The 70,815-nt window shown below is 31.3% G+C and overlaps 8 protein-coding genes, 1 long non-coding RNA gene and 1 other non-coding gene across 11 annotated transcripts in view; 6 read left to right on the forward strand and 4 right to left on the reverse strand.

Moving 5' to 3' along the window:
* The first annotated feature begins 2,239 nt into the window (after positions 1–2,239).
* On the forward strand, positions 2,240–5,247 carry LOC137821739 (SPX domain-containing protein 1-like). Its single transcript, XM_068626474.1, has 3 exons — positions 2,240–2,764; positions 3,888–4,014; positions 4,599–5,247. The coding sequence occupies exons 1-3, from the start codon at positions 2,495–2,497 to the stop codon at positions 5,045–5,047; spliced, it is 846 nt and encodes a 281-aa protein (XP_068482575.1). The 5' UTR covers positions 2,240–2,494; the 3' UTR covers positions 5,048–5,247.
* Positions 5,248–13,601: 8,354 nt separating this feature from the next.
* LOC137823156 (peroxidase 25-like) lies at positions 13,602–15,728 on the forward strand. Its single transcript, XM_068628304.1, has 4 exons — positions 13,602–13,959; positions 14,363–14,542; positions 14,912–15,074; positions 15,181–15,728. Exons 1-4 carry the CDS (start codon positions 13,759–13,761, stop codon positions 15,600–15,602), a joined length of 966 nt encoding a protein of 321 aa, XP_068484405.1. The 5' UTR covers positions 13,602–13,758; the 3' UTR covers positions 15,603–15,728.
* Positions 15,729–16,164: 436 nt separating this feature from the next.
* Positions 16,165–21,260, forward strand: LOC137823155 (nudix hydrolase 19, chloroplastic-like). 2 transcript variants are annotated; one of them, XM_068628302.1, is made up of 6 exons: positions 16,165–16,849; positions 17,226–17,366; positions 17,452–17,556; positions 18,367–18,466; positions 20,031–20,123; positions 20,723–21,260. In XM_068628302.1, exons 1-6 carry the CDS (start codon positions 16,250–16,252, stop codon positions 21,013–21,015), a joined length of 1,332 nt encoding a protein of 443 aa, XP_068484403.1. In that variant the 5' UTR covers positions 16,165–16,249; the 3' UTR covers positions 21,016–21,260. The 2 variants fall into 2 exon arrangements, with proteins under 2 accessions (XP_068484403.1, XP_068484404.1); XM_068628303.1 differs by having other exon boundaries at positions 16,256–16,849; positions 17,231–17,366.
* A 1,233-nt stretch (positions 21,261–22,493) lies between these two features.
* TRNAD-GUC (transfer RNA aspartic acid (anticodon GUC)) lies at positions 22,494–22,565 on the forward strand. The gene has a single exon. It is a non-coding gene; the product is annotated as a tRNA-Asp (tRNA).
* Positions 22,566–28,115: 5,550 nt separating this feature from the next.
* On the forward strand, positions 28,116–31,017 carry LOC137822781 (uncharacterized). The gene is made up of 2 exons (XR_011082981.1): positions 28,116–28,243; positions 28,958–31,017. It is a non-coding gene; the product is annotated as an uncharacterized lncRNA (long non-coding RNA).
* A 2,362-nt stretch (positions 31,018–33,379) lies between these two features.
* Positions 33,380–41,255, reverse strand: LOC137821029 (probable ethanolamine kinase). The gene is made up of 11 exons (XM_068625440.1): positions 40,738–41,255; positions 40,266–40,357; positions 39,937–40,043; positions 38,149–38,254; positions 37,266–37,388; positions 36,690–36,781; positions 35,794–35,878; positions 34,920–35,025; positions 34,775–34,841; positions 33,887–33,979; positions 33,380–33,801 (listed from the first exon to the last, which is right to left on the reverse strand). Exons 1-11 carry the CDS (start codon positions 40,872–40,874, stop codon positions 33,676–33,678), a joined length of 1,134 nt encoding a protein of 377 aa, XP_068481541.1. The 5' UTR covers positions 40,875–41,255; the 3' UTR covers positions 33,380–33,675.
* Positions 41,256–48,418: 7,163 nt separating this feature from the next.
* On the reverse strand, positions 48,419–50,006 carry LOC137820014 (chaperone protein dnaJ 49-like). Its single transcript, XM_068623776.1, has 2 exons — positions 49,818–50,006; positions 48,419–49,680 (listed from the first exon to the last, which is right to left on the reverse strand). Exon 2 carries the CDS (start codon positions 49,645–49,647, stop codon positions 48,556–48,558), a length of 1,092 nt encoding a protein of 363 aa, XP_068479877.1. The 5' UTR covers positions 49,648–49,680; positions 49,818–50,006; the 3' UTR covers positions 48,419–48,555.
* Positions 50,007–53,807: 3,801 nt separating this feature from the next.
* LOC137822765 (uncharacterized) lies at positions 53,808–56,694 on the reverse strand. Its single transcript, XM_068627758.1, has 8 exons — positions 56,549–56,694; positions 56,357–56,469; positions 55,725–55,796; positions 54,897–54,932; positions 54,678–54,723; positions 54,355–54,442; positions 54,064–54,121; positions 53,808–53,979 (listed from the first exon to the last, which is right to left on the reverse strand). The coding sequence occupies exons 1-8, from the start codon at positions 56,625–56,627 to the stop codon at positions 53,929–53,931; spliced, it is 543 nt and encodes a 180-aa protein (XP_068483859.1). The 5' UTR covers positions 56,628–56,694; the 3' UTR covers positions 53,808–53,928.
* A 9,828-nt stretch (positions 56,695–66,522) lies between these two features.
* Positions 66,523–70,203, forward strand: LOC137821312 (beta-glucuronosyltransferase GlcAT14B-like). The gene is made up of 4 exons (XM_068625833.1): positions 66,523–67,194; positions 68,380–68,455; positions 68,577–68,692; positions 69,277–70,203. The coding sequence occupies exons 1-4, from the start codon at positions 66,657–66,659 to the stop codon at positions 69,789–69,791; spliced, it is 1,245 nt and encodes a 414-aa protein (XP_068481934.1). The 5' UTR covers positions 66,523–66,656; the 3' UTR covers positions 69,792–70,203.
* LOC137821311 (pentatricopeptide repeat-containing protein At5g66520-like) overlaps positions 70,116–70,815 on the reverse strand; it is a 1,923-nt gene continuing 1,223 nt past the window's right edge. The window contains exons 1-2 of the mRNA XM_068625832.1: positions 70,375–70,815; positions 70,116–70,257 (exon numbers count right to left, since the gene is read on the reverse strand). The exon at positions 70,375–70,815 is cut by the window's right edge and continues 1,223 nt beyond it. Of these exons, the coding sequence (XP_068481933.1) occupies positions 70,380–70,815 (436 nt within the window). The 3' untranslated portion in view covers positions 70,116–70,257; positions 70,375–70,379. The remainder of the gene's footprint in view (positions 70,258–70,374) is intronic.

Raw genomic sequence — 70,815 nt, forward strand, 5'->3', positions numbered from 1 at the left:
TTAGGAGTCCTAGTTATAGTTTGACGTCCCACTATGTCATTTTTCTTACAAAAGTTAGTCAACATTTATAAACAAAAGTCAAGATTATTATAAGATATGAACCTCTTCACCAACTTACTAATTTGATTCTTTATCATATGCTTTCAGCTTTTCTTGAAGGTTTTATCTTTGGTCTTTTAAGGATAAACTCATAAATTGAGTAATCATTTTCTATCAATAAAAAGCATATGACTTTAGAGTATGATGAAGTTATATATGTTCTCCACAAATAAACATGAATATGTTCATGAATATCCTTTGTTCTTTTGTTGTCCTATGTTGAATTAGACTCTGCAAGCTTTTTCTCATACACAATGTCCACATCAAACAAGCGTTCAATTAAAAAAGAAGTTAATGAAAATTATCTAGTAAACAAACCAAAAAATATAAATATGTGAAAAATATTAGAGAAAAACCTCTCTCATAAAAATAATAGTTTAAAAAGATACATACGGTAATTTCTAGAATAACTTATTCTAGAGTAGAAAAGAAATAAGAAGGTGGGCTAGTGATAAGTGTGAAAATTACATGTTTATAACCTTGTTTAAGGTTCTTATTTCTTGTTCATTTGGTTACATGCTTCTAAGCACTCCAATTTTTTTGGTGGAAATATATATGTACCGGTAAGAGCCGTACGACTGATATCATGTCTCGGTCCTCATCACTGGGCCGACTGAGATCGTGGCCCACATCAATGGGCCAACCGACAGAACAAATCTAGTTACACTCAAGCAGGATTAATCAAGCTAATCCGCGATTAAGAACTAGGTAATGCATCCCTAAACACGGTCCAACTCCCTAACCTGACCCAATAAGGAAAGCCCACCAAAGGTAATATAAATAGCCCACATTCCAATGTTCAGGTACGTCATCATCTACATTGCCCTGACAACCGAGCGTCGAACACCTTTATTGACTTGAGCGTCGGAGTGCCTGAGTCTGGACTATGAGAAGACCGAGAAGTGAGACGAGTGAGGAAGAGTCAGGAGCTTGCAAGAAAGAAAGCTAAAGTACAATCCGACCGATTGAAGGTAAATCCGACCGATTGAAGGTAGAAGAGGATTCCTCTCAATAGTTTTCTGAACTCCAACCCTGTTCGAGAACAATTGACGCCACTATTTTGCTTTTATAAGATTTTCCTTATGTCTATATAGAAAGGAGGAGTCCAAGACAATGCAAGTGAATAGGAGAAGCAGTTAATGAATAGAAGAAGAATTTCATTACCACCATCAATCCGCTAAGTAAAGAAGAAAAGCATTAGGCAATTTACTAATTCAGCAGATGAGATGTGTGCTAAAAAATCTTCTTCATACACTGAGAGAATTTGGACGAATATGAGACAGCAACAACTTTATATAGAAAACATAAATTTAAAGAATATACTAATAAATTTTTAGTATTAATTAAATTAAAACTAATTACTCTATTAGAGTATTAATAATATACCAGTTAATATAGTGCTGCTAATAAATTAAATCCATTGATATTTTAATTAGAAGTTTAAATTGTTTTTCATTTTAGAAATAACTAACGAAATTCTAAAACTAATTCGGTGTATTAAAAACATTTCTCGTTTAAAATTTCTTATTTTTAGAAATATATTTTTCTGTTTATTATTTTATAATTTTAAATTCTTGTTCAGTTTAATTATTCTGGCAAAAGGTGGGGTTGGATAATTGTTGTACAAAGAATATGGTATACTGTGGGGAAATATTCTTCCAGCAGAGTATATTAACAACAAGTTGGTAAACTTTCTCGATTTTAAAAATTAGAACGGACTCAAAACGTATTCTAAAAGTAATAGGTTTTTGTTTTTAATGAATTTTAGTCAATATAAATTTATGACAGAATATTATTAGTATATAAAATATTTTTACTTTAATTAATTTTTTTATGTATCTATAATAATTTCATATTATTATTTAATTTATTATTTAATGATCGAGATTAAGAGTTTAAGATTTAAGGTTGAATGTTTAAGATTAGATCATCAGGTATTTTGTAAGATATTTTGTAAGATCAGATAAAGTTATGATGAAATTTCGAATTCAAATAAGGAAGATATTTAAGTAGATTGTTTATATTTTTAAAAGTGTATTTTGAAAAATATAAATAAATGTAAAGAAGTGAAAAAGAGAATTGTTTAAAATAAAATAAATTTTAATTTGATTTAAAAGTTAAAATAAAGAAGGAATAAGTTGTATATAGATAATTGAAGAAGGAGGTTGGAGAAGAAGGGAATAAAACCCTAAATATACTTATTCTTATTGGATATCCAAAAACAGAGAGGAATATTCTCTTTCTCGCTACCCTTATACCAGTCACACAATTCCTCTTCCCACTTTCTCTCTTTTTAACCCCACAATTTCATTCTTCACCACACTCACTTTCTTCCCTTCCCATTCTCCTAGCTTTATCACCTTCCTTACTTTTTCTTCAATTTCTCAACGGAATCATGAAATTCGGAAAGAGTCTCAGCAACCAGATCGAGAAAACACTGCCTCAATGGCGCGACAAGTTTCTCTCCTACAAGGAACTCAAGAAGAAGCTCAAACTCGTCGAAGCCGCCCCCAAATCCTCCGAGGAACGCCTCGCCAAACGCCCTAGGCTCCATGCGGAAATGTCCATCGAGGAAACCGACTTCAGGAACTCGCTCGAACAAGAACTCCACAAATTCAACACCTTCTTCGAGGAGAAAGAGGAAGAGTGCATCATCAAATTGAAGGTTTCTACCGTTCATTCATCACTCATTAGTATTTTCATTTTCTAAGAACTCTTCTCAAATTATCTATTATATCATTTATTTTCTGTAAAATACTTCCATTAATATCAATTGTAAAATAGTATAATAGAAACTATTAACAAGTTGATCTTCTAGCGTAAATTCTACTAAAAGCTTTGGAATCTGATGCGAATATATCAAGCATAGACCGTTATGTTATTAATAAATAAAAGTCTGTTAATTGTTATTGATTTTTTTTTTTGTATTTGATGAGGATAATATTAATCATTAAAAATATTTGAAGTTTAATTTTATAAATTTACTGGACTTATAAAATTAAAGTGTTTTTTAAAGAATTTTATTTAAACTTTATGTAACTTATTTAAATTATTTTTTTTTATAAATATTAGTTTTATTCATACTGATATTTTATATCGCAATTTTTATAAATTAATGAAACCTATACATATTCTGCATAAATTGCATGTTATAAGAAATTTTTTACCTCATAATAACATGGTTTTTTAGTTATAGTAGGTAAAGGACACCTATTTAGGTAAAAAAATTATATTTATATTTTTTAAAAGAAAAAAAAATGAAATTTGTATCTAAATTAAAAAATAATTTCCAAAATAAGTTAATATATTTTTTATAAACAAATTTTAAATTATTAAAAAGTATTCTATTTTTGTTTTCTAGAGATGAAAATGTTTATGGAGAAGTTTACAGAAAAATACCTTAAAAATGAGTTTTTATGCCTTATTAAGGCAGAACTATTACTTGGAGTATTAGTGGGTTGAACCTCATTAACACTCAATCCAATTCAACTCAGTTTGTGACTTGAGTTGAATTTGTTTAGGGTACTTAATTAGAATAGGATTGAATAACAAATCCATGAATTTTAAACTCAATCAACCCAATTTAACTCAATCTACATATATAATAAAAAAATTATTTGTCAAATAAAAGAAAATAAATCTGATCTAATGTAGTCCAGTTAAATTTAATTGAGTTGAATTGAAAATTTGGCAGCACCTATGCTCCTAGTTATTCTTAACCTTTAGCTTAATAAAGAACCCCTAAATTTGGTGCGCAATTAACAGTCAGTTGTGGTTGAAATGTGCAGGAGCTACAAGATAGGGTGGTCAAAGTAAAAGATTCTAATGAGCAGTTAATGGAAATTCGGAAGGAAATTGTGGATTTCCATGGAGAGATGGTCCTGCTCGAAAACTACAGTGCTCTTAACTACACAGGTACTTTCAACTTTTGACATATTAATGTTGTGTTTTTAAATAAGATTGCCTACAATAGGCACTGTTTTTTGACATCTGAACTGAAGCATGCTATGTAACTTACGGTGTGACTAAATGCAATAGAAAGTGTAGTATATTAGAAGAAGGGTTTCATTTCAGATGTGCGAATATTTTGAACCAAAAGAAACACATTTCGAAATATCAAGCATAATTTTCATAGAGGATTAATCAGATTAAAACTATATCTTTCGACTGATTTTGAGTTGAACATTTTGGTAAACCCAATGGTGGAGTAAATTAATTACAATAACGAATTCCACAATTATTCCCGCATAAAATTTACGAAGATCACATCACCTAAAAGCAAAAGGGCACAACAATTGAACATACCAAATTGATATTTCGCCCTTTAAAGTTCAGACATGGTCCTATAACCAAAGACATATACAACCCAGATGTTTTATTGGGGGATAAGAACTGTTGCTTTATAGTGATATGTCTTGTTTTTAGTCCAAAGTATTTTCTGCTAAATTGCAGCTTGATTTGCCTAAGATTCACATCCAACGCTTCAATTTTGTGTACAGGACTAGTGAAAATACTAAAGAAGTATGACAAGAGAACTGGTGCCCTCATTCGCTTGCCTTTCATTCAGAAGGTCTTGCAACAGCCTTTCTTCACCACTGACCTGCTCTACAAACTTGTGAAGGAGTGTGAAACAATGCTGGATCACCTTTTTCCGGTGAATGATCCCTCGATTTCCGGGGAGGCAACTCCCCAAGCTGAGGGGTGTGATGCTTCAACTTCAACCAGCAAAACGAATGATGATCTTCTGATGCCTAAGGAGTTTGCAGCAGCCAACCAGCACATTGATGAGAGCCTCTATATGAAGAGTACCATTACAGCTTTACATGTTTTGCAGGAAATTAGAAAGGGAAGCTCAACAGTAAGCATGTTTTCATTGCCACCGCTGCAGATGAGTGGTTTGGAAGAAACATGGAACAAAATCCCTATTCTGGAACAGACAGCCAAGTAATTTTCTGCACTGGATTACATTAGAGGATACAAGACTAGTTAGTGGGAACAGAGTTCAACCTTTTTTTTTTCATTTCAAAATCCAGTGCCTCAGTTGTAACGCAGATAACAAACAACACGGATGTAAAATGCTGAAGATAGTGAAAATATTGACACAAGAATTATAGACTCATCTGAAAGAACAAAAACCTTCTCGAACTATGATCATGTGCAAAAAAATGTATCTATACTTGAAGCTCACTTACAAAACACTTTATACGCACACATGTCTCATAGTTGGTCAGAATTCCTTAAATTTGGCCCTGTAGTAATAAAACATAAAGTTGATAGAAGCTGTGGTGTTTTCACATTTTGCTACTCTCTCAAAAATAAAAGATAATAAAAAAAAATATACATATATGGACAAGATAATTTTGGAATCTTGTCGTCCTTAATCTCAATAAAGTCATATGATTTACAATTTGAAATAATGACAAAATATATAGATATGAGGTATTGATAAATATCAAATTAAACATAATATGACAATTAAAATCAGTAAAATAAACATGAAAGTTTCATAAAATAACTACACTCATCTCCCCCTCAAAAGTTGGTGAATAAGCGTTGCAAGTTGTCCTTATATGATGTGCAAATCATGTCGTTGTCAACCTTCTCTTTAGTAAAATATTTGTCCACTTCGATATGTTTGATTTTGTCATGTAGTATTGGATTATGAGATATGTTAATTGTATATTTGTTGTCACAATATAGCTTTATAGGTCCATCCACTTTATCTTCAAGTATTTTAGTATAATTTTTAGCCATAATAGCTCATATATCCCTTGAGTCATTGCTCAAAATTCTGCTTTAGCATTATACCTGGCTACCACACTTTGCTTCTTACTTTTCCAAGTTATCAAATTTTCGCCAAGGAAAGTGCAATATCCAATAGTTAATCTTCCATCAACAATTGAACTTGCATAATCAACATCAGTATATGTTTTAAGACTGACATTCCTGTTTCTTTAGAACAAAATTCCTCTTGTAAATGTGTTTCTTTTGTACAAAATTTATCTTGTAAATGTGTTTCTTTTGTACAAAATTTCTCTTGTAAATGTGTTTCTTTTGAACAAAATTTCTCTTGTAAATGTGTTTTTTTTTAGCAAAATTTCTCTTGTAAATGTGTTTCTTTTGAACAAAATTCTTCTTGTAAATGTGTTTCTTTTGGTTGATGCATAAACTAACTTACTCAACTCATAGCAAAAGCAATATAAAGTCTAGTGCAAGATAAATAAATAAGTCTTCCTAGAAGCCTTTGATACATTTCTTTATCAACAACCACACCATCCCTTTCATTTCCCAACTTTGTATTTGGATCAATTGTTGTGCTTGTTGGTTTGTAGGCCATTTTACATGTTTCTTGCAGCAAATCAGTAATATACTTTTGTTGAGATATAAAAATCTCTTTCTTAGAGTAAGCAAGTTCAATTCCAAGGAAATATTTTAATTTCCCTAAGGTCTTAATTTAAAATTCCCAAGCTAGAAACTAACTTAATCTTTGTTGTTTCGGTTCATCATTACCAGTCACAATAATATCATCTGCATATACTAACAAAATTGATACTCTCATGAATCATAATACTTAATAAACAAAGTATGACCTTATTGACTCTGTTTGCATCTTTTACATCAAATTGTTGCAATCATGGTTTACTGCCAAGGATAAAATAACTCTGATTGTGTTCATTTTTGCAACTGGTGTAAAAGTCTTCAAGTAATCCACTCCACATGTTTGAGTGAATCCTTTTAATACTAGCCTATCCTTGTATATTTCAATAGTTCCATTAACCTTGTACTTTTTTATTGTATATATCCACTTGCATCCAACATGTTCTTACCCAATGGTAGACCAACTTCCAAGTATTCTTCTTCTTCAATGCCTCCATTTCCAAATCCATGGCTTGTTTCCAAATTTTTTCAATTAATGTCTCAGATACAGAAGAATTTATAGTTGTAGTGTTTAGGCCTGTGAGAAAGGTTTTATGTGAAAGAGAGAATTTTTCAAAGGATAAGCAGGTTTTATTACAACTCTAGTACCTTTTCTAAAAGCAATTGGAAAATCTATATTTGCTATACTGACTCATCACAAGGAAATTTGTCATGGTTAGTGGATTTATTTATCTCCTGTAATGGTAAAGGGTTGAACTCTTGGACATGTGCAAATTCTGGAATAACCTTTCTCTATGATGTGGTCTAGCAGAATCTGCAGAATCAACTCTAGGAAGATTTTGATTTACCACTTTTCCCCTCTCAACATGTTCACTTTTAGTCATTCTTACCCTCTCAACAATTTAAATTTTAGTGGTATTATTTTTTTTGTCTTTCAAAAAATAGATTGGGAAATATAAAATCATCATACTCATCATCTTCTCTTAAATCCTCCATCTGAAGATGAGGATAGTAAAAATAGTTAACTTGTTCATTGGAAGTGATATCCCTTGAGGCAAAAATAAATAAATTAGAAGGATGATGAAAACACGTATATTTTTGTGTGACAAAGTTGATGGGAAATTCAACACAATAACAATAATATCTCAACAAGAGCAATAAGCAGCGGATAACAATTTCCCTAACTTACAAGAATCTGAGGAGCAATAACAAATAATGGTAGCAACACAAAACAACACTTCAAGAAGACACATGAATTTTAACGTGGAGTGGAAAACCTTCTCAATGTGAGAAGTAAAAACCACGGGCACAAGCCAGTCAATCAAGTTCCACTATGATCAAAATTATGGTTACAAGAGAGTCTCAAATCACAGCACAAATTGTGCTCAATAACCAGTCAAATAGCAATACAATAGAGATGAAACAGAGAACAAGAAACCTGAAAAATTCACAAACTATAGTTACCGTACGCGGTCTATATGTCATTCCAGTGACTTTTGAACAATCCGAACGGTTCAACTGAAGAACCACGAGTTATAAACCTGCTGACAAAATTTCAGCCCGATCCAACGGTGGACAAAACAGCAGCAGCAATCCAAAAATTCCCGTCCTCAAAAGAAACGCTGAAAACGATGCTGCAGTGTGAGATGAATTTCTCTCTGCTAAACCAATTTATGCAAGATCCGAACGGTCAGATTTAAGTCAAACAAAGTATGAACATGATCACAAAATTTCAGCCCGATCCAACAGTGAAAAAAGTGTCGGTGGCGGCCGGAAGTTGCTGAGCAAAACTTTCTCTCTCTTTAATCTTTTCTGTCTCTTTTTTCTCACTGTCTGTGTTTGCTGCTGGCTATCACACTGTTTGAAAAATCCTAAAGGTTAATATTGGACTGACATAGGAAGTGAGCCCAACCCAACAAAAGTACCCTAAGAAAATACATTTAAGTGCCCTTGGATAAATTTTTTCTCTTTGTTGTTTATGAAAATGGACAAAAGAAACACAACCAAATATTCTAGGAGGAAGGTTTTGAGAATGATTTATACGAGGATAAATGAGTGGAGTACCTTCATTAGACTTTTTATTTGTAAAATAGTAGAGAATAACCTGCTAATTAAATAAGTGGCAGTGAGAATGACTTCCCCCAAAAATCATTTTGGAACATTATTTTGAAAGAGAGGTTCTCTAGTTTGTTCTAAAAGATGTCCATTTTTCTGTTCAACAACTCCAATTTTGTTGGAGTATATACATGAGGATTAATGAATTATCTCTTCCTTTTAAAAAAAATAGTTTAATGTATGATTAAAATAATCTTTAGCATTGTCAGGCCTAAGTTTCTTAATAACCATCCTAAACTGATTTATAATTAGAGACACAAATTGCATAACAACATAACCTCATATTTGTTTTTAAGGAGAAGAAGCCATGATAACCTTGTACAATAATCAATGAAAGTAATAAACCATTTAGCTCATGAAATATTTTGACATATTAAAGGGATCCCACACATAAGTATGAACCAGATAAAAAAGATTAGAACTTATTTTATTGCAAGTTGGAGGAAACAAAACACATTTGGGTTTTCCAATTCACAAACCTCACAATGAAGATTATGCATATTTAAATTTAAATCCTTAAACAAAGAAGGAAACACAAGTTTTATAACACTAAAAGAAGGATGTCGAAGACAACAACGATATAACTGAACTTTTTCATGGTTATTGAGGATTTAGTCATTAAAGAGTGACTCTTAATAGACTGGTTAAAGTTTCCCATATAATAAAGGTCATTCCACTCTTTAGAATATCTAGTCGTCCTCCTTGATTTCTTGTCCTGCAATATATAAGAATTATTATGAAAAATCACATTTCAAAAGAGATATTTGGTAAGTTTTTGAATGGATATTAGGTTTGTTGACAATTTAGGAACATGTAGGACATTTTTGTGGAATATGGTTGGGTTTACATATCTCCTTGACCAGCTACAATTATCATGTTTCCATTAGTTATGGAGTTTTTTTGTTAGCACTACAAAAAAATTTGTTATCACCTACTAATAATTACCTATTGATTTAGATCTGTAGATAAATTTGATCTTACCAATGAACTTTACCTACGAATTATTATCCATAGGTAAAATTGAGTTACCATATATAAAATTCATACATAATTTTGACAGGTTGGGACAAGAAATTGTTACCTACAAATTTTTACTTATAGATTTTTACCTATGGATATTACTTACACCTACATATTTATCTCTAAGTTACCTACAAATTCAAATTCATAGATAAGTTACCTACAAATTTAAATTAATAGGTAATTACATTATTAATACTGATATTAGTATTATTATTGTTTTTATTATTATTAATGTTATTGATAATGTTATTAAATATTATTCATAATTATTAACATTTTGAATATTATTAATAAGATTAACATTTTTGAATATTATGCTCCTTCGTTTTTTTGATGTTACTAAGGAATGATCACGATCAGAGGCTCCCAAATCTTAATAAAAATTAAACATAATATGACAAATAAACACATGAAGTTTGCTAAAATAACTTAACCCTAATCATAAATTAATTTATAATATTATTGGATCCTTCCGAAATTTTTGGAAGCCTTAATCAATTGATTCCTAGTGCAATGATAAAATGTGACTTCATATACATTTTGGAGAGAAAATAGGTAGAAAGTGCAGTTCTGTAAGGCAAACTAAAGTTGACGAAAAATGATACATTGACACCCTTCGTCCAGTATACAACCCTCTTTCTTTGTCTAAAATTTCAATTTTTATATGAAATGACAAAAATACCTTTTTTTATATCATCAATTAAGGGTTGTATAGTGGAGCAAGTTGTCCATATATCATTTCTCGAAGTTGATTACGTACATAAAGAAGAGTGTTTTCTCTAAGAAAGAGTGTTGTCTCTAGAAATTTTGGACCCAACACAAATTTCGAACTTTCTTAAGATAATACTCACTTTTCAAAATCTTTAAGCTTTTTAATCACAAATTCATTATTTAATATTTTATAATAAATTAACTTTAACATTTCACTCCCAATCAAAAATTATTCCTCTGTTGTTATTGGACAATTTCAAATATCTATTCATCTCAAAATAAAATATAGTTTGTTCTTATGACTTATATCATAGTACAATACAAAATTTTCATAAAATCTTTTACATCTTTAACCTTGTTTATTAATTTTTTTACTTGGAAGACTTACAACGTTATAAGTTCATTTTGCTTCATATTGTTAAACTAATGGGCTCCAATTTTTACGTGCATAATCCGATCAAATTCTGTCAGCATGTTATGACTTAGATCATAATACAGTAAAAGATTTCATAAAAATATTTTACATCTTTAATTTTTTTTATTAACTTCTTTACTTGAAAGATTTGCAATTTTATAAGTTCATTTTGTTTTAATATTGTTAAAATATTTACCATTTTTCCATCCACAATCTTGAAAGGGTCCATACTGATATTTCAACTTCAAAATACAATACCCTAGTTTGAATTAATAGCTGATAGGCCCACTCCACAGAACCTTGCTCATCAAGAGTTTTATTCTTGGCAAATTCTTCCTACACCCAACTTGCACCAAACACAATTTTAAAATTCCGAAAATACCCTTTATTTCGGAAATAAAAATCTAGAATTGAAAATAATACATTCCCAAAAATTATATTTGGAAGAGATTATTATGTTTTGGAAATAAAAATTTGGAAACAATAATCAAAATCCCATTCCAGATAAGAAAATACGGAATTAAAAATAATACATTCCAAAAAAAATATCTGAAAGAACTTTTTGTATTCTGGAAATAAAAATCATTTTTAAGGGCATTTTCGTCTTTTCAACTGGAATTGGGTGCAATCATATGGTGCAGGAAGCAATTTCTTTATTCTTTATGGTTGATTGGTTGGGCCTCAAATGCTCAGATATTTTTGGCCTGGCTAAAAAAATTGTTGCCTTACTCAATATATTTTGAATACCTTTTCAAGTCTCCATGATATGAACTTTAAAAGGTTGGGGAAAATCTCAACAGTTGTTGGAGAAGAGAAATTCATGGAAATGCAATGGAAGTTGGGGAAAATAGTAGAATTCATGGAGAAAATCATAAAATTTGAATTAGTTTTTAAGTAAAAACAAGAACAAGTAAAGAATAATTAAAACAAAAAATGGATTAAGATAAGGAAATGGAGAGAACATGCCACCTTCAAGTCAAGATGATTCACCACTTGAAAAAGCTTATCAAAATAAGAACTAATTAAACATAGAAGAGAAAAATCAAACTCTCACAAACTCACGAAGGAGATTTCATTCATTAAGATGTCTTGTCTTTACAAATGAATGAGATACCTATAAAGAGAAGAGAATCTCGTCTTAGGAAATGAATGGACAAAAAAATGAAGTTAACTTTCTTAATCAAGAGTTAACTCCACTTAACTAAGATTAACACATGATAATCCCTTGAAATTAAGGAGTGTCCATGGGTAGTTCTTCGAATCTAGAGACACGTAATGATTACATGTGAAAAACAATGATGTCTAGGAGGATTAGACATGTGTGGTGCCACATGTGGAGTTCCAATTATCACAAATGTGTTTTGAAAACTTTAAGAATAAAATGAAAGAGTCCAACTAACTCATGTGTTTTTGTGAGTGTTGTGTGCTAGTTTAGAAACTCCAAAAGACACTTCCAACTCTCTACATTTTAGATCCTCAAGTTCTAACTAACAAATATTAACCTTTTTCAAGTTTTACTAAAAACTATTCAAGTACAAATCCTCTAATCTTCTATTCCAAAATTTGAAGTTTTCCTCTTTTCAACTTTATTGAAATCTTCATAGAATCTCCTTCTTTATTTCTTATTGTCATGTTTTATTTACTTATTTTTCTTGTCTACTCTTCTTTTTCTTCAACAAACTTTTATTCATATTTATTTATATCACTCGTGATAAATTGATGTAATTGCACATCAACATCTAACAAATTGTTTTATTTATAACTTTTTTTCTATCAAAATCTTATTTATTCATTTTTTTTCATTATTGTTATATATTTGATTTTTCTGAAATTCTCTATAAACAATTTTAAAATTTTCATATATGCTTAAATTATTGTTATTAATTCCTTCTACTCCATTTATTTTATTTACAGATTAATTTACATATATAACTATAAAATGTATTATGCGCTTCAATATTTTTAAGTTATTAAACTAAATTATCATAAAAGCAAAGCCTAATTAATTTTTAAATTAAAATCTTAAGAATGACACATGTTTATAATGTACTCCATAATATTAAAAAAAGTATTCACGTGGTAGTAATATAAATTCAGTAGGACATTTTTTTTTTTATCAAAAGTGCTTATACTGTGCTGGCCATTTCCTTTATGTTCACATAAAATATTATTAGTGGACTAAGGAAGATTCTTTTCTTTTTCTACCAGTTTAAGGCATGTGAAATTTGCTAAATTTTTAATTGTTATACTCTAGTTTTTACTACCAAAATGGTATCTGACTGTACCAAAATCAATTAAAATAGAAATTATTTTGTTTTATGAAGATTTGCATAAGTTATGGGCATTCCAATATTGTTCTCTAATTTTGTATTTATCTGACACCACTGAACGCATTATGCAGAGAAATTGCGATTTGTGACTGTAGTGTCACTCTGGAACAATGGCAAAGTTTTTTTTTATTGATGAAATTGAGTTACACTCTAAACTGGTGCCAAAAGATACTTTTACTTTTTTTACTTTTAAAATAGAAATGTACTTTGTTTATGTTTGTAATAAAATATAAACGTTATTTATTTTTTATAATGTGACATTCGTCTGTCTTATATAAATTAAAAATATATATTTACTAAAATTTAAATAAAATTATAAAAATGAGAGAGTTATATAAAAAAAAAAAAATTGCCATTTTGTCCTAAAATATTTTTAAGTGAGGTAAATATTATAGGTATGATTCATGTAACGATATGATTTCTACAAGTATTTATAGATATGATTTCTCCTCTTTTTTTCTTTTTTTTTTTACTTTTAGCAGTCATTATTTTTCAGTATTAAAATAGATATAGAAAGCCTGAAAAACAACATGATGGAAGATCCACTTGTTCCCACAAAGAACACCATTATATAAGTAACAAGCAGTGAGCAAATGGTTGAAGCATATGAAGGGAAAGTGAAGAATCAAATACCAAGTTGTTTGAAGTTTAGGCTTTTACTTGAATCACTGTTATTACTATTACCAAATGGGAGACATATGGTTGGGTTCATTAACCATTTTTATGACCATTATGGTTGTACAGGGACAACTCAAAACTGGGTTTTACTCCTCTTCCTGTCCAAACGCAGAGGCCACAGTTCGGTCCACTGTGGAATCCTACTTCAATAAAGATCCTACCATTGCTCCTGGCCTGCTCAGGCTTCATTTCCATGATTGCTTTGTTCAGGTTTGCTACTTTGATCTTCATCTTCAACCCACATAACAGAATGTTCTGCATAATTTTTATCACATCTCACATATTCAATACAGCACCAGAATTTGTTATTTTGTCTGTTAGTTGGTGACAGAAATCATGATATAGATGTGTTGACTAAAGATAAACACATTTCATAGTATATAAGTGAGTGCAAATTTCAAAACCAGACTATGAGTTTGTTAAGTTTATTGAGTTTATCAACCCATCAAAATAAAGATATCCCTTTGAAGATGTTTAGGATGTTCAGTCCTAAGATAGGATGAAATTATAGTATATAATCTTACAAAAGTCATTTTGTGAGATTTTCTTATACATGAATCAAACTTATCAGAACATGGTTGTTTATTTAGTTATGCTACATCTTTTCTCTCAGGGCTGCGATGGTTCAGTTTTGATTCAAGGCTCTTCTGCAGAGCGGAATGCGTTCCCCAACACTGGTCTAAGAGGTTTTGAAGTGATTGAGGATGCAAAATCACAACTTGAGGCCAAGTGTCCTGGTGTTGTCTCATGTGCTGACATACTAGCATTGGCAGCACGTGATGCTGTAGACTTGGTACTAAATACAATGTCCAACTCCACCCTCAATCACACACATTCAACTGATAAACACATACATACACACATTCTCATGACTCTATCAAATGATTTATCATAAAGTGAACTCTCACTTAAAATCCCTTATAAAGGTCACTCATGTTCAATGGTTAATATTGTGAAAACGCCACTTTAACCTTGGAAAATGACATTTACTATGTTCCTTACTATTAATGACTACTTACATGAATGATTTTTGAAAGTCAAGATTCAATGAAAGTTTGATACAGTGAGGAATTAAGATGAACAACACATAAAATCCAGCATTATTAAAGTAAGGATTTATTCATTGTTGCTTCAGTTAATAAAGTAGCATTTAAAATGGCAGAGTGATGGTCCAAGTTGGTCAGTACCTACTGGAAGAAGAGATGGGAGGATTTCTTTATCATCTCAGGCCTCAAACTTGCCATCTCCACTTGACCCTATTTCTGTGCAGAGGAAAAAATTTTCTGACAAAGGCTTAGATGACCATGACCTTGTAACCCTTGTTGGTGAGCTTTCTCACATGATTATTGCATATATATGTGTGTGATTCATAATTATGCTAATATTAAATGGTGTAAAGAGAATATGAATGTGACACTTGTCTCTCTATAGGGGCACATACCATAGGCCAAACAGAATGCAGATTCTTCAGCTACAGGTTGTATAATTTCACCACCACTGGCAATTCAGATCCAACTATAAACCAAGACTTCTTAGACCAACTTCAAGCACTGTGTCCCAATAAAGGAGATGGCTTGAAAAAGGTCTCCTTGGACCAAGATACTCCAGCCAAATTTGATGTTAGTTTCTTCAAAAATGTGAGGGATGGTAATGCAATTCTAGAGTCAGATCAGAGGCTGTGGGGAGACCCTGATACACAAAGTATTGTGCAGAAATACGCAGGGAATATAAGAGGGTTATTGGGGTTAAGATTTGATTATGAATTTAAAAAGGCTATGGTTAAATTGAGTAGTGTAGAGGTAAAGACTGGTACACAAGGAGAGATTAGAAGGGTGTGCTCAAAAGTTAATTGATATCAGACAATTATGAGTGTGTGAGTATTTAGTAACTTATGGTTTCTTTGGATTGAATAATTTGTAATGTTCTGATTGTGAAAACAATTCACATCAAATTGTTAGGAACCAATCCAGTTTTATCAACTTTTGGTGTTATTTTCTTCTCTTTTGTGGCTATTTATCTAATGAAAGGTTTCTTTCAAAATTTAAATGTTATGCTAGATTGGATACATGGTTTTGTAGAGATTTAGAAAGTTTATTCTAAGTTTCACAATTTTGTCTTTCCTTATGATAGATTGAAAAAAGAAAAAAGCTTTGGCAATCACACATTATTCACACTGTTTTCCCCTTCAACTTTAGTCTCATCATGAAATTATCTTCAATTAAAAGTATGATTTTGAAATTACCTATTTTTAAAAGGTATAAATAAAAGTGGAATAATAAAAAATGTAAAAGTTAAAAGTTAAAATTAAAATTAAGACATAGTTTGTTAAACATCATTAAAAATGTAGAAAAGTAAAAGAAAAGGTCAAAGGATACGGCATTTTGGTTTTGAAATTAAGGAAAAATGGGATGGGGACAGGTGTCAGTCTGTGACGCTTTCTCCGAAGCAACCGACCTTGGTTTGGTTTGTCACCTTGTTACATCTGATTCATGGAAGCATCATGCTCAAGCTCCACAATCTTCTTCCATCCTCATCTTCCAAACTCCTCTCCAGCTACATTTTTTCACTCTCCACCAAACTCCCACCACCGCTAACATCACCCTTCTATCGCCAACTCACCACCACCACCACCACCATGTCCATAAACCTACGCACACACGCCTTCGCCGGCAACCCGCTACGATCCAGGACTTCGAACGGGGTCGAACCGTTATCTCCCGCCGCGGCGCACGAGACCTTGAAAACGCGAATTGCGGAGAGCGCGGGCGAGTCCGCCTCGGTGAATTTGAAGGTGTTACCTTTCAGAAACGGGAGGCCCCTGGCGTCTGTGGCTAGCAGTGACACGTGGCGGCTGGCGTGGATGGGGTTGGAGGAAGTGAAGGGGCTCTTGGGCGCGAACCTGAGCGCCGACTCGTTCGTGTATTTGGGGTCCGACGCGGAGGAGGATTCGGTGTACTGGGCGATCGACTTGTCAAGGGAGAGTAGCTTGGTGGCTAAATTTGGTGCCATGAAGCGCTGCTTTGTGGAGCTGAGAACGCTCATGGTTGCTACCGACTGGGTCGATTTGAAGGCCATGGGGAACTTGGCCATCGCTGGTCATGTAAGTTGATTTTCTTTATTGCACCTGACTTGTGTTTGCAATGCAGAATTACGTGGTGTTTCTTGGCTTGATCACTGTATTGTCAATTTGGTCCTTGAAATTGTGTTTCAATTTAGTTTCACAATATATGTAAACTAAAATAAACTCTTTGAAAATATCTCTCATGTCTCATGTCTCAAGTCCATCTTCCATTTCATTAGGGGAATCTGTTATACTTTCTCCTGCATTGTTTTATGGATCAATCATATTCTTTGAAATAGTTATGTAAGCTGCTCACAGTTAGTTAACTTTCTTGGTTTGTTTTTGACCTTTTATCCTACTTCAGTTTGCAATATTGATAGGCAATTCTACTTTTCTAACTACTGGGTTTGGCCAGGCCAGGGCACTTCTAGAATGGTGTAATATATCACGATTTTGTGGACATTGTGGAGAGAAAACAGTCCCAGTGGAAGCTGGGAGGCGGAAACAGTGTTCAGATGAATCATGCAAAAAGAGGATATATCCACGAGTTGACCCGGTTTGACATCTCCTGTTCTAATAGTTGAGTGATCAATGGATGATCTAGTTTTTCTGAATTTCAGCGGTCATCTAAACTTATGCAGGTGGTCATTATGCTAGTAATTGATTCAAAGAATGACCGTGCCCTTTTGAGCAAACAATCAAGATTTGTACCTAGAATGTGGAGCTGCTTAGCAGGTTTTATAGAGGTGCATGCTTGACCTAATCTCTAAGACCACTTATTTTTTTTAGGAACTTAACAGTGTATTCCAGTAAATTTGACTACATGTAGGAGAAACTAATTTGAATTTGCGTAACCACTGCAATAGCCAATAGTTACCTAATGCCAATAACATTTCTTTTTCTAAAATGACAATATTTGGTATAAGATGTATACGCTCCTGTTTATATAGTCTGAACTCCGAAATTCTTGCACTTCCTTTTATTGGGTGCCCTTAGCATTAACATCCAGAACATGTATGAATAAGCTTCAAAAATTTTCTTATCAAAAGCACTTTAAGAAATATTTTTCTTATAAGCTATTTTGAAAGCAAAATAAGCTAGTTTTAACATGAACAGATGCACTTAGGACATTTATGGTAAACAGTTTAGTTAATTGCACGTTGAAGATCTTATTACATATTAGATATTAAGACAATTATTGCTAGTTGCAATTGAGAGGGTATTGAGATAAGCTTGTTTTGATAAGTTTCATCGAGAAGCTTATCGAACCAAGCAAAAATGAATGTATCACTGGGTGGACTTTTTTTACTTGCATAAGCTTAACCAAGTATGTGTATGATAAAATAATTCCAATTGATTTCCATAGAAGCTCTTCCAAATGCTTCCTTCGGTGGTTTAAACAGTCAAAAGTTCAACCTTCTACTACGAATTAAAGGATATCTTTAAAGTCAGATTTCTTTGATTTGAGAATTCACGATACAATTGCTTTTTTGTTTAATTTTATTCCTTGACCAATATAGTAAAACTTTTGTCTTGTCTACTCTCATTACATATAGCCAGGAGAAAGCTTAGAGGAGGCTGTAAGAAGAGAAACATGGGAGGAAGTTGGTATTGAAGTGGGAGAAGTTGTATATCATAGTTCTCAGCCATGGCCTGGTATAGCATATTCTATATAACTATTTTCATTTTTTGGGCTTTTGTACTTTTTCAATTTCACCAGGGTTTATATGAGATCAAAATGTGAAGATTTGTCTTTATGAACATCTGATAGTAATTGTCTGTGAAGACTTGATATTTCTATCTATCAAGTATCATATTTAGAGTCAATTTGGATGAAGTTCTTAAGTGTAGAAAAAATAAAAAATATAATGAATCAAGAGGGTAAAAGAAATCTAACTTCTTGCATAAGTTTAAATAAACTTGTACCTCAACTTTTTTAAGATGCTATTTCATTTAAAATTTCATCTAGTTTCATACACGAAATGTCCATGCCTTGGCATGATGGGTGTGTATTAGGGATGCCGCATCGACTAGAAATAAGACTATTTGACAAACTATATGTGAGGGCAATCCTCACCTTACAAGTCGGTTTTATGAGAATGAGTTAGACTTAAACTTACTACCTAATAAATCTTATGGATCCAAATAAAAAATTAATGGCAGAATAGGGATAAGCTTTCTCTAATCCAGAAAGATATATCTTATTATTACTAGAACAAATTTGTCTTTTGCAGTTGGTGTCATAAGTCAGTTCATGCAAATCCTTGTGTTGATCATTTAAATATTGTCATTCATATTCTAAGATAGCTTAGGAAGGCTCCAGGACAAGGTCTACTTTATAAAGATAAAGGGAATACCCAAATTGCTAGATATTGCCTTGCTAATTGGGCAGGTTCTGCTATGGACAGACACTTTGCTACATGATATTGTGTTTTCGTTAGAAGAAATATTATCTCTTGGAGAAACAAGAAACAAATGTAGTTGTCCTCACACCTCAACAAAATGTTATAGCAGAAAAAAAAATAGACACTTGATTGAAACTGCTCATACCTTATTGGTGCAAACATGTCTGATTATCATTGGGGTGATGATATCCTAACCCTCTATTTTCTCACTAACAGAATGACTTTTATTAATATTGATTAATTTTTCTTTCTTCTTTAGTACACTTTTAGTAATGGGCCTTCTATGTTATGGCCTATATTTGGACCCTTTAAGTTCTTTAAAAGATGAGAATATTTTCTTCAAGATTTCATGTTACTTCAGGATCTATTTTTGCAGGTGCACTATTTCTTCCTTTACTATAATATAACTAGTAAATCAATCACTTGCAGTCTGATGGGGGGTTAGATCATGTTTAAAGTAACTTGAATCAGAGTTAATGTCTAGAATATGTTTAACCCCATAATTCTAGAATGCAAGTACTGTGATTCTTTTGACATACAGAGAGCTTTGAAGAGTTATTAGCTTTTATTCTGTTCAAAGATTATATCCGAAGTAATTTAAATAGGAGTTAATGCAGAACATGTTTGTGAAAACTGTAATTTTTTTTCTTTTTGTATACAGAGAATTTTCAAAAGTAAACAAGTAAAGGTTAAGATAATTTAATGTACCAAATTAACATATTTTTGTGTTTTCTTTCTCATCATTAGAAATTTTAATTTTTCCCTTCTTTTATATCTATTAACTGTTGTTTTGTTTCTTTTGACTTTGTTTCTAGTTGGACCAAATAGCATGCCATGTCAGCTGATGGTAGGGTTCTTTGCATATGCAAAATCCCTTGAAATAAATGTGGACAAAGAAGAGTTGGAAGGTATATGAAGCATTTAAGTGCATTGGCGTACTATTTATTTCTCACCTGATGCAACTTTCAATTCATTTATTTATAATGTGTGACTTTAAATGGTGTGTGGAGAATCTACTCGTGCCACACACTCAGTATAGGTGCATTGTCTAGCTGAAAATTGAGCCTTAGGGGTGTTGGACGGCCACAGTATGTAATTTGCACATGTTGTAAGCAAGTATTTTCCTTTCAGTGTTATGATGCCAGTGATTTTCCTTTCTCATGGTGGCGTGGTAAACCTGAACCTCTAGAAGTCTTGCTGGTTTACAATCATTGTTGGCCTTTGTTTTATTTTATTTTTCTTTTTGGAGGCAATGGGGAAAAGATTGGGGAGGATGGTAAATAGTGGATTTAGATTAAGACTGTTAACCTAAAGTTTTTGTTCTCCTTCACTTCAATTTGCATTCCTATCTAGTAAGGTTTCCTCTCATTTGGTGGCAATGTAAATCACAACTGTAAAGTGGTTTAACTTCTAAAACATTCGCTTTCTCATCACTTTGCACTTACTATCTCCTTTGGTTTTGGTTTTGGATCTGTGACAAATAATCTGTTGCAATTTTGTGATCTAGATGCTCAATGGCATAGTAGAGAAGAAGTAAGAAAAGCTCTGACATTTGCTGAATACAAGAAAGCCCAAGAAACTGCAGCAGCAAAGGTAGAACAAATGTGCAAGGGAGTAGAAAAGACTCACAGTTTGTCTACAGATTTCAATGTGGAAAGCGGTGAACTTGCTCCAATGTTTGTTCCTGGACCCTTTGCAATTGCTCATCATCTTATATCCTCCTGGGCATTCCCAGATAAAGATGTAAATGGCATTGAATGCCATTCAAAACAACCTAGTGCTTCTATGTCAAATTTGTAGGAGTAACATTATTTTTCAAGCCATATTTAGTTATAATGCTTTTCTTATTATTGTTAAGTATCCCACAAAGGTGAAGGGGTGTCCTTGCCGGTGACGAGATTCTCAGCAAAATTTTTGAAGAATCCACACACCAAGAATTGGAGACACTTACCTTTGATTTTACTTTGTTTTTCATACTAAACACATGTTCGATATTATCATTCACCATAAGACTGACTACATTATATTTCATTTACCTTTTCACATCTTTCTCCCAACTTAATCTTATTCATTCCTTAACAACAATTTCTCCTCTAAACTTAAATTTTATTAACTTCTCAATTATCATTTCTTTTCCAAACTTTAAACGTGTTTACTTCGCAATTATTATTTCTTCTCTGAACTTCTAACTTGACAGTCTCTTAACACCGATTTCTTCTCAAACTCATCTTTTTAATTTATTTACATATTTATTGTTTTCCGATATTTAAGTTGGTATTGCAAAAGGTTTTTATGTTAGTTAAAATAAATAGTTACGATTTTATTTGAAATTTGATTTTAGATGCTTAATGTTTCACTATTATTTAGTAATTAAGACTCCTAATTTAATCAAGTCAAGTGTTTGAATCATTTTAAACTTTCAATTTGAAGATGGAAGTTGTTTATCTAAATAAATAAAAAACTAACAAAGATTAACGAAAACATGAATTTTGATTCTCAGTCTACAAATAAGGAATCATTTGTTGTTTAGGAATATCTTGAGAAGTTATTTTCTATTTCAAATTAAAAATAAAAGGAAATGATATTTTGACACTTGTTTAAAAGAAAACATTCCTCAAAAACTTTATCATTATTTATTTTAAGTCAAAAGTGACTCATTTTGATAATCTATGAGATTGTTGACTAACCTAAAAGGCAATAAGATGAAGAAAAGAGATAATGGAGAGGGAAAAGATAAAGCCATCGAAGAAAGAAGACACGAGAAAGAAGAAAGACAGTTGAAGAGAAATAGATAGCTAGAAGGAAGGAGTAATCATAGCTATAAATGTGATGGAAGGAGAAAGAAGAAGAAATGATAATAGGGAGGAAGAGGAAATGAAAAACGTTAAAGAAGAATAGTGAGAAAGAAAAGGGTGGGAAAAGTAGAAGGAAGCACAAAAGAGGAAGATGAGCATATATTAGGATATTACTTCAAAGGTATGAACTTGTTTGTTTGTTTAGTGGTTGATTTAGATACGCTATTACTCTATTCAGTAATTTTACTTTATTGCATAGTGCTTTTGGTTAGGTATACTAGTTGGTTAAGCTTTAGCTATTGTGTTAGTTTTAGTTTAGTGGGTGGTTAGTGAGTTAGTTAATTATTTTTTTTTAATGGTTAATTTAGTTTAGGAATGGGTAATATGATTGGGTGCAAGGTTATCAGATTCGAGAGTTTACTCAGACTCGTGGGAGGTCTTTTAGAAATACATTTATTTATGTAAGAAATTACAACAATCCAAGTCGTTGTAATATAGTGGTGAGTATTCCCGCCTGTCACGCGGGTGACCCGGGTTCGATCCCTGGCAACGGCGTTTTAAATATTTTTATCATTAAAATATTGTTTCATAAGTATAATATTATTTATGTAAGACTTGTAAGAGTCTATTTTGCACAAAAAAAATTTAATTCTATTAAATTCTATGAAGATGAGAACTGTGTTGAACTTTTTTTTAGAACTTGCTGACTCAATCTCAAACTCACGAGTTTGTACCGAGTTCACCAGGTTTGATGGAGTTTACGAAAAAACGAGTCTACTCACTAGTCAACTAGTGATAAGTGAACTCTTAAACTCGTAAGGGTTTATGAGTTAACCCTAGGATTTGATAACTTGGGTTGGGTGTATTAGTTAGTTAAGTACGTTTGTTGGATAATTTGTTTTAAGGATGTTATAATATTAAGGTTGTTTATCAACATCATTATTTCTTTTCATGAGTAGTAGATTTTAATGTGTTTGCTAGTTATTTAAGTGTGAGTGCTTAATTTCATTGAGTGCGAGGCTATAAAGAGGTGTCTTTGCTTACATATTAAGTAGGTCAAATAAATATTGACTTAGTTGATTCGTTTTGTAATGTTAATGTTGTGTATGATTTTTTCTTATTAATATTGATAAAATTATGAAGTATGATGGTTTTGAGTTTTGCGACAACCTGAAGACTAATTTAGTGATGCGTGAAAATGCTTAGTTGAATTTGCTATGCATTTATCAATGGTGAGTTTGTATATGGATCTTTTATTTGAACCATGAATATAAGATACCTTGATTAATAAAGTTAATAAGAAGATGACAAGTGTGTAAAAGAGTGATGACACCATTTAAGGGTTTAGCAAGGTTGAGTTAGAAACTTACAATATATGATTGATTGATGGATAAAAATTCAAATAATCAAATGCAATCTATAATTATATTCATTTAAATGACTTTATCTCTATTTTAATGATACATTTCAAATCTAAATTCACATTTTTAAATTTTAAATCCAATATATGTAATTAGATATTTTGATTTAAAGAAATTAAAATCAATATTCATTCTAAAAGAGTGTGTAATCAAAATATATTGTTATTTGCAATTGAGACTTATTTTACTTGATTTGTAAATGTCTCTTTGATTGGGATTACTATGAAAGATGTTGATTTGGATTACTATGAAGATGTTGTTGGGTTGGCCTTGGACATAAGCATCCTTAGCTCTATTTTGATTGAAAAAATTTCAACTCAGATTAACACAACTTCATATTAACAAAACTTGCTCAAATTTTGGTTGAAAAATCCTGAACTCAGCCTTGATCATTCCATCATTGACACAATTTAATGAAACATTATTTGTTGGGCTTGAATGAGACTTTATCGGCTTGATCTTGAAATTAGAACATTATCGACATGTTTTGGTTGAGGCTTGTTTGAGTTGAGACATCTTTGATCTCAGTAAATGCTAAATGGATTATGAAATAAATTTTTTTTATTTTATGTTTGACAATACTTGAATATGCTCAGATGATTTGATTTGTGCATAAATATAAGCTAATCCCGTATCACATGAACATATATATGTTTATTTTATGTTGCATGAAATGTTCGTTACTTTCATATGTCAAGAAGATCCATTCAGGATAAGTCACATCATGATCTCTTCAATGAAAATTTAAAGTTGTTATTTTTAACAATTTCTTTACATAAACATATGTCAACTTTTGCCTAACTATTTGTCCACTACAATGTGTACTTTTACCGTGTTTTGGTGTAAACTATGCAACCTAGGGAGATAACTACTACCAATTATTAAGGATATTGCATGAAGTAGAAAAAGATCATTAATGTTGCATAGAAAGCATTTAATGTATCTCTTACAAACAAGTTCATTAAATGCAAACAAAAATATTCATCTGAGTTGAAATTGTTTAATGTCCAAAAATAATTTTTGTTACAACTTTAATTTAAGGAAGATACATGAAAAATAATTACAACATTCACATGCACTAGAAAGTGACATGTGGAAGTTAAAAACTCTTTATCTAAACTCTTGAATCAACTAAATTTTGTTCAAATGACTTGAGAAGACTTGCGAAGTAATTACAACATTTACATGCACTTGAAAGTAACATGTGAAGATGGTTACAATTTTCACATATGTTTCAAAAGTGTGTTTTCATGTTTCTAACAATCTACTCTTGTAGTTCTGAAATATTATAAAATATTCATTTATACTCTTTGAATATTCTTTAATGTATGAAATTTACAAGCTTTCTTTCTTCTTCTTTGACTACTTTAATTCTCTTCTTGAATCTTTATTAGAATTTTTTTTCTTCTTTTATTTATTCTTGAAATTTATTTTCTACTTCTTCAATAGTTTCTTCTTTAATCTTATTTATATCAAGCATGAAATAAGTTGAACAATTTAATTTCATAACAAACTACTTGTTTTTAAGTCTAATTCAACCCCATAAAACTAGCTCATGAGGTTGAGGTTTGCACCCACTTATATACAATGAAAGACTTTAATCTCTAGGATCTCCAACACACCCCCTCACGCCGAGAGTGACAACAGCTCGTGAAGTGAAGTTCTCACCCACTTATATACCATGAAAAGCTCTAATCTCTAGTCGATGTGGGATCTCCAATGTTCACATTCTAACCATATCAATACACTTGGTTGAGTTTCTCATTATAACCAGTATGAGGCTTAGCTAAACTAGAAGCATGGTGAATATGTTTTACATGTTATTGCTTTATGCTATGAAACCCTCCAATGTGTCTGCTATGAAGTTGTGGCATTATTAGACCTTCAAAAGGTTGTCCAAGTAAGACGATCTAACAATTTTATTGATCAAGTTAATAAATGCACACTATAAAATGTTGTAATAAAAAATATTATTTCTACACAATAAGAAATATATAAAGTGTAAGTTTATATGTGATTGCAAATGCTCAAAATAACACGCAGTGTCCAATGTGCTATCATACATATAATAAATAAATTATTTCTCCAAGATTCAAAAAATACTCTCGTATGGATACAATTATTATGATTATAAGCGAACATGTATATGGTTATATTTGAATATTATATTATATGTACATGTGTAGTATTTTCTTGATTATTCATGTAACATGAAAAAGGAACTTCAACCTTTCATACATAGCCGTGAACATTAGTTTGAGAATAAATCAAGTAGAATCATTCAAGAAGATTTGTGATCAAGTTATCAAGCACAAAGAGGTAAGAGGTATCATCGCTCTTGATTGTACCAAGGAACAATCATAATCTTGAAGCCTATATATTGACTATATATTTAAAAAGCTCATCACTTAAAAAACATTCAAGAGAAATAGATATTATATGAAGTCGAATATTTAATATTATATGAAGTTATCCAAAATACTCAAATTTTTAATCTTTAGTGAAATTAAAAAAAAAACAATCATTTTTTGTTACTAAACTTACCTAGATATCAATGTTATCATCAATTATTTTTTAAAATCTTATGTAATCCTAGCTATAGACACTTTCATTATCAAGCATTTAGATATATTCATATATTTTATATAATATATATGAATCTTCTTTAATGTTAACATAAGTGGTGATATTCAATAAAATCATTTATTTCATGTATTACTTGATTTACTATTGAAATAAAAATAAACTAAAAGAGAAGATGAAGAATGTCAACATACATGTCTAATCTAGTGGTTGATCAATCCTTAAATAAGTTGTTTATTTGAATGTTTAATTTAATTTTATGGTCCTACAATTAACCTACAAAATAACGTTTTAGATACTTTTCCCCATTAACTTCTATCCATAAGAGTTACTTTTGCAAACAATGTGTCACACCACATGCTTTAATAATAAATGTTATGAAGAAGCCTTGTTTAACTTTAAACAACTTTTGCAAATAACTACTTTGGAAATTATCTTAATTAATTTCTATTTCAACTGTATATATTAAATATTAAATGTAATAAATTACCTTTTTAAAAGAAAAAAAAATTAATGATTAAGATTTATTAAAGAGATATAGTCTCTCAAACCCATAAAAATAGTACTCTTTATTTTTATTCTTCTTCTGAATTTGAATATTTAAATAAAAATTAATTTAAAAAAATAATTAATTATTATATTAATTAAATTATATATTATTTTAAAAATTAAAAAAAATTATTGTATCTAAATTAGTTTTTATTATTTAATAACTAATTAAATACTAATTTAAAAATTCTTTATTTATTAGTAATAAAAATTAATTTAGATACTAATAATTTTTTTAGTCTCTAAAATAATATCTAACATAATCAATATAATAATTAATTATATTTTGTCTACAATTTATTTCTATCTAATATTTTTTTAGTAGTTGAATTTAAGTTGTTCTAATCTTTTCATTTTGGTTTCTTTTTCCTAGTTCCATTTTTCTAAATTTAGTAGTCACGTCATTGTTTTCTGCATACAAGTAATGTTCATTTTCTTAGGTGTTTTTATGTGCAAAATTTTCCTCTTCTTGTTGGCTATGAAGCTATGCACCAAAAGCAGAGGAACCTTAAAAAGTTAAGGCTAGAAGCTATTTCAAAGTAGGGAGAATCAAATGACCACGCCGTTCGGATTTTCTTTTCTATATGATATCTTGTAATTTTATTTTATTTTTATTTGAATGCTACGTTTCAGTTTTAAATTTAAGTAATCTTTTATAAGTTTCACAATTTTATTATAACTTCAAACTTTATGTAAAGTAGCTTCTCGTATAATGGTAGTAAAATAATTACAAATTATTAAAAGCTTTACCAAATGAGTATAATTTTATCAAACAAGTTAAGGCATGAAAGAGTCTAAAAGGGTAGCTTGAAAGCCAAAGACTTATAGTGGAGTGACAGAAGATTAGGAGTTTGCTACAGATTAATTACCTACTCAACCATAGAGTGCCAAAATTTGAAGAACCGTAGGGGAATCAAAATCATTGAAATAGTAAGGGGAAAATAGGGAAATTTTCCTCCATTAGCACACTTTTTACACTTCTTGGTGAGAGTTCTTGAGGAACATAATTTTCACCTTCATTTTGATTTGAAATTTTTGTTTATCTTCTTCCTAAGATCAAATTCTATATAGTTTTTTTTTCTTTTTCACTTGCATAACGTAGAACATCTATAAAGTTTAGACACGTTTATTAAATTATGTGTTCATATTGGATATTGATGTATGATACTCGTACAATATATATATCGGTGAAGTGTATAATTTAAAAAAAATTTATTTGGGTCTTTGAAAGACAATAAAAAAAAATACAATAATTTTCTAAAAACTCATAACTTATTGCATAAGTTTTCATTATAATTATAAAAATAAAGAACAAATCTTATATATAATAAAAAATATTTAAATTATATATGTATTATTGAAAATGTTTTTATTTAATTTCTATCATATATTCATATAATCTGAAATTTGTTAAAGTTCTTAATTTTTTTAAATAAATTTTAATTAAAGTGATTTTTTCAATGATGATCATCTTATATCATATAATTCCCAATTATATAATATATAAATTGATATATCCGTAAGAGATTAAGATTTAAAGTTTAGGTTACATGTTTTAAAGTGTTGAAAGATCGTATTCGTATCTGTATCCATGGTATATATTGGAGCATTAATGTTTCTCAATCTCCTACTACCGCGACCTCACCAGAATTTGACTTCTAGGATACAGAATTATAAGAGGTATTGTTTTTCGTTTTAATTTTTTGCAAGCACAACTATAGATGGTAATTTGACTCTCCGAAAACTGAATTCCCACCATGAATAATGAATAGTGAAAAGTGCTAGTCTAGAAAATAATTTACAAACGAATCTATGAGCTTGAGAAAATTATTGAGGGAAAATTTTTGGAAAATAGGAGAGACAGAAAAGTTGTATGGAAATAAAATGCAGTTCCTATCAGGTGATTATAAAAGGAATGAAGGTAGGAATGCAGTCCCATCTGAAGTCCTTGATGGGACACAAAGTGAAACATTAACTTTCATCAAATTAAAGAGATTTTGAGAATCCTTGTTCAGAGCAGTAGATATATATAGGACCACCAAGTGAGAATGGTTGGAAAAGCAGAACCTCATAGGAACTCAATGCCCCTAAGTGGAAAAGGAAAAGGGAAATGACACTAATCAGTGCTGAGATTTATATTCCTTTATGAGAATGTTGTTAATTCTTGTTACACACTTATAGGATACTTCTTCACTGCACATTATTTACTACCTTCATTGTACTCCAGATATGATTCTTCTTAACTTAGATGGATATTATTAAACACTAGAACTTTTTCTCCATATCTTTGAAATAAAAGTGCTGCAGAAAAGTGTTGCCAGCAAGCATTTATGTTGTTGCACTTTTGTAACTAGGGGAGGGTTACTTTGAACTGAGTCATGTACCATTTTCCAGCTATGCCTATGGTGGCTAGGTGCTACTTACACGGCTAAAATCACTTCTTGAGGAACAATGAAAGCATTGAATTGTCAAAAAGGAGGCACTTTGTTTTTAGTGGTTTGTAAGTTGTAACGGTAACTTCAGTTATAAATGTGTACACTTCTTCATTTTCTTTTACATAAGTTTTTAGGGTACATGCTAGAAATTGAATTCAACTGAACAGAATTTTTAGACCATTACTAATTGAATCATGGTGAGGAAGAGGAGTTTGTATAAATGAACTTGTTTACATTCTCTTTTTCTTCACATGTATTGGTGGAGTTGTGAAAGCTGCAGAAATGGGAGTTCTTTGCAGCCCAAAGCTTCCAAGCACAAGTTGCTTTGGTTTTGGACTGAAGGGAGCTCCTACTTCTTCACTTTCCCATATATTTTTTTCTCTTTGCCTCTGTCAAATCAAACTATGATGGATTAAGATGTTCACTTCATGTTCTTGTACATTATGCAGGTGGTGTCATGATGCTAAGGTCACCTTTAGAATTTTATGCTGGTTTTGGTTTCAGTCTTCTTAATTTTTCACTCCACTGAATTTACATAACCAAACTTAAGATTGATTAAAAATGCTGTACTCGTGATAAAATTCAAAACAACCTCTTTCTTTGGAGTTTTGTTGTTTTAATCACAACAGCCCTTGCTGTTCATTTCATTCCCTTGGTTTTCAAATACGGATTTAGCTAGTTCATTCACTGCCTGATTCTATCTGCTTCACTCACTTTCTAACACATAAGTGAAGCTCTCTCCATTAGACATTGAGAATTTTCACAAACATACAAGATCTGAACCTTAGAAAACTACATCAGGGACTCTTTTAAAAACTTGACCAATCTCTTTTTCCACATGTAATTCATCAAATATCTAGCCATTTTCTGCCACAATCAGTTCAGTGTCAAATTTTCCATTACAGAACACTAAGCATTTCTTTCCACCTAAGATTCTAAAGGAAAACAGATCTCTTATGCAGAAGAGCCAAGCCCGACCAAGATTTTGGGACAAAACTCACTGTACTGTAGTATAGACTATGTAAAAGTTTTCATTCATATGCAGTCCAGAACTCATGGTAGGTAAATCCTTTCAAGTTGGTTCCCTTAATTTCTTTCTCCTCCAAGTACTATAGTTACATGGATTGAGAGCTGAAATATTGCTCTCATGATATTATTGTGTTTTGGTTACTCTTTCTTTCTAAAACTAAACTTGGACAGCTTGTCTCATCTGCTGTATGAGACAGTACAGAATGAAGACATAATAATAGTACATGGGTCTTTGCATTAGGGCTCTTTTCTGTTTTTAATTTTGTTTTTTATCATGTTTGACCGGTTAATGGGAATTATAGCTATGGAGGACCTCAATTTCAAAGCTGAATAAGAGGTTTCTAACACAGAATATAGTGTATTCATAAATTCTTCAGAATTGAGTTATATCTTGTGATGAAGGTACTACAGGGATGTGTCACAGTTGCAGATTCCATCATTGCTCTACTCTTTCTGACGTACTCTTTCTTCAATTGTCTCAATCTGTGACAACTGTGATCCTTTGATTTTAAGGGATAATGTATTTTATATTGACTTGATTGAGAGTCATATGTGACAACTTAACAAGTACCTGAACAGTTAAAGTTATATAAGGAAATGATTTTTGGTATTCAAAACAAAAGCAAGTTGAGCTTAAAGCATATTTTAGAAATGATAAAAGAGATTTATATCATGCAGCATTGAAGTTGAAAGAACTTTGCCTCTTGACAAGCAACAACCAAAACATCAATTGACTTTTGCATTGATCTGCATGCCAAAGAGATGTGATTCAATGATGGGTCTTCCTCTTCTGTTAAAGAAACACAACAAAGGAAAAACAGGTTGTGATTGGTGTACCAAGTTTAAGTTTCATCTATGATATCTCTCAAGTACTATGTGCTATGATAGAGTCTATCAGAGAAAGAGAATGTCTCATGTACTATGTGCTATAGCATACTGCTATTTACAGAGATGCATATGTGCTATATTCAATTTTTATATTAAACTTAAGTCTTACATAGTTATATCAAATTTCACTAAAATTGTCTTTTAAGTCGACTTATCCAATTTTAAAATAATTTTTTTTAAGAAGGGTAGGCAATTCCTAACTAAGATTTTTCACTTGGTTTTTCTTCCTTGTCTTTTTATCTATATCAGTGTACTATATATAGCAGACAAAGGAACATTATCAGTGTACTATATATAGCAGACAAAGAAAATGTTCCTGCAACAGCCCCTTTTTTGAATTATCCAAGTGATTTTGCTTATATTGGTTAGTACACAAAATTATGTCTACAATCATGACCAGATAAGACTACAATTAACAATTTGTTTGGGTTGGAAATTAAATTATGATGAATGAAATAAAGATAAGGAGGAACAATCTCACGTAAGGCTTATCAGAAGATTAATACTATTTTTAAAATAGACTAAAATAGAATTTTGATTTCTGATTTTAATTTTTTTATAAATTGAAAAATTTATGAATTGGGCTTCAATCTTATATTTATTCAAATTTGAGTATGATTCTAGTTTCCCTTACAAAACCAATTCAGAACCTAGAACGACCTTGACAACCACCACTTTGAAATTCTACCAAACAAAATATGACCTATGTTTCAAATCCTTAAGACCATACTCACATTCAAGCACCAACCAAATTGAAAAAAAAAAAAAAAAAAACAAGAACAAGAAACCTGGGTGCATCATTTTAATCTCAAAACCAAAGACACCCTTCAAGGGATTGGAACAAAATAGAAAATAAATAAATGGGAGCATGAAATAGAAACTCCCATCTCATAATTTTTCTTTTCATTTTTTAATGAGTGTTATGGATATGGAAGATCTTAAGTAGTTTTAAATAAATAAATATTTGTAAATAAGAGTTTGTTTTTATTGTAAATTTTATAAATTAAAATTTTTCTTTCATTTTCTTTCATGTGTAAATAGGTGTCAATAGTAATTTTGTATTTGGACTTATTTAGCCTTACAAAAACATAGGCTATGTTTGCTTCTATGAATGTACGGCTCACAGTGAAAGAAGTCAGAGAATATCAGTTGTTTGGATCCAGGATTTTGAAGGGAAGAGGAGAAGATGATATACTTGTGAATAATAAATATCCTTTTCCTTCAAAATGAAAAGATGTAGAAGAAAAGTCACATCGACATATGTTATTTTCGAACTTATCCTCATTCATCTGCAAGGATTTTTAATATTAAAAAATAGTATTTTTTTTTATTTATATAAGATGTGATTTATTTTCTAATTTTATAGTATATATTTAATATTTTAAAAAATTATTTGAAATCCTCTTTTTATTTAATTTGTTGCTACATTTATATTAATATATTTTTTTATAATTATTATGTTTATGAGTTAGTAATTTATTTGACTATAATTTTTTAAGAAATTATTTTCTATTGTTAATTACGATATTTTTTTAGTATTTTTTTTCATTATTACAGGGTTTTAAATAATACAAAATATTATTTTTTATTTGTATAAGATCTGATTTATTTTCTAATTTTATAATGCTTGTTTAATATTTTAAGAAATTATTCGAATACATTTTTTTTTAATTATAATTTTTAATTTATATCTATTTATATGTAATATATATTTATTTTCTAATTTTAATTTTTAAATCTACATGTGAAAGTTGTTTATTTTTTTAAAAAAATAACTCATTTTATTATTAAAAAAAATTAATAGGCATTTTCATTTCAAATAATTCTATTTTTCATGACAAAACTAAGCATTTCAAGATCAAGTTATCTCTCTCTTTTAAGAGTAACACAAAGAGAAACTGAACCTTCCTGCAAAACTGAATATAAAATTCAGATATTTTAACAAAAGTACTTCAAAAGTCAAATTTGAAGCTTTGATAAGATATTTAACAAAAGTCCTGTCAACCGTCAAATTTGAATTTTTGACAAATAAATTAGGTGTGTGCAACTAATGAAACAAAAAGGAGTTTTTGTTGAAAATGTCTAAAATAACTGTAACATAAATATTTTTATTCAGTTTGTTTTATATTAAGTTGTTTAATTTTTTAGTTGTCAAAGAAATATATGATTTACCAATATTTATGCTTTAAAATATGAAATATTATGGTATGCATTTTATGTATGTTATTTTTTAGCTCCATTAATAAACAAATCAATAAAATATAAATCATTATCTCCAATTATATTTTACATCTTTACTGAGTATTATTTCAATACAAAATCCAGGACTTAAACTTGCATGAGCTAATCAGATGTGCTAAGAGGAAACTCATTTTTTGTGATAGAAGGAATTGTATTAATTAATTTGCCTCCATTGTAGATTGGATTTAATAGATTGTAAGTGAGGGGGTCACTTTTGTAGAGGTGAATAAACAAGACACCAAAATTTATAATGCCATTATACAAGAAAAAGAATGACATCAACTTTATAGGCTGTTCTAGAATTACAACAGAGAAAGAAAAAGAATGACATCAACTTTATAGGCTGTTCTAGAATTACAACAGAGAATGTAGAAAAGCCTCTAAGCTCAAACTACACAATTAGGCCATTATTCGGAAAAGCGTCTAAAATGAAATACAAAAACTACATGAATCAGGGGACTCATGCTACAAACATGACATACAAAAACTAACAAGTGATTGAGTAAATCTCTCATCTACTCATTTCTTGCATCCTGAAAGATAGGTCTGTGCAAGCAAGAAATACTTCTCTTTCTGTCTTTTGTACTCCTTGTATCGAAGGAAAAAGTAACCAAGATAATCAAATTCAATTGGGGACATCTTTGCCTGTTATCATCAGAAGCAATATCAACACTAAAGGACGTCATTCGACTATGAAAGCATTGAGAGAATAAAAGAGGCAATATACTACCTGAATCAGACCCCACAATGCCCAGAAAATATGAGAGGCAAGGGAAAATGTATTTGCCTCAACATACAAAGCTTCAAGATCTTTCTCGGACACCTGTATTATATTAAGTGATGATCTTAAAGAAATACAGGAGACACCCATTATAGGACACGAAAAAAAACTTATATTCTAATTTCCAATAACTTATGTACCCTGAAGTGCAAGTGTATTCTATGTACATGATTACTAAGTAATATATATGCAAGATAAGGCTATTTCAAGTCAAAGTCAAATTTGAATGAACTTCAAGGGTACGACAAAAGTGGGGATTTCGGGAAGATATTCAGGCAGTTTTATGTAACAAAGATCAATCCAGCAGTAAAGGCAACCTAATATAGTTGATACACCAAAAGGGCTAGAGTGTCGAAGTGACCAAAGGCTAATGGAAAACAAAAGTATTCGTTCGAGTAAAATGCAATCATCACCAATAACCAAATCACACAATTTTCATTGACAACGAATTTAAGAAATTAATCACTGATAGGTAAATAAATTATGCAGCAAGTATAAGGAAGTATAGGCTGATTTCATGCCATCCTTGCCCCACCAAAAACATTAAAAATATTAAGAAAATTTACTTTTACAACAATCACGCAACATTATGACCCCTTACAACATTTAGTAAAACATTTAACCAGGATACCCTTACAAATGCAAGCACTGCTGAAGTTGTTTTAATCCTAAACAGCATAAAGGAAATATGTAACTAACATGGCCAGACTGGGAATAAGATGATCATGGCATAATTGATGGATTATGTGCATCTTATTTTAGAGATGATTGAGAATCTGGAGACGATGAAATAAAATACAAAAGGAAATATTTAATCCCATTCACTGTGATTGGTACCTCATAGGGTCTTTCAGGTTGTAAGTAATGCCTGAGGAAATGATATTGTTCATTTATATTTGGGTACCTGAATTATGAAAATGATGAAGTAAAGCAACTAACAGAAATCATAATTAAAAGAGAGAAGCAAGGATAAAGAACTCACAAGTGGAAGTCACAATCAAAACCAGCATATTCTGCAAAGTGGTTTCCTATGTCGTAGCCTCTGTAGTTGTATGATGCATATTCATAATCAATGAAGTAAAGTTTATCTGGAGAAATGTCAGAATAAATTTTTAAAAAAAACGGAAGATAAAAACCTCATGAATTAATAAATTAGTCGGTTATCTAAACATCATGTCTTCTTCACATGTGAATATTAAAATAATTGTGAATTCCATAGGCATGTCAGCCTCCTTAAGAGTTTGATATAAACTGAAAGAACAAATATATTCACATCAGAAATTCTTGTTGACAAACAAACTCATCACTTAATTAGAAAAACAAACTCATTACTTGTTAAAAAGAAACTCATTATGTTTTGGTTTATGACTAATGTTTTATACTTCATTTTTCCTGCTTTAATTTAACTCCTGAACGATTAAAATAGGAGCTATTATAGTAAGCTCATGATCTAACTGTGAAGTAATTTTGTACTCATTTAGCAACCATTGAAGAAAAACAGATATAACAACTTTTCTAGGACAAAACAATGCAACACCATTACACTTTTAGTCTTGCAAATGTTTCCTAATCCGAAATATAAATTGCAGTAATGCTTGGCCATGAGTATACCATGCACACATTTTATGAAGAAAGATAAAAGTATTAAAGTAACTATATGTCTGTGTATGTATATAGTGTTTGGGTGAAGACGATGGATGCTATAGAACTCCCAACTCTTGAGAGTTACAGTAATGGCATGTACATAAAATGGCAAGCACAATAAATAAGCTACTGTCATTTCTATAATAAATAAATAAATTCTACATTAACAGAGTAGAAGCACAAGTATGCTTACAAACAAGGTATTTAGATACCTTCTTCACAATTAATCATTATATTTCCAGAAAGCAAGTCGTTGTGAGCAAAAATTACAGGAGATTTAAGTAGATCACACAATTCCTGCCGCAAAAAAGGATAAAAGTTTGTCAGTAGAAGAAATTGTTAACATAAAATGAGTCAATCACTACCACTAATTTAGCCTTTTCAAGTACCTCGTATTTGTTAACATAATTGAGTCCTTATAAAATATTTTTTATTTTAATTTAAGTACCTCACGGTTTGATTTTTTGCTGTCAACGGGATGATGTGACCATTATTTCTATCTTCTCATCTCCAACTCACCAAACAACTTGCTTCTTCCCTCACCAATCTCCTCCAGCTTGCCGGTCAACTCGCTTTCCCTCTCCAAGCCAGAGTTGACCAGTGAATTGGAAGAGATTAGAGAGGAAAGACGCAAATTGATTGGCAAGTTGGAGACAGGAAGGTGAAGATAATGGCATGTCATCCTGTTGACAATAAAATCAAACGGTAAAATGCTTAAACAGAAAATACAAAATATTTTGAGCACTCAATAGAACAAATTTTTTTCCTAAGGACTCAATTGAAAATACCCCAAATTGGGTATTTAAAACTTAATTAAGCTATTCACAAATTTGTAAGTTATCTTCACAAGGACAGATGGGATGGAAAAGAAAATTATGCCTGGACACTTGGGCTCTTTCTTTGTTGACCTGTCCTAATAAATATTTAGTAAAAGTGTTTGGACATTAACAGCAAAAAAGACAGTAAGTCACCACTAAAAATATTTCAAATCTAGTTATTAGAGTTGGACTTCCAAAATGGTGGTAATTTATATTCATTTGACCCTTGCATTATAATCAAAGATAAAAACAAATATAACAGCCAAGAAACGTATGGAAAAAACACGTACCTTGAGCTCAACAATTTCATCATGAAGTTCCTTAAATGAAATCGTTTCATAAGTCTTCTGCTTTTCACTATCATCATATTCAAGACCAGATGCTGGAAGAAAAAGTGGCTACTCAAATACTAATAATAACAATCTTTCAAAAACATATACATACACAAGCCATTGACAAAAGCATATAGCATGAGGTTAATCTAGCTTGATGATAGTTTTAATATGTTGAAGAAGTACATCAGACATAGGACTACGAATACAGAATGAAACCGTAAGGATATTTTATGTAACAAAATACAGACCCCAAACAGATTGTACATTTAAAAAATAATTCTATTATCCCAAAAACAGTGACAGATCCTTCACAAGACATAACAGGTCATTCCAGTATCATGAATTACTTTTAAATCAGAGAGTGGTGAAACTGAAAAGGCTAAAAAGTGGAGTTCAAAGCTTCGGAAGAAAAAAACAGAAGGAATACTAGAAATTAACAAATCAAATTGACTTCAAACAAAATTAAAGTAACCCTTCATATGAAATAGATTCAGACAAAGGCCACACTAGAAGAAAGAAAAGATAATAGACCTTTCTCAAAGAACTTCCAAACATCATTCCATAATTGAGGTTCCTTTGACCCTGGAATTTCCACATAATGAAATCTTTGAAGTTGCTTAGCTATTTTAGCAACCAGCTTTGGTTCCCGCATATCTGCCACAGGGAACATGTATTCATGAAGTCATTAAACCAGTGTACCTCTACAAGGTAAACAAAGCATATTAACAGATAATTACAAAAAAGAAAAATTATATTCTAAGCTTTTACACCAAAATCCAAATAATACCAGTTTATCACATTTCAAATAATATATATACACACATATATATGACAGTATGTATGTGTTTATGTATGTATGAAGATTCGGGGGGATCTGGTAAAAAGTTGGGATAAATAACAAATATTAAGTAATAAGTTAGCAACAATGAGAACTTCATCTTACAGCCTCCTCGTGATCAACAGTCAGCATCAAGTCTTAGGTTGGGTTAGGCAAGTTAAAAGTTTCTACATTTACACATAGTGATCATTAGGTAAAGCCTAGTGATCCCAGTCCAATGTAAGTTGAAATTCATCCCTTCAGGAATTTACTGCAGGACTATAAACCAAACGTAAAAAGTAATCCTAATCAGAATTAAGTTAAAGTTTATACTATAAGAAGAAATTTTTGGAAACATCCAGTAAAGAACTCATTACAAAGACTATAGTCCCTAACATTATTCCCTAAAATGATACATTCAACCAAAAAGGAAATATCCATAAATGCAGTACTAGCTACAGGTTCATTGTCTAGATTTATCAAGTTTCTAATAAATATTATCAATAACATTCAAAAATATGATATTAACAGAATCCATTAGCATTTATCAACTTGAGACTGTCACTCATGTTCAAAACAAGAATTTTTCCCATGTACCTGAAGGCGATAGCGTTTGAGCATTAATAAAAGATTGCACCATGCCATTCCCAAATATGCCAAGCCACTTAGCACCAAATCCTGCAGCTGTGATGAATTTGGTAGCCTAAACACCAAATTTTACACCAAACTTCAAGTAAACCATTGAGTAAATACGGATAAGCAACTAATTTAACAATTATAACCTATAATGTGTTGCACCAATAGAGTTCATATCTTTCTCTGATCACAATCTAACCAGATCCTCTGTGCACATCTAAGCAGGGATATAAAACAAGTTCAACATGGTTTCTCTTTATTTTCTTTTATGGATTAATGAACAAAATTTTGCAGCACATAATCTACAAGGTATTTATGTTGATGTGGATTTCAACATTTTTGGAAGTCCTGGTTTGCTTATCCCTTCCTGATAAGTATTATTTTTAATTTTTAATTTGGCCTTATCTCAAGCATATGGCAGAATAAATGAAAAATGAAATCCATACATACTTAAATAATTATATATTTATATTGAAAGACATTTTTAAATCCTACAACTAAAAAGTAAAAGCAACATCATCTAACATAGGAACCAAAAAAATTCATGAGGCTTTTTTAATTATTTTCTTATGTGCGTCAGAAAGAGGAGAAAAATAATTTTAAAAATAAAGGAATGAATTACTGTATTACAGAGGCAGTTTATCTTAACTGAAAATTAGTAAGCTCAAAATGAAAACTGAAGTTTAACTTTACAATAAGAGGTGTCAATTTATCCCTGTGTCCAAGGGCTAGCCCACTATAATGGTTTTGCCACCTAATGAGGGGTTTTTAAGCTCACTTAGTAAGGGGGTGGACCATGGCTTAAGGGTTTCCAGCCTACAAGTCATGTCTATATCAAAAATTGTTTTCCTCAACTGATTACAAGAAATAAAATTTCAACTAGACCAGACTAGTGTTCCTCAACTTGATCTCAAACAAAATAACTCAAACTCAGCCTCAACCTAAAATATCTTTAAACCTAAACCATAGTATATTAGTTTAGCACCAGTCAAAGTAATTTTAACTTACCTGAACCTCAGCTAGAGTATCTTCAATTCCACCCTTTGGGTATTTTCAACACAACTTTGAACACAATATTTACAACCCGATCTAGGCTATAGTATTTTCAACTCAATCTCAACTAAGGCATCTCCTCCATGATCCCATGAAATCTTCAACTTGGCCTCAACCAAGGCATCTTTAGCTCGGCCTTGGCTAGAGCATTTTTACCTTGGCCTCAATCACATCATTTTCAACTCGACCTCGATTAGACTTATTTCACCTCAACCTCTACTGGAGCATCTTTCAACCCAATTTTAACTAGGGGGTATCTTCTACTTGGCCTCGACCAAGGCATTTTCAGCTTGGCATTGCTAGAGAACATCATCAGCTTGACATTAGCCAAAAATCTCTAGCCTGGGCCTAGGTCAGATTTCTAAAATTAAGGCTCATGGGATGACCCAAACCCACATGGGCTGACCTAGTTTGACAACTCTACTTGCAATGGTCAGTCGGTGAAAATCATAGCCCCACCCTCAAATAATAAAATATGGTAAAATCCAGGAAAATATCACTACAAACTTGCCACAAGCATTCGTACGTTTCAGTTACCATAAACTTTCAGTTATTCATCAACTAGAGAACAACATTGCAGAAATAACAAGATCTATATCAACACTATATGACTGCAATATTTGACTCAAGAAAGGACGCACAAGCATTCAGTGGCATGGCCAGTTTTGTATGTAATCATGCAGTACAGTGTCTAACCTGCAATTCCCGCTGACGATCTATAATGAACTCAGTGTTGGGTCCATACAATCTGATGGTTATAATTTCCTCAATACAATTTTCTTGTTTAACTGAAACCTTGAGTACTGACAGACAATGACAAATGCATTAACCACATCAACAACACAAGACTACGGATGAGCGACAAGTAATTAAGCAACCAGATGAAAGTTTAGCTGACTACATTTCTGTATTTCAGAAGTAAACCGTTCACCAGACAGCCATTCAGCATGTGAAAATCAATCTTCAGATAAACAAACATTTCATTCTTTCTTGAAAAAGCAACAAGATTAACAAGAACAACTCACATAAATTTGTAATCCCCCCGGAAATTTTCTCAACAGCAAAGCAAGAATCAGCCAAATTTGCCCACGCCTTGAACATATCCCTGCACATATTTCTGCAAGAAACCACAAGAAATAAAATAAAAAACAGAAATTATGCAATTTCAGGAATAGAGATGAAACTGATTAAGCAACATTTAATAGCATAAACAAACAAACAAACCAAAAAGCAACGGTTCAACATTGAAAGACGTATTATAACTGCAAATCCAAAGAAATTGAACATTTCTAACTAATCTAGAATCGCCAAACCCCAATTGATACGGCTCCCCAGCAAAACCTGACCCACTTTCCCACCTTTACCCAGCAACCAGACGCCAGAAACAAAGAAACCCATGAAAGTTCAAACGAGAAGCGCGCGAAAAAGGAAAATTAATACTTTATTCTTTATTTTTATAGAAAAGAAAAGAAAAAGAAAAAGATGAGAATCACGAACATGACGAGAGGTGTCATTTGAGTAAGCTCGAGCGAAGGGTCGATGGTAAGCTGCGAGGGATGAATCTGCGAGACATAGTCATGGCTAGCTTGCTCTGCGACTTCAACAGGGTTCCAGATCTTAACCTCTGCACCCATTGCTTGCTTCAACCGAACAGAGAAGAGAGAGAGAGAGAGAGAGAAAAAATAACAAAGGAGCAAGATTGTGTGGGAAATTATGGTAGAAGAAAATTTAGCGGTGTGCTTTTACTTGCTTTGAAATCAGAGGTGTCTCCTCCTATGGCGTTGGAGCATTTTTGTTGCCACGCTAAATCACGAAAATGGATCTTCTGCAATTCGAAACAGAACTGCACCCACTCAAGTTATAAATCTCGCCGTTAATCTAAGTTTTTCTCTCCTTCGTGTATTACAATGATTTATACTTTAATGGCTGAGATCTATGCACTCTTTTTTTCAAACTGCAGAGGATCTTAATCACGAAATGACCAATTCGGCGTAATCGTGATTTGACGCCTCGTTAATTAGTTCATTAGGTATAGTTAATTTAATGTTTCTTCCAGCAACAAAACACCATTTCCTAAAATAAATAATCGTTAGTCAGAATTTAGTTATTTTGGATTTTTTGTCTAGTTTTACTTTTAATATCTAAATTTTGTAATGTTTTATCTTTGTATATTTCCTTTCCTACAAATTTAAGTTCGTGGGACACACCTACTTAATTTTTTTTATACTTAATCTTAATTCTTTATTTATTTAAACTAGTTTGTTAAGAATTAAAATATAAATTAAAAAGAAGCATGCACCAACCCTTGGTGAAAGGAAATGTTAATTTTAGAAATGAAGGTGTGAATAGAGGTTTGTTTTGAAAAAAATTCAAACTAATGTAGTTAGATGTTGGACCAGGTTGTGTAATGGTGTTAGAAAATAGGCTCACAACTCCTTAAATGATGGCCTACAGACATAAATTAATGAATACTTTAGTTTTATGCTATTTCACCTCCAACTTTGAGTTCATTCAATTGACCTTAACCTACAAAAGTTTTCACTAATCATAAAAAAAATTGTATATTCTCTATCACTTGTGACTTATAAGAGATTCAGGATATCTTTTAATATTTAACTAAGATTACACTCAATACACAAAATCTCTTCATGTTATGTAACAATAACTTGTTTGGTATTAAATGGAAACTCTCACTAAGAGAATATTATAAATGAACATTCCTTGTTTTAAGAGTCTTAACTTCATTGAGTGAAGGATTTGCACATATTAACTCTCTTTGAAGTTTGGTTTGTTACTCATTAGCATTTGAAGCTTTTTTACTTTCGTTACATGCAAAAATGTCCTTTGCACATGTTTATTTCATGCCTTCATTAGCATATTCTTCATGCAAAAGCTTCGATTTATAAACGTATCGAATTGTTAAAGTTATGTGTTGTAGTTTTGTCCTTGGGTTAATGCATTTTTAGAATATGCTTTACTTTTTGGTTTATGTATTTCACTACTATACTAAGTGTTGTGGCAAGGACATGATTTCTCTTTTGAAACTTCTTTATTGCTCTGACACCATTTTGAACATACATTGTCATATGATTGATGCATTGTGTTAGAATCATCCTTAGGATGAGTTTCAATTTAGATTTTTACAACTCTTAGACGACTCTCATCTTACATTGAATGCATGTAAAATGCATATATGGTTCAAAGTGATTGTGTCTTGTGATTCTTCATAGTCAATGTGTCTTGTATCATATTAAGACTTTATGTTGATTGCATCTAGTTGTTGTCTTCATCTGTATCTCAAAAGTCTTCATCTAATAAAGGTATGTGTCATACATTTGAGCAAGTTGAGTTTTAGACTTAAGGGTTTAGCCTTATGTTGATATGTGTATATTTACTTAGTCTTTAGAGACTTTGTGTACTTAAACTTAAGAGGTATTGCATACTCAAATAGTTAGGAGCATGGTTATCAAACTAGAATGTTAACTTGTAAAAACTTACCAGTTTACGTTCCCATGCTTCTTGTCGAAGTTAAATTGTAAGCAAACTCATTTTTAGTGTGAATTGGTAAGTTTATCAAAACTCTCAAGTTTGCAATCGAGTTATGGAGTTTAGAGGGGTATTTTTTTAAAACAAAAAACGATGCCATTGATTGCGTTTTTCTAAGTTGAACTCTTGGACCTCCATTTAAGTCATTTTTTTATATAAAGCATAATATATCATATAATTAATTAGAGTTATGATAAAAGAATCATATTATTAGAAAATATTTAATATATATATATATAAATGATAAACTAATAATAATATTCTAGCAAGAAAATATAAAAAATTATTCATAGCATCATATAATATTAAATTATTACATTATTTATAGATATTTTTATATATTGTTATCCAAAGTAAACTCTTAAGAGTTTATAATTCAAGTTTATGAAGTTTCCACGAGTTTATGTAAATTTTCAAGTTTGACAACCTTAATTAAGAGTAACTTTATATACTTATTGTAAATTAGAAGTGAAAGTAATAATATTATTAAGTAATTTATTTAGTGAAATTTTTTACAAATTATAAAGAAGAATTGAGCGTAGCATATTTTGAGGTGAACTAGTATAAAAATTGTATTATTAATGTTCTCTTGTGTTACATGTTGCTTAATGTAATATTGTAAGTATTATATAAATAATTGTTATTTAATTATAAATTAGGAGAAATAATTGTTATTTAATTATAAATTAGGAGAAGCCTTTTTTTTAATAAGATTTTCTTAGAGATAATATTAATCATGACATATCCTTTATATATATATATATATATATATATATATAAATATGTCAATATTTGACATCGATATAATTATTCATAATATATTACAAAAATATATAAGTTTTGTAATTTTACACCGATTATCTATATATTTCATATATCCTAAGAATATTAGAACTAAGTTCTCCATGATTCAATATTCTAGAGAAAGTCTTCCAAAATTTTCCTAAATCATTCTTACTGAACAACTTCTACTTCTACTTGTATCGCATGTACATATGAAAGAAAATATGAGAATGAGGGAGGTATTTATAAGTCTTAATATCAATCTTAATAAACTTAACATACAATACAAACAATAGAGACTAGTATTTGACCTACAACCATAAGACTCAATTTCACTTTATCAAACATATTGATCCATATTCCACTTATGATGATCCACTAAACATAAAAAGTTACTTGGAAAGTGATTAGGTAGATAAGTATTTTTTATTAAAATATTGGTAGAATCGTAATTATTTTTGTCGAGAATATTGGACATTTATAACTTCACATTCACTACCTAACCTTCGTGGTGTAGAGTAAATATCAGATAGTCACAGTTTAGCCTATGAATATCCTAGTCCAAAACGTTATTTTGAACTATCCAAATATTCATCGTCCATAGACAATCATTTGATGGTTATCTAGCAACACATGAAAATGTAAAGACAAGAATATAAACGACGGAAAAATAAAAACATTAAAATAAAGTGCAATGTAAATGAAAAACCAAAGGAAAGAAACAAAATTCAATAAAATGCAATTGTCACTTCATCTAAAAACAATATATTAAACGGTTACATCCTATCTTTCAAGAAACAAAAAATGAATTATCTACTATAAAAAAAAGCAGTATCTAAAATAGTAAAAATAGTAAAAACACAAAATAGATCAAACAAAAAAAAAATATTAACATATAGAAATAAATTGAAATCAAAGTAAAATTTTCCCCTCACACTTGAATCAAACATTATCCTCAATGTGGCAGAGAAGAATGAAAAGAGAAAAGAGAATGTTCAAAGTTAAAGAAATTTCTCTGATTTTTCTTTGGTGTTTTTTATTCCTGAATTTCTAGATCAGACAAAGCTAGCTTTGTCTGCTTTGTAATTTGTATAGAACTCCCTTTTTGAAAAAATTTCAATTTATGACCATTTACTCTAAAGGTCTTGTTTGTGATTTGATATTTAATCTTTACTTCGTTTGTATCTCCTTGATATTGCTTTACTTTTGATTTGTGTACTGTATGGTTGAAACAAGAAGGGGGTAAATTATTTTCGCAAGATCTTCTCAAAGAATGAAAGTAGATTGAAAAGATCAGTTAAATCAGTCAATAAATTTATCAGGCTAATAGTTATGTGAAAAATATAAACTTATTCGTTTTTACGAATCAACTGATTGTTTAATGCAAAACACACATAATAGAATATAAAACAATTTATCATAGTAGAAAAAAGAGATTCACACAAAGAAATTTATATTGGTTTACTCTTAACGAAGAGCTACAACTAGTCCCCAGCACACCATTGGAAATTCACTAAGTAATCAAAAACATATTACACCACAACCAAGTAGGGATGACAAAGCGGACCGACCCGCCCCGTAATTGGCCCACAAAATGCGGGTCGGGTTGGCCTACCTCGCGTAGTGACTGCGGGCTGGATTCTCTGTCATGCCCCGCATAAGGGCCAACTCGCGAGTTTCGGCCAACCTGCATTCGTTTTTTTTTTTTTTGCATGGAGGAGTGGAGGCAGCAGCGGAACGACAACCGGTGGAGCGGAGTTGTAGGCGGAGTAGAGTTGCAGGCGACGACGGCGGAGATGAAATGGAATGGATATGGAATGAATGAAACGACACAGAGGAAGAAAACTCAGCGTTTTGAAAGGTATGAAAAAACTATTTTGGAACAATGTTTGTTTGCAATGCCATTCCCACTCCACCACTGCCAAGTCAGCATAATTATATTTTATTTTTTTTCGCGGGTTATCGGGTCAGTCTGCCCCGTCCGCTGCTGGTCTGCACGGGCTGCGGGTTATGCGGGACGGGCTAACATGGGTTGAAAGGGTGAACCCACCCCACACTTTTTATTAGCAGGTCACGAGCTGGTCTGCACGACCCGTCCGGCTTTGTCATCCCTACAACCAAGAGTGCTGATCTTGAACCCTTCAAGAACACACAACACTTTCAACAAAATCACATTTTCCAATAACACTATCTGAAACTATTTTACACACAATACATAATTAAAAATTGAATTAGATCAATCCGAATATAATTTCATTTTTTTAAAATAATAAAAATATTTTAACTTATACAATATTTAAAAAATATTAAATATTTTAAATTTATTATACAACCTATTTTTAGTCGAACTTATTTAAAATAACTCATATTTTTAATATTGATTTAAGGAAAAAATATTTGTCAAAACTTTTAAATTTTAAATTTTATATATGATTTTCTTAAATCAAACAAATTATTTGTTTATATTATTTATTTATAAATAAATAAATTCACAACATTCTTATTTATTTTATATAATTTTAAATAATTTCAAAAATATTATTATATACATTTTTATTTTAAAATCATTAATTATTATTGTTTAGAAAAAATTCAACTAAAATTGTCACACTAACAACTTTAATTTAAATGAAATATACTAAAATGTCAACCAATATATATTTTATTTAAATTAAAGTTATCAACCGTTGATAACTTTAATTTAAAATAATAATTAAATGACAGATTTAATGTGTTTAATTAATTTTGTATATCGCATTGAGAACTTCATACCATTTTAAAAATATTTATTTGTATAATTTCTTTTCTACATATCTGTGTAATTTGTACCATTAATGGGAATTTTCCGTAAACTCTCCTTCTAACATTTTTCTATTTATATCATTCAGGTTTTTGCATTAAAATATTAAAACAAACTTCTTCATAAAAATTAAGGCATAGGTATCTGAGTTAAAAAGGAAAGAATTAAGGCATAGCTCTTGACAAGCCATTTGGTCAATTAAGAAGATAGGAATTAAAACTTTGATTGAAATAATTTCCAATGAACATAAGAAATGGGGTATAATTTAATCTGTGCTGAGCCACCTGAAGCCAAATAAGGTTCTCCTTTGATATACTTAAGGTTGTAATAGGAACGTAGACGCTTTCCCACATACGAAGATAGCCCTAGTGACCCCACGGTTTATGACACATTACAAACATACCATCTTCTTCATCAAAATATTCATCAAAATTAAAGTCAAAAGTGGTAAGCTAAACTCTACAGTGCCAGCCAAAGTGGACTCTTTCTTCCTACACCTCCATACCTTCTTTGCCACCCCCATACTAAATATGAAAATACCATTTTATCCTTTTTTTTTCACCCCCTTGGATTTGAAATAATAAGCCTATGGATTATGTAATCTGGATAAATTCCAGATTACATAATTCGGAAGTCAATTTCATATTTAGAAAAGACTTCCGGATTATGCAATCCGAAAGCTAATAACACATCGGAAAAAAAGACTACCGGATTACATAATCCAGAAGCTAATCTTATGTATAGAAAAGACTTCCGGATTATGTAATCCGGAAGCTAATCACAAAAGACTTCCGGATTACATAATCCGGAAGCTAATTTTGAATCTAAAAAATGACTTCCGGATTATATAATCCGGAATATTGAAAAGGGTATTTTTGGAATAAGAAAAATGTATGGGGGTGGCACAAGAAGGTATGGAGGTGCAGGAAGAAGCAGCCGCCAAAGTGTCATCAAAATAAGTTGGCCATAAGTTGACACAGTAGGAAAGAAAAAATGGCTATTATCTTCTGAGCTTGATGAATAAGAAAAGGACACGGACTAACGGAATCCAATAGAGAAATCACACACTACATTATCAAACTTTGTTAGGCTTTCTGGCTCGCCTCAATCAGCATATTAGTTATCTTTCATGCAGACCCAAACAAGGTACATCTCCCACAGGCAATGGCATAAGCACAGATTAACATAGCTTAGTTAAAATGAAAACCAAGCCCCTAAGAAACGTAAAATTTAATATCCATGATGACAGATAAGCTATAGATCATATCATTGTAAAAGTCTAGCAACACACAGATGGTGCCTAATCGCCATGGAACTTCGACTCAACTATGCCTCCACTACTACCTCAATCAAAGAGCTTCTGCTTATCAGGTATCAAGGAAGCAAAGAAGGCTAGATCGCTACTTAATGTATGAGGAAAAATGTTTCGTGGACAACCATTGGGCTGTCTAGCCCAGGTGGGAGAAAGAAATAGAAAAGTGAGGAGTGATATGGCATGACAATAGAATAGATATTTGCTAATTGGGAGTTTAGTTGTCCAAAAATCATGCTTCAAAGTACTAACTTCCATCGTATATGCCCAATGATGACATCAATAACTCCACATAATCCTCCTTCAGCAAGAGTTTAGCACCCTCTAAACACTATTTCCTTTTGATGATGATGTAAAATCATGGAATTGTTAAGCTATTCCCTCTCGATCTTTGCCTTCCTCTTTTTGCCATCTCCAGACATTTATCCCATTCTCTTCATCCATTCATCCTATATTAGAGCTAAAGCATTACCGTAATATGTAAAAGTTGTCACTTAGCAACAATAAAATCAACCGAATAATCAGGGCATTATAGCAAAATAGTACTTACTGATTTACTCTACCACCTAGCATGGAATACACTACAGTCAAAAGACAAAATGTAAGTACACAATTGAGCCAATGCATTCATACTATACCTCAGGTAATCAATGATTTCAGCAAGTAAACAAAAAAAAATCTATCATAGAGATATTTGATAAAATTTGAGAGATAACAATTCCAACAGAGCAGCTGGCTTATTGTGAACTTGCTTCACTAATATCAGAGTGTAAAAAATAAATTGTACATTCTATAATATCACAAATAAGTAATAGCTGTTGCATCTACATCAAAAGGTAAGACAGTAATAAAAATAGCATTATGATTCCACTCATCAATTCACCAACTCATACTTCCGCAGCATATCGCAGTGCGGTGTTTCCCGGATATACCCCCATTGGCGGCGCTGCAACTCGAAATGACAATTCTGGCGAAGAACGCTAAAGTACTCCCTCTCCACCCTTTCTTCAAGAGTTGCTCGTTCTTCGCTCTCCGGCGGATACTCCTGAACAAACTTTGCAGACTTGACATAATAGTTAACACCCTTAGGTGTAGTAAGCCGATACTCATAAGGATAGCTCTTCGACAGCGAGTACAAGGGATCAGAGGAAGGCAAAAAGTTTAGTAGCAAAATCAGTAGCACCGGCAGCAACTGAATTAAAGCACGCACATTAAAACCACCAGAAGCGTGTTCTGCAGGCCTATGACCATTGAAGCCATTGAAACCACCTGGTCCAAAACTGAATCCTCCAAAATTGGCTGCAGGGGCCATTCCTCCAAAGAAGAAGTTCCTAAATATCTCCTCAGCATCAACATCAGCCTCATAGTAACCATTAAAACCCCTTGCAGCTGGCCTAGCGGCACGCTGCTCGTAAACCGATTCATCTTCACCGGAAACATCATACTTCCTCCTACTATCTTCATTGCTAAGGCACTGAAACGCCTTTGACACAGCCTTGAATGCTTCCTCAGCGCCAGGGGCTTTGTTCTTGTCGGGATGAACCTTAAGGGACAGTTTTCTATAAGATTTCCTCACATCCTCAACAGTGCAACTTTTCTCTAATCCCAATATCTCATAAAAGTTTTTCTTCCTCTTAATTTCTCTGATAATTGAAACTTGCTCTTCGGTATATGAGACCGAAGAGGACGAGGAGGAGGAGGACCCCGCCGGGGCCGCCGAGGTAGCGGCCCTTCGCCGTAGAGAAGGCTTATCGGGGGAAACGGTAGGTTCCGCCGCTGCCTCCGCGGCAGGGGCCTGATCCCCTGTGTCCGCCTCTATCCGGGACAATAGATCGTCGACGGGGAGCGCGGGATCGAGGCGGCGCGCCTTCATCACGAACTTCAACGCGCGTGTACGATCGCCACTTTCTAACGCCTCTTTGCCGATTCTCAAACATTTCAACGCATCGTCCTTGTTCCCTTCCATCGTCTAGGTAACGCTCGTGCCGGATCTTTGCACCTGAAAAATTAGGGCAACCAAGGGAGTGAACAATTCGAGATTTATATGTGAGATTTGGGATTAATTTTGGGGGAAAATAGAAAGAACAATAAAAAATTGTGAATTGAAATGAGAAATTGAAGAGGAAGTGAAGTTACAGTTGGAGAGGAAGACGAGCGTAGAAAGATTGGTAGCGAGATAGAAGAATGAGAAACGAGTTGATTAGGGTTTCATTTGGGGATAGAACAGAGATTGTGATTCACAGTTTATCACTGCCCCACGATTGGAGATTAATGGAGCAACTCTCAAATCTTCTCCTCTTCTCCATATATATAATTCACAACTTTCTTTCTCTTTTGATTAAAGATTAAAAAGATATATAATTTATTTTTCCAAAATAAACTTATGAAATTACTGAATTAAATTATTAACTACTTAGGTATGTTACTTTCACAATTCGGTGAATTTTAATAATGAATCATCCAACATAACACCTAAAACAAAAATAATAGTTTCACACCCTAAAAAGACATCTAATTAACAATTCACTTTCATAATATAACCATTTATATTAGAATTTTAAGTTAAGAAATAAAATAAATTTATTAAAATATTATTAGTTTATATTGTTAAGTAGATTTTTTTTCTTTGTATCAAAATATCATCACTCATTTTAGAAATAAAAAAATAATTAAACAAAATTAAAAAATTATGTAATTTTTAACTATTAAATTGAAATTTATTAAAATAATAAATAACATAAGGTAATGGTGTGTGTAAAATAAATTTTAAAGTAAAATATCATTATTAATAATAATAATGATTGATATCAAATTGACCATTTGTGTACTATTTTTTTTAGTAAAACAAGAACTAGATGTCAGTAGCTAATTTCTATAACTTGTTTATGGTGTCCATAATGTTATATTTTAGTTATTTGGACAAATATTTGAGTGAAAAACTAATTGTGTTAGATGATATTATAACATTTGTGGGTAAATTATGACTTGTTTATAGTGTCAATAGTGTTATACTTTAGTTATCTGGACAAATATTTGAGTGAAAAACTAATTGTGTTAGATGATATTACAACATTTGTGGGTAAAGTCATAACTATTTTGATTTTCCATGACGGTGACTCATTCTATAACTCCCCCAAAGTAAAGTATTTTTTTTTATGGGAAGTGACGCGGTTAGGGTTTGTGGAAGAGCTTGCATTAAGTGGGTTTATAAGTATCATAATTTCTTTTATAGATATTCTAAAAAGTTTTCAATCATGGTATTGAAAGAAATTTGGGACCCATTAGCAATCATTTGCGCTACATGGATATCAATTAATATCTTAGTAGCATCATATCTAACTAGATTGTCATGTGTGACTTTAGATTGAGTTCAGTACAACTTTTTAATGTGTCATTAGAAAGACCCAAAGTTGTGCATATTTTTCCTTCAAATTTATAAATGTACAATTGTATGGGATCTTAAACAATTTTGGAGAAGCATATTGAAAGTGAACATCTTTCTTATTTTGTCTCTGGTCATTTGCAAACAAGTTGCAAGATATGAATTGAAATAATTCTCAATATACATGATGAAAATTTGCTCCATTTAAAGAGAAAAATTATGAACAAAATGGTGAATTTGACATAATGATTTTAATTTTGTAAATGATTATATTTATAGTTGAAAAATAATAAGTGATAGATAAGCATGATTTATGTGTGTTATTAAAGAAACAATGTTGATAAGCGTACACTAGACTCAACTCACACTAAACGAAATTATTCATAAAACATTGATGGTGATAAGATTCTTAACTTGTGCACAAATTGTTGATTAGTGTGACATGAATAAAAGTTTTTTTTTGTTGATTATGTAATTATTTATTGTTAGATAACATTGCATTTATTGTTGTTTCTTCATTCTATGTAATAAAAATTATTTTTGGAGTTGTAATTTTTAAAATATCATACCAATAATATTGAAAAGTTTTTAATGTACTGTTAAGAAATGTAAAAAATTGTTTCAAAATTAAAAATTAAATTAATCTTACAATGTTACTATAGTATACAAAATTCATTTGTCAGCTAATAGTTATTGAAATAAAAAAAAATCATAATTGTATGACAAACAAATTAAAAATTTATTCATTAGATCAATGTCAACATTTTACATGGAAAATAATTAATTTAAAACCATAGACAATAATTATATGAAGTTGATGTTGCATTAATGTTGAGACATTTTTTCTAGTGTGACTAATTGTGTGACAATAGAAACATTTTTCCATTCGTCTTTGTTGTTCCCTAATGTCCATTTCCATTCTTATTCGACTTGACTTGAGCTTATCCTTTCAAGTTTTTTTCACTTCTAGGTTTGACCACCAAATTAGTTTAATATAAGTTGGTCAATAGTTATTGTGCTTGAGTTCTTCAAGAAGACCTTCATACATCTTAGATACTTGTTTCGAGGTTTAGACATGAGCAATGTACATCACAATATTGTGATGTGTGTGTTTGCATGCACAACAAACACATGTGAACATGGCAAGTGAAGTTTTTAAACTTGCCACAATCACACCACAATTCATCTAATTTGACTATGAATCACCTTGTTGGTCAGACCTTTTGTCATAATTTTTGTCTCCTCCATTAGAAATTTTGTGCTCCTTTTGTCAAAGGTAAGCTACCTTAACTACCCATGGACACTTGTGAAGGCATTGTTGGTCGATGATACTACATGGATGACATTGAATTATAGGCAGATGAGGGGTCATGGTAGAGGTTGCAAATGGATTTGATGGACCAATAATAAATAGTTGTTGAGATAGAAATATTGAGTAGATGAAAGGCGGTTGGTGGAATGACAATTGGAATGGCATGTGAAGTTGATCCATATATCCGAAGAATTGAGTCGGGTGAACACTTGACGGACGAAAAGATTGTTGTTGAAACGATTCAACTTGAGAAGAACACCCGACATGATGTTGATAGTGAGGTTGTGTAATCTCCTCTTACATATTATGTTGTTTTCGAAATATGTGTTAATTTCAGCGTGGTCACAATGTTTAGGTTGGGACCTATTTAAATTGAAATTGTGAATAGATTGTAGTCACATTTGAATGGTTGGAACCTCATTCTAAGCACCCTTAATGCTAAATTGCAACCTCCACCCGCACCAATGTATGTTAAGTTTGAATTCAAACTTAGTTTGTCAGGGAATCTCTGAACACCATTGTTCAATTGTTGTACCCATCTAAACAAAACAAGAATTGTTGTAGCCATGTGAGGAAAGAAATGAGGTGGTGCACGTGATCTCATGGAAGTCACCAACATTGTGTGAAACTTCTTCATTTCGTGTCATCCAAAGTCATCAATCGTGAAGGCAACTTCTGTGTTTTGAAATTGAGAAATAAAAACAAATGGTGTGAGAGTTCAATGCAAAATTATTTGTCCATTCTATCTTTGATATAATGAAACAAAGTGTACGTGTACGTGATATTTTTTTTATACACATAAAGACTACAAAAATAGACATATTTGTAAATTAATTAAGAGATTAGACTTCTCACAATGAATCAAAATTCAAATAATTATGTTAGATTGTACTTAACTGAGACACAATTTTTGTCATGTAATAAGAGAACAATAGAATAGACTTGTACCTTATATCATCATTTGTTTTAGTTCATATTTCTCAATTATTGTAGCTATATAAAATAAATTGGAGAAAAAGTTTGCAAGACACAATATTTTCTCCTTCTAATATAAAGTTCAAACAAAATCATAATGGTAATATAATCTTTCTATAATGTTCTATCACTTTTTTTTTTCTCTATTTAGCCAAGACACATACAAGCTTGAATATGTCTTTACATGCACTAGTTTATGCTACATTAGGACTCATCTCAAGATAAATTTATAACCCATCCAAATCCATAGGTAGACTATTTTCTTTGTATACTTTCATCAACTATTACAAATTTGCATTGCGTCCCAGAACATACCGACCATGTATACTTTCTCCCACCATGGTACTGCGTTACCAGAAGACTGCCACATACTAGAGTTTATTGCAGACTGTGATAATGTGTATAACTTTGTAGCGTACACCAAAACAAGGAAGACTATGTAACTTTGAGGTATGTATATAGTTGAAAAAGGAAAAAGATAATATTCTTATATAATTTATGTAATTCTTTGTTACACTCTTCGTCCTTGAAAAAGCTAAATATATGTCAGTTTAAGCCATGTATAAAGAATTGCATCCTTATTCCTTCATTGTTAAAACTAGCAGTCCCAATGCCCCAATCAGTATATACTGCAAAAAAAAAAATGATGATTGATGAATTCATATTAAGATGCTAATATTGACACTATTAAACTGTAGCCCAAAATAACAAACCTTTAGTACAGGAATATCAGTCATTATTATTGTAACCCAACCAACATAAGGCAAGAACCTGCAGAAAAGACACAAGTAATGAAGTTGTATATACGTAAGTGATGAAATCATGTTTGGTTTATAATTTTGAAAAATGATTTCGCAAATTTCTTTAAAGAAATAAACGAGCACAACGATTCTTGACTCCAAATTTACTCCAAAAATGTACTTATTATGCCCAAAGCAATTCTCTTTGACGCGTCCAAAAGAGAAGCAATAGTAGAAGCTTAGTCCTAATGTAATAGGATTTACCCTACAGCTCTTCCCATAATATGGTGTTCTTGCAACCACTTCTGGCCTGGATTATACATAACCCTGTCATCTGAAGGATTGTTGTCTCCTGAAATGCATATCAAAGAAATGTGAATGTTTGGTCAATTGATGAAAGAAATTATTGAAACCAAAAAAGTTAATTACTTACCCCATGAAAACAAAATACTAACAATAAACTTTTAGTACTAATGGTAATAGCTTTATTGAACCGTGACCGAAAAATATAATAATATGGATCATCTGCTGACAATTAGAATATAATATGGAGATATAATATAGGCATCATGTCTTTTGTATTGTACCTTTTGTGAGGATATAAGCTTCTTCAGTATTTTGACGTTCACGAACCTAAAAAAATCAACAAATTGAGTATTATTTATCATAGTCATCAAATAATATTGAAATTTTAAAAATAGAAATAGCCAATAAATCCATTTTGTAAAATGAAAAATGGCTTATGTTGGGTAAACTAAATAGTACAAAAAAAATGTTGAGCAGCAGAAAATTAAAGTCATACAAACCTCAATTACACGGTGAACAATTGGAATGTCTTTTCCCTGTACAATGTATAGTTGCAACCACATTAAACATAAATAAAATTTTCAAGACTAGCATTATATTGCAAGAACATATATGATGGCCAAAACTAGTCTTTTCTTGCAATATTGGACATAATCCTTATTTATTTCCTACCTTGTTATAAAATTTTGTTGAATAATTAAGTGTTGAGAAGAAAAGAGAGTCAAGGTTAGTTCTCTATCTCTCAAAAGGATTAAATATGTTTTATGCAAGAAAATAGCACATTTTTTGTTTTGACTTTTATGTAAATCTTGTTAATTGTAGTTTCTAACTAACAAAATAATGGGATCTAATCTCTTGTAACACCTGTTTTCAGTATTTAGAGAATGATTAAAATCTTAATATACGAAAACGAATTAATAGTTTTTTTTATATAAAAACTAAAATAATAAATAATAATATTTTCACAAGACTAAAAGTATATTTGAATTCAAATAAGTGGATTTTCACTACCAGCTTCAACCTCTCATTGGCTACTTGTGTAGTAATATTGGGAGTACTTTTCGATTTTTCCATTTTTCTAAATCCAAATTTTATTAAAAAAAGTTAAAACAAAAAAATTTAAAACATGAATAATTAAAAAAAGAACAGTAATATTTTCATGGAACAAAAAGTAGGTTCTTGTCAAAGACATATTGTTGTAACAAAAGGCTGATGATCAATGCCAAGAAATTGATAGAATAATATTGGAAAGCATTTCAAAATCCACAACCAGTACAGAACAAAATGATAATAATAATAATAATAATAATAATGATGATGGTGCATACATCTATATTGTAAACCACAATGTCTCCTGCACGAATGGGATCCTTGCTCGTGTGCAAAAACAGAATGTCACCCTGTAAGAAAACCATATAATAGTCAGCATCACAAAATGCAAATCACCATTTTACATCATTACCACACGTTGAAATAAACAAAAAAGAATAACAGAATACCTTCATTACCAGTCATATCCACTTAACACTAAAAAAAAATATTATCTTATTATAAATATAATATTTTATTTCAAAAAAATTGTCGAATCATTGTTTTTTAAAATATTTTTTTATTAAAAAATAACATCCTTCGTCCCTAACTCAAATTAAACTTACATTCCTCTTTTACCGTCGTTATAATTGTTGTTTGATGGGTTCTTTTATTATTATTTATTACGTATTTAAATAAAATAAATCGTTTCTCCCAATTCATGGAAAAAAAATTATACCCTAATCTTTTCGGTTTTTCATTTTTTTATTCAATCAAAATTCATTCGATAGTCTTCGTTCGCACTTTCACAAGTGACATAAATTCAATAGTTTCACAATTTAAAGGGATAATATGCAAAGTAGAAAATGTGTGTGAGTGCAATGTTTTGAAACAGAAAGAAGATTATGCATAATTTAAAAATAGAGCTTACTCGTCCGAAACCAGGTTCCATACTTGCGGAAATAACGACGACGACGGGTGATTGGCAGCCGCTAACACAGATTAACACTTTCCATATTACGAGCGCCGATGTTACAATCAAACCTAAAAACAGGTTGCCAAGAATAACAGAAATTAGCGACGATTAGGTAATTGATTTGGTTGATCATGAAAGAAATGGTACCGAGACTGATGAAGTGGTTGAAGAGTTCTCTGAGCTGAATGGAAGTAACAGAGTGAAGAGTGTCTGCGACCCAACCCATTGTTCTCTGCGCATTGGTAGGGTTGGAAACGGTTCACGTTTCCTTCTTGTTACTCACAATGAATGCGTTTGGCTCTTGCAGTGCAAAACTTAAATATGGTTGGGTTACCATTGACTTCAAATTCACCACACTTACAATTCAAACACGTATACGTAGTTTCCCCAATGTCTATGCGACACGTGTTCCTTCTATTTCAAAATATCTCATCAAACTGTGGATGAATACACCAATAAGTACAGATATTGATTTTAGTTAAAAAAAATTATAATCTTAATATAAGTTTTTTAATTTTGTTTGTTTATAAAACTTGTCAGATGCGTTTATAATAAAAAAAGTTAATATATAATTAATCTAAAAAAATATTAAAAATTTTAAATTTATAAAATGGAAATATTATTGTTCTTACCAGAAGGACCAAGAACACTAAAATCAGTTTGATAAGATTAACTTTTATACAAATCTTTCGAACTTTGGGTTGGACTCTCTCAGTCTCTTCTTGGGCTGGATACTCTGGGCTTCTCCTCACATTGGGTGCTCTAGGCTTCTCCTCAAGGTAGATGCTCTTGGCTTCTCTTTCGGCTAAGTGCTCTCGGCTTCTCGGTTTTGCATTAGAACCTTTCGGTTTTTTCGATAAAACCTCTCGGTTTGTTTCTGCCATGCAAAAAATGAGACCTTTCGGTTGTTGATAAAACCTGTCGGTTTTTGTTTTCTGCCATGCAGAAAATGAGACCTCTCGGTTTTTGTATTAGAACCTTTCGGTTTTGAGAAGACCTCTCGGTTTTTGTTTTGTGCCATGCAAAAAAATGAGACCTTTCGGTTTTTGTTTTGTGTCATGCAAAAAAATGAGACCTTTCGGTTTTTGTTTTGTGCCATGCAAAAAAAATGAGACCTTTCGGTTTTTGTTTTGTGTCATGCAAAAAATGAGACCTCTCGATTTTTGTATTAGAACCTTTCGGTTTTTTTATAAGACCTCTCGGTTTTTGTTTTGGAACCTTTCGGTTTTTTATAAGACCTCTCGGTTTTGTATTAGAACCTTTCGGTTTTTTGATAAGACCTCTCGGTTTTTGTTTTGGAACCTTTCGGTTTTTTATAAGACCTCTCGGTTTTGTATTGGAACCTTTCGGTTTTTTGATAAAACCTCTCGGTTTTTGTTTTCTGCCATGCAGAAAATGAGACCTCTCGGTTTTTGTATTAGAACCTTTCGGTTTTTTATAAGACCTCTCGGTTTTTGTATTAGAACCTTTCGGTTTTGAGAAGACCTCTCGGTTTTTGTTTTGTGCCATGCAAAAAAATGAGACCTTTCGGTTTTTGTTTTGTGTCATGCAAAAAAATGAGACCTTTCGGTTTTTGTTTTGTGCCATGCAAAAAAAATGAGACCTTTCGGTTTTTGTTTTGTGTCATGCAAAAAATGAGACCTCTCGATTTTTGTATTAGAACCTTTCGGTTTTTTTATAAGACCTCTCGGTTTTTGTTTTGGAACCTTTCGGTTTTTTATAAGACCTCTCGGTTTTGTATTAGAACCTTTCGGTTTTTTGATAAGACCTCTCGGTTTTTGTTTTGGAACCTTTCGGTTTTTTATAAGACCTCTCGGTTTTGTATTGGAACCTTTCGGTTTTTTGATAAAACCTCTCGGTTTTTGTTTTCTGCCATGCAGAAAATGAGACCTCTCGGTTTTTGTATTAGAACCTTTCGGTTTTTTATAAGACCTCTCGGTTTTTGTATTAGAACCTTTCGGTTTTTTGAGAAGACCTCTCGGTTTTTGTTTTGTGCCATGCAAAAAAATGAGACCTTTCGGTTTTTGTTTTGTGCCATGCAAAAAATGAGACCTCTCGGTTTTTGTATTAGAACCTTTCGGTTTTTTATAAGACCTCTCGGTTTTTGCTTTGGAACCTTTCGGTTTTTTATAAGACCTCTCGGTTTTTGTATTCTGCCAACCTTTCGGACTATAACTTTTCGACTTCTTAAATAAGAACTCCGTTGATTGAGATTTGATTTGAATGAAACACTCGAGAGAAGGATTTCACCTGGAGTGAAAGCATCTTGATCCGAGAGGCTTGAAGTGCGAGATACACTCTCGGAAGGGATTTCACCTGGAGTGAAAACATCTTGATCCGAGAGGCTTGAAGTACGAGATACACTATCGGAAGGGATTTCATCTGGAGTGAAATCATCTTGATCCGAGAGGCTTGAAGTACGAGATACACTCTTGGGAGGGATTTCACTTGAAGTGAAAGCATCCAGGACCGAGAGGTTTGAAGTACGAGATACACTCTCGGGAGAGATTTCACTTGAAGTGAAAGCATCTAGGACCGAGAGGTTTGAAGTACGAGATACACTCTCGGGAGGGATTTCACTTGAAGTGAAAGCATCCAGGACCGAGAGGTTTGAAGTATGCGAAGCATTGATGAATTTAACAGTTTGACTCTTCATATGAATAACTTCTTCATTAAGTGTTTCAATCTTGAATAAGACTTTCTTTATACATGAAAAATCATCCATGACCGAAAGGTTTTACATACAACGATGAGTGTTTAACTGCCTTGGACTTTGTCTGCTCCTTATCCCTCCATCTCTAACAAAGCGTTTCAACTGCCCAACTTGAATCAATTCTTCAATTTTATCTTTCAAAGCTACACATTCTTCTGTATGACGACCATGATTCTTGTGGTATTGGTAATGTTTACGCTGATATGCTCTTTTTGAAGTTCTTTCCTTCTTTGGTGGTGAGATTATCTTTATTGCCATTGCTTATTGTAAGATTCTTGCTCCATTACTACTCAACGGTGTATATTGCTGAAACTTTCGGCTACGAAATTATTCTCTTCCTTTTCTAAACGAATGTCATCCTTCCTTTTCACTTATCTTCTTATCATTTCCATCCGCCCTCGAAATTCTCTCAACTCTTCCATCTGCATAAACTTTGATGCATGTTGTCTTAACTCATCAAGATTGGTTGCCAGTTTTTTGCAAAGACTGTCAGCAAATGGTCCCGGTTTCAGTGCTATAATCATATGATGCATTGTGACTTTCGGACTGAGATTGCGGATACTTAGTGCTACCTTTCCAAAGCGCTCCATAAATGTTCTTAGGGATTCTCCCTTTTCTTGCCTTATATTCACTAAGGCAATTGATGTCAGATGATGTGGTCGGCTTGTAGCAAAATGAGCTCCAAACTTTTTTACTAAAGTGTTGAAACAATCAATGGATAACAGTGGCAACTGAGTAAACCAACTCAGAGCCCTTCCCTTCAAATCTTTTCTCATTATGTACCCTTTGGTGGATATGTGTTCTTGGTTGAACAGTTTCAAATGATGTGTTTAAAATCGTCTCTTCATTCAACTTCCTTTTCATGTACGCATTCTCCGCCCTTAACATACTTAACTTTTCTTCATTTCTTTTCTTTAGTGTTTCGAACTCTCTTTGTAACTGCATGAGCATAGCCATTGACATGGAATTTTGATTATCTCTCTGCTCCCCAGATTGCTCTCCACCTTGTTCTTCTCTTTGATTCATCTTGTCTTCAACCTTTTTCAGCTACTTCTCGGCCCCATGGTGGGCGCCAAAATGTTCTTACAACAAGGACCAAGAACACTAGAATCAGGTGGACAAGATTAACTCTTATACAAATCTTCCGAACTTTGGGTTGGACTCTCTCGGTCTCTTCTTGGGCTGGATACTCTGGGCTTCTCCTCACATTGGGTGCTCTAGGCTTCTCCTCAAGGTAGATGCTCTCGGCTTCTCTTTCGGCTAAATGCTCTCGGCTTCTCCTTCAACTAGATGCTCTCGGCTTCTCCTTCAGCTAAGTGCTCTCGGCTTCTCCTTCAACTAGATGCTCTCGGCTTCTCCTTCAGCTAAGTGCTCTCGGCTTCTCCTTCAGCTAGGTGCTCTCGGCTTCTTCTCCTCACAGGTGGGTGTGTGTACCTGCAAGGCGCTCCGATGCCAAAGTCAGATATAGTTTTATGTTCATCAGATAAATTGAATCTTACTTACCTCTTGAGTTGAACCTCTATTTATAAGGCTCTCTTATTGGGCTTAAGAGTTACTTGGGTCTTTTCTTTTTGCACCTAACATTTTGAAAACACACACATGTATATTTGGGCCCATCTTATGGGCTTTGCTATAATCACTAATTTAATTTTACTTATTTACTTTTTATATTTAACCTTTCGGTTGAGACTTTCGGTACAACTTTTGATACAACCTTTCGGTTGACCTTTCGGCCTAGACAGTACAATTCCTTTAAGATTAATTGTATATGAATGTTGATTGATTTTTATTTTAATACAAATATATAATAAGTATTAAAAATATTAAAATAGAATATATATTCGATTATTTTAATCGATGATAGAGTTCGGACAATATTCATGAAATTCAAGTTTTTTATTATGGTTATAATATTTTTATTAAATAAAAAATATGTTAATATTTATGATGATGAATTGACTATTTAATCTAAAATTTGTATTGCGTTGTTTGTATAGTGAAAACAATAAAAAAAAAGTGTCTAAATGAAAAAAAAAATAGAGGGAAATAAAGATTTTCTATTGAAAGAAAATACAATTAATGGTTCTTTTGTTAAAAAAGAGAAATAGAATAATTTTTTTTAACATTCTTGTTATAATTTATATTCTCATATACCTTTTTAAATAATAGATATTTACATATAATAGATTATTGATTAACATAAAGAAAATAAAATTGATTGTCTACACATATTTATAAGTCACATAAATGTGAGTTTCAATAATTATTTTGATGTATCAATCACTTTGATATAAATATTAAACATAAAATAGTCAAAAATGTATAGAAATGACTATCTATGTATGATCCTAACGTTTTTTTAGGTGGGAGAAAAGAAAATTCATTCTTGTAATAGATAAGTTGTGTATACTGTTTATAAGAAAGATTTTGTTTGGTGTAACGATTCTTCAGTTGAATTTTTTTTTATAGAAATCATTTGCATAAATATTTTTAATATAACTAATTTTGCAAAGAAATTGTGAGTATAGAGGATGATTATGTATAATAGTGAAGTCGTGGGATAAAAACCATTTTTATGAACAGAGTATGAAGTTGTGTGACCCTTACAAATTCTTTGCATTTTAGGATTTGGAGATCTTATTATGTATGGTGGTTAATAGTATCTTTGCCTCAATTCTTCAAACAACTTGTAATAAACTTTGAATATTTCTTCTTGTAGACCATATTAAATACATGATTGAATTTTGTGTGTTTTCATGTAACAAATTGAACATGATAATTGAAGTTTCTAAAACTTTCCACAATTATACCATATTTTGTCTTGTATGACTATGAATCTTTTAGTTGTTCACTCTCCTATGCTAAATTTATAGTCTACTCTACGAGAAATTGTGAATTGTAGAACTCACCAAGAAAAAGACTCATAGTCTTTTTCAACACAATTTATGAACTCTGTTAGGTCGGTTGTAATGTATCCTACGTAAGTGTTCACTTGTACCTTAAAATATCACTCATTCATCATGCTACTTTCTTATTTTTAGTCTTTACTATGTTGTAATAGTAATTAAATTTTCTCTCAGACATTCTATATGCTTTGCAAAAAAAATAATGTCATAAATTTTGAAATTTGATATACAAATTTGTGACAACAACCATTTGTGCATTTTTAAAGTACAAATAAAGTTAAATGCAATATGTTAAGCGTAAATTATATTATCATGAGACAATATGATTTAAAGTGATCTTATCACAATTGTCTAATCAATATAGTCCAATCATTATAAATAAAGATAATATAAAGAATCTTTGTTTTGATCATAACAAATAATGACTAGTTTTAGTAAACTAATACATTTGTTTGAAGTATGTTCATTGGGTACAACCACAAGTTTTTTTCCATTAAAAGTTTAAATTTTACTATGTCATCAAACTATCTTGTCCTTTCAAGTAATAAAATGATAAACTAAAAGTTTATACAACAAAAGATGCAAGACTCAACAACATGTTATAATGAGACAAATAAATATTTTTTAATTCATCAAATTAGTCTTATGAAGTCAACATAATATTAATTCACGTATTATTATAAAGGATTTTACATAACATGCGAATTTTCTATAGTTGAATGATCAAAATAATATTATTAATGCAACTGAAAGTATATTCAAAATAAAAAGTATCGTATAGCACAAGTTGAGTGTAGTACAAATCTTATTAACTAAAAACTATCCACTTTGCTACAACTCTAACCCAGAAGATCAATAAATATATTCAAAGATTGGTTATAAATATTCAACTCCCACAAAACAAAAATATATTCAATAAATAGTAAAAAATTAGATAAATAGAGATTGAACAAATGATTTTAGATTGATTTGAATCAAACCGATCATACATCCAACATTAATCTACTAACCTTAGAGAGATTGTTTTCACTATCCCACTAATTCATATTACAACCACACTTCATATGTGAAACATGTAATCACAAAATATATAAACTAAAATATCTTGAACAACCTTAAAAAGATACTGCTTATGCAAAAACCTACTGCACACAAGTTACACCTCACATAGGTTGTGTTTGGATTGAGAAGTGGAAGTGTGAGGATTTGAGAGAAAAGTGTGAAGAAAATGAGTGTGTTTGGATTAAAGTATGTTAGGGTGGATTTGTTAAGAAAGTTTATATTGAAGTTTGTGATGGTTGTGAGAGTATTTTTTTAAAGGTATAAAGTTTAATATTATAAATTTATCCTTATCTTTAAAAAAACAGAATAATCAAATATTAGATATTTTTGTCTAAATTTAGATGAATTAAAATTATTAGTAGTATAATTCGATATTGTTGAATAATTAATTTTGAAAAAAAATATGAGTTATATATGTAAAATTTTGAATATATGTAAAAATTGTAAATTGTTATATAGAAATAAATAATTTAAATATTCATATTTAAAATTCTAATTAAAAAATCCTTTTGTATTAAATGTAAATAGTATTATTATATTTATAATAAATAATTATTATTATATAATTTATTTACTATAAATAACTATATATTTTTATATTGAAATTTTATTTTATTTTATTATTAATTATTATTATTTCATTTTATTAAAATATTTATGTTAGTTAAATTTATTTAATAATTAATATTTATAATGAATTTTATCTTTTATTAATGAAAAATGTAAAAAAAATGAGATCCTAAAATAGAAAATGACTAATTTGGAAAAAACTCAATGCTAAGTTGACTTTCTCTTTAGGGAGAGATTTCCTTTTCACACTTATATCATCTCGTCCATCTCCACTAAACCATGAATCCAAATAAAAAATATATCTTCATATATTTGCTGGTAAACAGTACATTTATAAAAACAAACAATCCGTATAAAACCACGTCAACATTGATGTTATTCCCATTTTATCCCAATTTTTATAAATGCGAACACAATATTTGCATATTCAAATATCGATGTTTTTATTGTTTTCATTAAATTATAATACTTCTTTTCAACTTTTATCAAATTTCACTTTATACTTTTTTTTTTCTTGTTTCTTAAACTTATATATTTTTAATTAACAGATGTACACTTATATATTACACTAATTTTTGTAAATATTAAAAAAACAAACTTAAATAAATGGTATGTGTTTAACTCAAATTTACACTTAAATACTTCATATTTTATTATTTAAATATTTTTTAATTAGTAATAATATTTGTAATTTTACATTTTATACCTTTTAAAAAAGTTAAAAAATTTATCGTAACTACCACACTAATCTAACATACCCCAATCAAAATACTCTCATTATTTTCGTACTTTCCTCTAAAAATAAATAATTTTATATTTAATTATACTTTAAATTTTCTTACTTATGTTAATGCATTATTTTAATTCTTTAACTATAACATTTATGATTAGTATAATATATTGGGGTAAATTTCATATCTAGCACCATTTACACTTTTATTTCCCTAATTAACACCTTTTTGCTTTTATTTCCCTATCTAGTACCCTTTTGTTTTTATTTCCCTATCTAGCACCCTTTTATTTTTTATTTTCCTATCTAGCACCATTTCAAAAATAAATAAATAAATAATAATTTTTTTTTTAATAATTTTAATTTTGAATGCATTAAAATATAAGTATTTTTAATGTTTAAAATAGTTAAAAATATAATTAATGAAAAAAGAAATGAATTTTTACAAAATAAAAATAAAAAAGTAATAAATTAAAAATGTTTAGTTTAAAATTATTTTTTTAAGAATGAAGAAAATAAGAAATTAAACCCTACAACAACATAAAAGTTGAATCTATAAACATAAATTAGTATTAATTTTATTATTATTGATGATGTAATCATGTTAAATTCAAGTAAAAAACATAGGACATAATTATAAAAAAACCAAAGTCAATTAATATTAATTAATAGTGGACACACAAATAATATTGAAGTGTTTACCCTAAATGCAAAATCCTAAAAAAAAACTAATGCAAATGCTACACTTAATGCTTAAAAATGAGAAGAAAAAAATGCAAAAATAAATGAGTATAGAAAATAAAAACAACAATAATAAAATAAAAACAAAAAACAAAAATAAATAAACAATGACAGAAAAAAATAATAACTAAAAACATATAAGATATAAAATAAAGACAAAAAAAAAGATAAATATACAAGATATACAAAAAAAAGTAAAACTCCAAACAAGATAAAGATAAGAGATATAAGATGATTCTAAATAAGTAGATGTTGATCATAAAAAGAAAAATAAATGAAAGATGATCATTCGTTTAATATTTTCTTTCTTCAATGGTACATTAAATAGTTTGTGCGAAATGAAACATAATTAATGACGAGAAGTGCACAATCCAATAATGTTGGGACATGTTCTTTTTGTGTGTCCTGGTGTTTGACAATATGCACATTTTTTTGTACGATCATGTTGTTCTCTTATGTCCATATCAGTCCTTATTCGACTTGACTTAGGTCTCCCCTTTGAGGTTATTTTCATGTCGGGACTTGGGCATAGTATTTGACCAGTGTATGCAGGTCAATACTCTTTATTTTTTAGTTCCATCAAATAGTCTTTCGTAACATGAAGATTTGTTCCAATGTTGTTGTTTTTATTTTCTATATTTATTTATTTTTACATTTTTCTTCTTCTTATTTTTAAGCATTAGGTGTAGCAATTGCATTTGTTTTTTTTTAGGTTTTTGCATTTAGGGTAGATAGACACTTCAATATTTTTTGTGCATTCAATATTAATTAATACTAATTGACTTTGATTTTTTTATAATTATGTCCTGTATTTTTTACTTGAAATTAACATGATTACATCATCAATAATAATAAAAATAAATACTAATTTATGTTTATAGATTCAACTTTTATGTTGTTGTAGAGTTTAATTTTTTAGTTTCTTCATTCTTAAAAAAAAATTAAACTAAACATTTTTAATTTATTACTTTTTTATTTTTATTTTGTAAAAACTCATTTCTTTATTCATTAATTATATTTCTAACTATTTTAAATATTAAAAATATTTAATTTTTAATGTATTTAAAATTAAAATTATAAAAGAAAAAAATATATTATTTATTTATTTATTTTTGAAATGGTGCTAGATAGAGAAATAAAAAATAAAAGGGTGTTAGATAGGGAAATAAAAACAAAAAAGTGTTATATAAGAAAATAAAAAACAAGGGTACTAAATAGAGAAATAAAAGTGTAAATGATGCTAGATAGGAAATTGAGCCAATATATTGACCAATTGTTTTTAAAAATATACTTTTTACTTAAATGATTTGAGCTGTATATTAATGAAGATAATAAGGAATAAAAAAATGTAATATGTGGAAATGAGTTTTAGAAAGAGGGAAAGGTTTTGATAATGGGCACTCCCATCATTGTCAGAATGACAGGTTTGCCACTGAGAATTAAGTAGCATGTTTCTCCAATCTTGGTTGGCCACTCACCCTCGCTGCGCGTTTCACGCCAACATAGATCCTGCGCCTTCACCACTCCCAAACCATGGAACCCACCAAGAACAACAGCTTCCTCCCACTCCTCCTCTCTCTCCTCTTCTTCACCTTCATCCTTCTCCTCTCCCTTGTTGCTTCCATCAACTCCTCATCGCAGCGCCACCACCGCCTCGAAGTTCCCGCGGAACAGCCACATTTCGTGGAGTCCAAGCTCAGGGCGAGTGCCGCATCGACGAGGGCGGTGCCGCGAATCGCCTACCTGATATCGGGCTCGGCGGGCGACGGGGAGAGTTTGAAAAGGACGCTGAAGGCTCTGTACCATCCGTGGAACCACTACGCGGTGCACTTGGACCTTGAGGCCTCGGCAAGGGAGAGGTTGGAGCTGGCGGATTTCGTGAGCAACCAGCCTCTCTTTCTGAAATTCGGAAACGTGAGAACGGTGGTTAAGGCCAACTTGGTTACCTACAGAGGGCCCACTATGGTCGCAAATACCCTTCACGCCGCCGCCTTTTTGTTGAGCCAAGCTCAGGACTGGGATTGGTTCATTAACTTGAGCGCTTCCGATTACCCTTTGGTAACCCAAGATGGTAGGAACCTCTCCCTTCTCTCTCTCTCTTTCTCACACACACACTACTTCTGAGTTGACTTCCCAAGTATGCGTGTCTTCTTGGTTAGACCAACTTTTTTCTAAACATGTCTATTACCATAAAAATAGATAAAATAGAAGAAGCTTATCTAGAACTGAAAATTATTTATGAAAATTGACCTAGATTTTTTTTTAATTTGTTAAAAACTGGTTTTAACTTTATTCAGGTTTGTTTTCTTATTCTTATGAAGAAATTTGTTAAAAAAAAGTTACCTTCATCACTCATTATGTTTCTTTAATCTGTCTTCTTCGTTGATAATTTTGCTCCCTGTTAAATATTGATTTTTTTTGTTTGTAAAATGAATTAAAAGTTACTTAACATTGGTTTCCATATCTTGCTTGCTTGCTTGACCAATAGTTATTTTTGTCGGCAGCTTCTTACTCGTTCTCTTCATCATATATATATATATATATATATATTATTTATTTATTTATTTATTTTATTTTATTTATTTATTTATTTTTTTAAAAAAAAATTTCGGGAATAGAGTTTAAGAGGGATATAGACTGATCAGAAGTCATAGTTTTTTTTTTTTACATTTTATAGTTATTATATATATAAAAATAAAAAAAGTAACATATATAATAATCTATATTTATATAACATTATAATTTATGTTAGACTAAATGAGTTTCGTGCTGATAATAGTGTAAAGTAGTCATTCAATTATAAATTATTATAAGCACAGGAATTATATTAATTTTTACAATTAATATCTTTAAACTATATCAATTGTGGTTTTTTTTAATCGAAGAAAAGCGTAAAATTACGTTTTCATGTATAACTTTAAACTCCTTATATTATGTATTATTTGTTCTTTAAATGGAAATACTTGTGTTTTAGTTGTTTTATTGTTTCAAATAGTTATAAATAATTATTGAAATATCTATAAAATAGTTATTATAAAAATTAATAAAGTATATTCAAGATTAAACGTTACATAATGTTAAGTAGTAATATTCTTCAAGAAATTTACACTGCGGAAGAATTAATGATTCACTGAATAATTTTGCTGATTGTTGGAAGTTCAAAAATAATAGACAGAGAGAAGCACGAACTATGTTGCCCAGTTTTCGTTGTCATTGACCAACTTTTGCAATTTGCTATATTTCTTTTGCACAACAGATTTGCTGCATACGCTGTCGTCTATTCCCAGAGACCTGAACTTCATTGAACACACCAGTGATATTGGTTGGAAGGAGTAAGTTACTAATTCTCTTCGCCATTCTGTTCATTGCATGATTTATGAATGTTAATAACATGTAATATGTAAAGATCAATGTGTCCCTTATTTACAAGGGCTACTTTACTCGTTTGAATAGGTATCATAGAGCCAAGCCAGTTATACTTGATCCAGGTCTTTATGGTTTGCAGAAATCAGATGTATTTTGGGTATCGGAGAAAAGAAATGTGCCCACAGCTTATAAACTGTTTACAGGTGAGAAACTTTTTTCATGAATCACTGTTTTACTTTCCGCCCAACCCGTCAAATTTTTAGCTCTTTCAAATTCGAGTCGAGTCAGTTTAAGTGCTAAAAAATAATTCTAGTCCCTGCTTAGATTAAAGAGAATTACAAATACTCAGAGTAGTTAAGGAAATTCTTGAACGTAGTCCGACACTAATAATGTAAAGTGCGAAAGATAAAACATTGATATTTGATAGTACTGTTGTGTAAATGTGAATTTCAATACCTTTTCCACATACGCTTCCATTCTTTTGTCCAAAACTTCTGGCATTCATCTTGAAGTTATTTTTTATATATGTTTCCAGTGCTGGTTGGCAAGCATCCCTTGTGAGCTTCCAATCCTCATAAAATTCTTTTTATTCATAATTAGGTATAATAGCATATTCTCTAACTCGTGTCACTTCACAGTTTCTCTTTACTTGTTTTCGTAAATGTGAAGGTATTTTTACATATAACTTTGTTGCATGAAATTGGTTGAAATTCAGAAAGTAACTTAACTGGTTGTCTCAATCTCATGTCATGGGAGTTGTTAAATTATGATTCTTGATTTTGCTCAGGTTCTGCCTGGATGATGCTCTCTCGCCCATTTACTGAATACTGTATATGGGGTTGGGATAACTTACCCAGAATAGTCTTGATGTATTATGCCAACTTTCTGTCTTCCCCAGAAGGGTATTTTCACACAGTCATCTGCAATGCAGAGGAGTTTCGTAACACTACTGTTAATCATGACCTCCACTTCATATCATGGGACAACCCTCCAAAACAACATCCCCATTTTCTTACAGATAATGATTACCAGAAAATGGTGGATAGCAATGCACCTTTTGCTAGGAAATTTGGCAGGAACGAACCAGTCTTGGATAAGATTGATACGGAACTCTTGGGAAGAAATGCAGATGGTTATGTCCCCGGCAGGTGGTTCAGTCAAGCGAATTCAAGCACCATTGACCAATATTCTGGCATAGGAAATATCACCGACCTTAGGCCAGGGCCTGGAGCTGAAAGGCTTGGACGCCTTATCAGTAGTTTATTATCAGCAGAAAATTTTCAGGCAAATCAGTGTTCTTGACACCTGACATTGGAATGCCTATTAAGTTCATTGCTGCATTTCCATCACCCAACAGCTGAGAGGCGAACAATTCATTTATCAGTTGATGCCAGGAGGATGCTGTGAGAATATGAGTAAACAAAAGGGAAAACAGAAATGGCTACCTTTGACTTGATGTTCTACGGTAAATTTGTAAAAGGACCACGAGTATGCTGTCACTATGTATCAGCAGTTCACACGATTTATTAAACTTTACGGAATGACAAGTCATCGATGCAACCGTTGTAACCATTGTACTCTGTATGAGATTTACAGAAAATAAGATTCAATTATGTAATACGTGGGCATCAAGATGCTCGTTTGGCGGAAACTGCAATAAGCCGATGTAAAATATTCTCCAAATTCTTTATGCGATGATATGCTAGCTGCGGCATATCCTGTGTGTTCTTTCCTTTCTTTCTTTTGCTCTTGTTTTCCTCGTGAAGCACTGCCCTCATAAATTCACCAATAAAGGAACCACAATTTATATTTGATTTTCTTTTCATGTCCATAGGTTCTTGCAATTAACTATAATTAAGCTAAAGCATGTAAGAAAACTACTCACACCCATCAGAAGTTCTCTAAAGTCCCCATCTTGAGAATGGAATCCAGTAATCTACACATTTCCTGAGCTAGTGGATGAGAATGATCACCTGCAAGAAACTCTTCAACTTCATCATCCACCTCTATTATGCTGCATCCGGGCTTCTTTCTCATCCCTATTTCTTCGATCCTAGTTCTAACTTTTTTTGCCTCTGCTTCCCACCCAGCTTCTCTATATATATTGTAAGTAAGAACGTGAGTACCACAGTCAGCGATTCCCATATCAAGCAGTTTTTTCCATACTCTATTCCCAACATGAATATTTTTATGAATTCTACATGCATTTAGAAGAGCACCCCACACGTTAGCATCACTGGCTGCAAGTCCACCCATCTCCTCCATAAATTTCTCAGCTTCCTCTACCATGCCAGCTCTTGACAGAAGGTCAACAACACAAGCATAA

Source organism: Phaseolus vulgaris, chromosome 9 (assembly GCF_000499845.2).
Source record: "Phaseolus vulgaris cultivar G19833 chromosome 9, P. vulgaris v2.0, whole genome shotgun sequence".
In the NCBI taxonomy this organism is placed as follows: domain Eukaryota; kingdom Viridiplantae; phylum Streptophyta; class Magnoliopsida; order Fabales; family Fabaceae; genus Phaseolus; species Phaseolus vulgaris.

What these genes read in the sequence shown, in the direction of transcription:
- LOC137823155 (XM_068628302.1), top strand. Translation starts at nt 16,250, where the DNA reads ATGCTCAAGCTCCACAATCTTCTTCCATCCTCATCTTCCAAACTCCTC. An exon ending in ACTTGGCCATCGCTGGTCAT is followed by an intron (nt 16,850 to 17,225) that starts GTAAGTTGATTT and finishes GGGTTTGGCCAG; the next exon opens with GCCAGGGCACTTCTAGAATG. An exon ending in GCTTAGCAGGTTTTATAGAG is followed by an intron (nt 17,557 to 18,366) that starts GTGCATGCTTGA and finishes CATTACATATAG; the next exon opens with CCAGGAGAAAGCTTAGAGGA.
- LOC137820014 (XM_068623776.1), bottom strand. Translation starts at nt 49,647, where the DNA reads ATGGAAGGGAACAAGGACGATGCGTTGAAATGTTTGAGAATCGGCAAA.
- LOC137821739 (XM_068626474.1), top strand. Translation starts at nt 2,495, where the DNA reads ATGAAATTCGGAAAGAGTCTCAGCAACCAGATCGAGAAAACACTGCCT. An exon ending in AGTGCATCATCAAATTGAAG is followed by an intron (nt 2,765 to 3,887) that starts GTTTCTACCGTT and finishes TGAAATGTGCAG; the next exon opens with GAGCTACAAGATAGGGTGGT. An exon ending in CAGTGCTCTTAACTACACAG is followed by an intron (nt 4,015 to 4,598) that starts GTACTTTCAACT and finishes TTTTGTGTACAG; the next exon opens with GACTAGTGAAAATACTAAAG.
- LOC137821029 (XM_068625440.1), bottom strand. Translation starts at nt 40,874, where the DNA reads ATGGGTGCAGAGGTTAAGATCTGGAACCCTGTTGAAGTCGCAGAGCAA. An exon ending in TTGGAAGTTCTTTGAGAAAG is followed by an intron (nt 36,782 to 37,265) that starts GTCTATTATCTT and finishes TTTTTCTTCCAG; the next exon opens with CATCTGGTCTTGAATATGAT. An exon ending in CATTGTGGGGTCTGATTCAG is followed by an intron (nt 33,802 to 33,886) that starts GTAGTATATTGC and finishes TGATGATAACAG; the next exon opens with GCAAAGATGTCCCCAATTGA.
- LOC137823156 (XM_068628304.1), top strand. Translation starts at nt 13,759, where the DNA reads ATGGGAGACATATGGTTGGGTTCATTAACCATTTTTATGACCATTATG. An exon ending in TCCATGATTGCTTTGTTCAG is followed by an intron (nt 13,960 to 14,362) that starts GTTTGCTACTTT and finishes CTTTTCTCTCAG; the next exon opens with GGCTGCGATGGTTCAGTTTT. An exon ending in CACGTGATGCTGTAGACTTG is followed by an intron (nt 14,543 to 14,911) that starts GTACTAAATACA and finishes TTAAAATGGCAG; the next exon opens with AGTGATGGTCCAAGTTGGTC.
- LOC137822765 (XM_068627758.1), bottom strand. Translation starts at nt 56,627, where the DNA reads ATGGGTTGGGTCGCAGACACTCTTCACTCTGTTACTTCCATTCAGCTC. An exon ending in TGGAACCTGGTTTCGGACGA is followed by an intron (nt 55,797 to 56,356) that starts GTAAGCTCTATT and finishes GTTTTCTTACAG; the next exon opens with GGTGACATTCTGTTTTTGCA. An exon ending in TTGTGGTTTACAATATAGAT is followed by an intron (nt 54,933 to 55,724) that starts GTATGCACCATC and finishes TACATTGTACAG; the next exon opens with GGAAAAGACATTCCAATTGT.
- LOC137821312 (XM_068625833.1), top strand. Translation starts at nt 66,657, where the DNA reads ATGGAACCCACCAAGAACAACAGCTTCCTCCCACTCCTCCTCTCTCTC. An exon ending in CCCTTTGGTAACCCAAGATG is followed by an intron (nt 67,195 to 68,379) that starts GTAGGAACCTCT and finishes TTTGCACAACAG; the next exon opens with ATTTGCTGCATACGCTGTCG. An exon ending in AGCTTATAAACTGTTTACAG is followed by an intron (nt 68,693 to 69,276) that starts GTGAGAAACTTT and finishes GATTTTGCTCAG; the next exon opens with GTTCTGCCTGGATGATGCTC.